Raw genomic sequence first — 72,089 nt, 5'->3', positions numbered from 1 at the left:
AGCTTCGAGAACTTTTTAACGGTAAAAGGTAGAGCTTTCGGGAAAAACTCATTTTAAAGAGGATAAAATTCTGAACATTTTAATCATTAAAAACACATATGTGCTCATTGAAAATTTCGAGTAGTTTATAGTTTAAAGATGACGTACGTACTATTCAAAAATCAGTAAAATAGAAGTATTCATAAAATCGTTATTTTTACGCGAAATGATGAAAATTTAAGATCAATCGATACAGAATTTTATTGCCTTTAATTTGAGACTACATGAAAGTTCACCCGAACTCGCGTACAATCGAAAAAATTGCATTTTTTACATGAGAAATCGTATGCGTCTATAGTAGTGCCGGCCAAGTTGTCATCCCTTGGCACAGGCGCTAGGGTATGCAGCAATTTTGTAAATGCTCTATTAATAAAAAGGCCGAAGGCGTTTCAAAATTTTTTGATGGTATCAATTTTAAGGGGAACCCGTTGCCAGGTCACCTGTGACCTTGCTTGTTTAAAACTTTTTTGGTTACATGAAGTCACTTTTTTTTTTTTTTTTTTTTTTTTTTTTGGAAAAAAATGAGTACCTACTTACGAGCCCTGGAATTTAGCATTGTTGACTTCAATTCGAGACTAAACCTATTTTTTGCAGGTTTCATAAAATGAGAGCACTTGCTTTTTCTCAGAGCAGTTCACGAATCCTGAGATGTACATTTACTACTTACTTGTGACACTTATCTGTAAAATAAGAGGATGGTTAGTTGCTCAGATAATGTGCGAAAACTACTCGTAATTGTGCATTCAATCTATACTAAAAATGCAAACTTCTCTTTTTATTTCCTATTCAACAAATGATACTCCATTTCGTAGACGAACCTGATTAACATATTATCTTCCCTTATATTGCTTCTTGCCAGACTGTCAAATTGAAGGAGCTATACGAATACATTCGGAGGAAAAAATATTTGAATTGAAATTGTTTGAAAAAGTGAACAAAGGACGTTCTGTCCGTTTATTAATCATTTTATTTTTATAAAAAAAAAAAAAAAAAACATATTTACAGAAAATACGTAACACAATTAGACACGTTTTATGATGTATTGCAAAAAATTAGGGTAGTCAAGTTCCAGTATGCTACCAGAAATTCATCGTAATCTCGTTCTCATCCCCCTCAACTGCAAACGCATTATTCTTTTCATCTCTTCAACAATACCCTGATAAAAATTACCAACATCTCGGTGCATACAGTCCAATGATTAATAAACCATAAGTTATCCCTTACACGCGAGCATTCATCAGATTTTAGCCGCATAGCTCAAGGCTTTCACGTACGCACTCATTCGTCATTCCACCTGGTAACCTATCTACGATACTACATAATATTAGCATCCGGGGCTCTAAAAGATAAAAAAGAGAACCATAATAAAACCGAATGGAAAAAACCCCTAAACGCGAATCCATTCATATCCTAAATATTACTAATCGTCGTTTTATTATAATACATTTTAAATAAGCGAATATACTGCAGCTAATAAAACTCCATCGCGATATTTTCAAAATACTGAGACCGACGCGACCCTTTTTCCGCATCAACTCAGCTTGTCTTGTATATAGCAATGAGTTTATGACGAGGCAGGGTAGGATGGTTGGTACATCAACCCTAGCACGCCGAAGTTCTCAATAAAGGAGTAAAAAAATTCTTTAACCATAAAATGAGTCGACGAAATTGCTTTATTTTATAAATAAAATGACGATGCTGTTTTACGGGCGTTACAGTAATTTTTTCAGCGCGTAAGGCTATAACATTTCGCGTATATAGATCATAAATTTAAACCATCTACCGAAAGAAAAAAAAAGTATACTCTCCTATACGTATGTGGTTCGGTTATTTTATAGAGAGCTGTTAATATTTTTCATTGTTTGAGAAAAAAGAAAAGGAATAAGTATACAGGAGAATCTGCCCCTACTACACTAAGTACCTACCGATACCATCCATATCTCGATACACTTATAAATGTGTAGGCTACTTGTTTGTTACGAGAAGGGATGAGAACGTTTGTATCATTTCGAAATTATATTACAAGTGTTACGCGTCGCTTAGAATTTCCGATGAGTACAGAAGGTGGGTATTGAACAATAGAGGGTGAATACATGTAGAAATGGGTTGTTAACCATTTGTAATATGTATGTACTTGGTACTTAAATACATTCTATTATACACACAGTACATTTCAAATATCAAATACAATATGATCGATGTGTAAACTAATTCGATTTTTAAAATAAAGCAGATGAGCTCAAACATAACCAATTTTTGACCAACATACGAGTACCTCGTTAATTGCGCGTAAATCACTGTTTTTTTTGTTTTTGTTCTACGACAATCAGAGCGTATCGTCAAGTTAAAAGAATTTCGTGAATAAAAAGTAACCTAGTAAATCTTCATCAGCTAGGCACCCTTCTGTCACTTGGCGAATAAAACGAACATCTCGCATAGGGGTGAACTCTGAATACTTTGAAACTTAATTTAATGGTCGTCTGAGGGCAATCAAATCGCATTTTAGACGTTTAATTTAACTTTACCATAAACTTCAACTTGAAACAGGCTAATTTGTCATGTTATCATTTACTGTGATGTTATGACTAAACACCAGCGGTTCCGTCAATGGCTTTGGATACGTAATAAGTAGGTAAGTACCTATTATGTATTGTTCTTATTCAAGTTTTCGGAGTAATTTCATCATAAGATTCAGTGTACCTATTGATCTACAAAACTGATGAAAATGGACTCTTTTGCGAAAGTTGTCCACACATTTAATGCAAGGTGTCCACCCCGATCATCATCAAAGCTATCAAGAAGTCATCCTTTTGGTCAAAAATTTATCAAAATAAAAAAAAGGGGAAATGTTTTATTCGGTAAAATTTATATAGGTTAGTGGAATAAATAATATTGTCATACAAAACTCAAAAAGGACAAAAAATAAAAACGATAAAAGAGAGGAAAACAAACAAACAATCAAATCCACTGGACTTGAACGAGCCTAAAAAATCAACAAAAATCGTCTATAGGTACAATAACATTTCAAAATAAATAAACAATGTTTTTACATAAAATACCTACATGAATGGTAACAATTATAGTATAAAAAAAAATCCGCAAATAAACATGATTTTTGTTCCATCGAGGAGAAAAAAGTCAAAAAATTTCACTTAAACGTAAAAAGTCATATCGTAATGGTGTCGAAAAACGTGCCCCGTCTTGATTTCTATTTGATCGTCAAATCTTTGTACTTGTACTTACATAGAGAGGAAAAGAATTACAGCCATAAAAAATCGATACGTAGTTTTTAAAAAAAACTTAAAAACTAGGTAACAACGAGCCTTCCAGGTATTAAAAAAAAATCACTGATACCCTGTATCAAGATTCAAAAATAAAGGATATAGGAAAAAAACATATCTCATATCCATATAAGCGATTAAAAACGTCCGATTTGTTCATCAGTTGAAAACATAATTATTAGATTGTCTTTTAATCTATCGAATAATATCTATATAAAAAAAAGGAGTAAAAAGGCAGTGAATAGTATTAGTCCACATTAATTGACTTATTCGTAAAAATGATAGACAAAAAAAAATTGAATAAAACACCATCATATAAGTCTAGAATTTTTCAAGTGACATGCCAACAAACTGTATACAAATCTGTACTGTGTAACTGTTTCGATCATCAGCATTCTTTGGTGGCGCATCAACAGCACAACTCTAGCAATATCCAGTTCCTTTATATTTGAAAAAAAAATTCCGTCGTCAGTAATCGAAAATTACCATTAGAAAATAGAATGAAAAGGTGAAAAACTCTCCTTTAACATTTACCTGATTATGATCTAAGGTATACAACAACAAATCGCTCAAAATGGTCACTGCTGTTCGACCAATACCCGTGCAGCAATGCACTAAAACAGGCGGATTTCTGTTATGTTGCGATGGGATCTCCGTAATTGTATGCTGACGAACGGAACTCAATTCTTCGAAAAAACCTTCAAGCGGATGAGAAAAGTGAAAAAATGAATTCCGTTAGAAGAGAATAAGTTGTATTGAAACAATGAAAATAGCAGAACTTTTTGGGAATTTTAGCAGAAAAGTAAAACCAGGACTCTTTATTCGATTTTTTCCAAAAAAAAAAAATTCTCAACTTCAGACACCAAAAACGCTTAGAAAATTAGGCAAAATATGTAGTTGCAAAACACTTTTCTGTAGAAAAAAATGGCCTAAAAAACCTGATGATAATTTTAAAAAGTTAGATCAAGTATTTTGCAACTTTTTGGCAAAAAAAAAGGCACAACTTGTAGTTTTTGGTAATTTTTGCCTGCAAAGTGAGAATTTTTGCAATTTCTGGCAAGAAGCCAAATTTCGACGAAAAGCGAGACTTCGAAAATTTTAGCAAAAGGATTTTTGGAAATTTCTGGCAAAAAGCTGGACTATTAGATAATTTTTGAAAAAGAGTTGGACTTATTGGAATTCTTGGCAAAAAACAAAATTTATAGCCATTTTTGAAAAAAAGAAAACTTTTGACTATTTTAGCAAAAAACATGTTTTTTGGAAATACATATTAGCAAAAAGTGATATTTTTTGGCAGTTTCTGGCAAAAAAACAAGACTTTTGGGTAGTCCTAGAAAAAAATTTTCCATTTTTGCTCAAAGGCAACTCTTGATAATTTTAGCAAAAAGCAGGACTTTTTTTCGTAAATTTTTACTCATCAGTTGAAAAATGACATTTTTTACAATTTCCATCAATAAAGCGAGATTTTTTTAACCTTTCGTTTTGAAACAAACAAAACGTGGTTTCTGCAAAATTTTTGGAAAACATTGAAATTTATTAGCTATTTTGCTGAAAAGCAAGAATTTTTGCCAATTTTTGGCAAAAAGCAAAATTTTTACGAGTTTTTTTGCCAAAAAAATATGCATATTTCAACCTTTTGGCAATTGAGGCAAAAAAACGACACTTTCTTATGATTTTTGAGCGAAAAAATGAGACTGATAGATTTTTTATCTATTAGCGAAATTTTGCGATTTTTAGCAAAAAGCAAAACTTCAACAATCTTAACTAAAGGCAGGGCTTCGTTATGAGTGTCCTTACACTGGCAGCGATAAGTTTTGATTTTGATCGTGTTTTGGTGATTGTTGACAAAATGCTAAAGATGCCTATTATTGGCAACATGGCAAAAACAAGTGTTTGATGAACGATCGCTGTCAGTTTAAGGACAACCCCTCGGATTCGGAACGCTGAAAAGGCAGTGTGGCCGGTTAGTGTATATAAAATAAGTAAGTAATACGTCTCAAAATTCCAACAACATTTTGCAATAATTACTTGAATTACAAAAAATTACTAAGAATTATTCAAACGTCATCGAAATTGAATATATTTTACTTTCTTCCCCTTTATCACAAAAATGTTGATATCTCAACGTTCCATTATCCGACCAAGCAGAGAGATGAATACGTAAATCTGTTCCCAGAAAATAAGCTAATAGAAGGCGCATGAAGCTAATCACGAATACGCAATAAAATTCATTCCACTTACCCAAAAAATGAGCTACATCTTTGGGACACCCGTCGTTTACCCATTCGGTGTACTGTAAATGCCAAATACCTCGAACACGTCTGGACGAGCTATGAAATACTCGTAATTTAGTCGTAATACAATGCCCGGTCTCTTGCGAAAACTGACTCCAGATTTGAAACTGAAAAGTAATATTTCAAAATTAACGTAGGTAGGTATTGATTTTTTTCCAATAGTCTTCGTAATATAAATGGTGTCTCCTTTAATTTACATACCTCTCCGCTCTCGAAAGGTTTATCCGTTAACGTAGAGTGATAATAAGGAACAGTGTTGGAGTCGTTTAAATCGCCTAAATTTACCACCAGATAAACGTCTGTTTCCCAGATCATTTGCCAAAAGTGACCAACTGTCGATGGGAGGGGACTTTGAGCAGCTATGTAGAATTTTTGTTCGTTCCCAACCGAAGCCTGAAACACACAGCAGCAGGTTGTAACAAAATTTGTTTTCATTTGTCAAATTAATGATGCGAGTAGTACCGTGATATTGGAAGCGTTAATGTATCCGTGTTTGTTTTCTTTGGTAGGACTTAAACGTACACGGTTTTCTTCGTATGGTAAAATATCTTTATGCCTGAAAAAACACACGAATAAATTCAAAACCACGATTTTTTCACGTTATAGAGAAAAGATAGAATGACTTTGAAAATTTAAATTCACCTATTTCGATTATTATTCTCCGGTAGATGAGCGGTGGTAAAATCAGCGTTGCTTTTGAACCTGGGAATTTTCTCGAATTCGAATATCAATTGACTATCTTCTAATTTACGTTCCAATAATTGACACTGAAGCAGATTTTCATAACATTGAACACGCCTCAGCGAATGAGAAAAAAAGGTAGAAGTAAGATGATGATCAACTTCACTAACCATAGCTTCTTTAGAGATAGTAGTCGGTAACGGATGTTTGGGTAGGGTATCGTGTAACCCTGCACCTGCCCGAACTCCGTTAACCATAGCATCGTCGCGACGATTACCATGCTTGTGTTTGGTACCGCCGAGAATTCCGCCCCATTTACGACGTCCTTTCTGACCAGCTCCTCGATCCTTGTTCAAAGTTCCGGACTGATTGCTATCAAAATGAGACGAATCTGTAACGAAAACAAAAACACAAATTATTCGGTCGTCCAGTGCAACAACAAACTTCAAGTTGAAGATTAACACCCACCGAAAGACGTATTAACCGAATGATTAGCCGAAGTAAGTCTGGACGACGACGACGTAGAAGACGGATTCGAGAACGAGATACTTTTATTAGCGTCTCCGCTACCAATACTGCTGCCAGTACCCGAAACCGAAACTTTCATTTCGTCAATTGTCGCAGAAGCTGCCGATGTTATGGTAACATTCGTTACGTTATTTCGATCTGTTGTCATTGAAGGACCATTTGAACTAGATGCCGTTGTTGTAGTTATCGTCACCGTGCTCATTTCCGGAGCTGATTGTATACTGGAAGCTCTGCTACGACTTTCGACCATGCTAGCTGATTCACCGCCACTAGCGCTGAGACCGACTGCGATTCCATTACTGCTGCTACCTAGTCCTGATATGTTGTTCGAGGTGTCGATCGAATGCTGTTGTTGCGATGGTGGTGGCCATGGTAGAGGAACGTTTTCGTAAATAGGTTCGGAGATGTTACCAACTGAAATGGAATCGAACGAGTTTACAATTATTGATCATGAAATGAGTAACTGGAGGACGTGGATTGGTTTCAAACAGTCAGTGCATACCGCCATTATAAGGATTGCTGCCGACCATGTACGGTGTGACAGGAGCTGGCGAGAAAACACCTCCGTTTTGTCTCTTCATGTACAAACTGGCCGGAACTAGTTTAGCTTTCAGATCATTTATTCTCTAAAATTCAAAAATAAGTAAATTAATTAATAAAACCATTCAATTATCCCAGGCATCAAAACAGTGATCTGATCATGCTCACTTGTTGAGGATCCAGCGTAGCTAAATCAGCGTATGTTCGATGGGCTTCGCCGCTAGGTAACATGTTAGAATACTGCGAATTACGATAATCGGTGTATGGCAAATTATACGGTGACCGAGATGATACCAAATCTGGGCTTGATCCGCTGACCTGAACGTAAAAACAAAAAGTTCCAAAGTCAATCCACCACTCGTCTAAACCATAATTCAAAAACTCTTCCAGATGATCACTCACCTGCGAACTTATAATATAATGACTAGGATGAGCGAATGTCTGCGACGCCAAATCTGGAGTACTATTGCTACTCGGTCTATTAATCGGGTAAGGTGGGGGCGGTTTGTATAAATGCATCATTTGCATACCTTGGATAAGGTTATTGGTAACGGTATCCAATTCAGGAGTGCTGCAATACAAAACATCACCGTAACCCATCCAAATCTCCAACTCAGATCTTATACCACATCAATCCAATGCTCAGCTTACCTATACGTGTGAATGGCCGGATCCACACGAGGTACTGGTACGTGCTCCGATCTATATAATCGATCTATGTGAGCGCCGTCAGGATAATGCTTATAAATATGATTGTGTTGCTGCAGATGAGCCGCCGAATGAATATCTGGATGACTACTGTACAGTACTGGATTCGGTATAACGTTACCAATTTCATTACGGTGGTTATGGTATTTCTTTTGAATAGCCGTCTCGTAATCTGGAGCTTGACGGTAACCGGGCAGTAAAGCTCTGTACAAACAAATCAGCAACCGTGTTTGAAAAAGTACTTCGTTTGAACGAAATTATCTACGCTTCGTTTACCTCAATCGATCAATTTCCGGATGAGCTGACGAAAGGTCTAGACAAGAGGTAGATTGTGCTTTTTGCCTTTCCCATCCCATATTTGAATTTTCTTCGATCATTTTCATATTTCTATTTGAAACTTGCTCGTCCATTTTATAATCTCCGTCTATTTCTTCGTGGCTGCTATTCAAATGCAATTCCTGTATATGGAAATAACACAATTGAGTACGCATTTTGAGTAACAGATTATTCGTAGCGAAACCTGAGAAAGTCTACTAACATCAGGTGTATTTCTGGACAACAAAGCTCTGACGATTTCCGCTGCATTGCCTTGATCAGCTGATTGGCCGTTTTGGGCGAAAAATGTATGCTGAAATCAAAATCGTGATGATTAATCTCATGTTTCCAAAATGAATTTATTCAGCCTGTTGTTTTTCACCACATCATGAAAAAAAATAGTCGATCACTAACTCGCGCATGCGCTGTATGGAACATCGAAAATTTACTCTCAACCGCTCGCTTGTTGCGCAGCTTCAAGCGTGTAACGACATGTTCCTCACTTGTTGAATTTTTCATATTACGCTAGCTCGGTTTTGAAGGTTTTCAGTTCCTGACGGCGCTCACCCAAAAAACCGGCCGAGTAGCAAGCCTGGCTACGGTAACATGACAATACCCTTTCGTAGTGACAGACGATTTAAATTCAGAAATATTATTCACGTTTACCTGATGAACGCACATACGCCAAACGTATTTGGCCGATTCTACGTCAGCAAACTGATAATGCACAGTTTCTTCGGGGATCTGACACTCGATACCGAAATACCGTTTATGATTAACTACGTTGGTAATATCTCTCCATCTGCGCGCATAAAATATATAAAATGAAAAACTGGTCTGGAAATGCGACGAATAAAGGTTCCAAAAGTGTGATCTCACTTGTAAAATTTAGCAGATCGGGATACGTCACTTCGAACAGTGATTCCGGTCAGTGAAATTCCAATTAATACTTCGTTACTACTTCCATCCTACAAAAAAAGTTACGTTAATAATGTTGTCACGAAATCATTCTCATCAGCGAATGATAAATGATAATGCTAGCTTACTTTCGCGGTGAACGTCTCCTGTCCATATCCTTCTAATTGTTGAGCTGCTAAAATATAATATTCTTCGGCGGTACCTTGAGGTAAACCAGCTAAAGCTGCATGTTGACATATAACAGCTTCGGTCAATTCGCCTTGGTGACCGTTGATGATGTGTTTTGGAAACAAGACGAATTCTTTCAAATACTCCGGCGTGTGTTTCTCAACGTCATGGTTGCCAAATTCAGCTGTACAAAACGATATCGTTTAATAAACGAGCGAGTCGAAAATTACGACGAAAATAAGACATTGATCTCGATACCTTGCATACTATAACTAGCGAGTAATATAGCTTGTTCTGTATTGCATTTAATTCGTCCTTCTATAACGTCCGATTTGAGTTGTAAAAAGTAATGATATCTGGGAATAGAAAAATGAGTCGATTAATGTACCGATAAATCAATCGACATAAAGAATGCCATCGAGAGAAACTCACCTAATCATTTCGTCGGTCAACAAATTGATACCGGAGACGTAATACATAATTCTCAGATACAGCGTGTACTTGATCGAATGCTTATCCAGCTGCCGTTTCAATGGACGATCCAATTCAACCCATCTAGGAGCTCCGTTTCGAGAAACGTACCTCAATCCGAAAAACTCAGGCTGCGAAGAAAAAACGATCATTATTCATCAATCATCATAGATTATGAAATATTTGTCAATATGTACAAGACTCAGAACTAATGTACCTGTTGGAATGAGAGTTTTTGGCAAATATTATCCAAACATTCGCTTCCGAGAGATTCGGTCGCCAACGTACACTCGACCGATGTGCTGTCCAGAAGTTCGACTCCGACGACGAATAGTGATTTTGAGACGACATTGTACTGGTGGCGGTTTTTTCTCAATCGTAACTTGAATGGCATTTTTATTCTCGATCACAGATGCACGATCATCGTCTGTAGCAACGAATTTCAAACGTCTTTACCTTCCTCCATTATCGGTCGCGTTCACATCGTCGTGTTTTCTTGCATTGTTCTCAAAGTATCCGTCAGATTAATTATTACATAGCTACTATCAACAAATCGTATTAGTATTATGATAATTATAGCACAAACGAATTTACTGTACGCGTAACGAACTTACGTAGGTAGGATGATGTTTACGATTACCAACAAACGTTACTCAAACGTGTGAATTTCGGGTTCAATATTCATACACGAAACGAAATTTGATTTATCGATAAATGATAAAGTCAAGTAGGCGTTCACTTCGCTCATGGACGCGTGTAAATATTATCGAAAGTTATTCCAAAAATGTACTGAGGAATGCGAAACGTACATACCAAAATATTCAAAACAACGACGACAACCAGTTTACCGGACCGTCAGACTACCGCACGGTGTACGAAGCGAAAATTGTTGGACTGCGTAAAAACCGGTACTTCTCGACGTTACCAGTTTGCTGCCAAGTGCCTGAAGTGCCATTGGAGATTCTGCACTTCTGCAGATTCTGTTCATTTAGCCTTGGCGCGTAGTATTTCTTTTTAGCTGTTTTTTGATTTTGAGTAGGCGATTTAAATTCAAACATTGAACGACACGTCTGAAGGCGTGAAGGCTCTTGGAACTTTTCTTGGAGCTCAGAGTCAGAGGAGGACATAAATTTCTCGCTGGTAGTGCCATAACTTCAACAGTTCGCATACCTTTTCCCTTGACTCATGATCTTGCTTCGCTTGAGCTGATTTTTCACTCTAGCACTCGCTCAATTCAAGTTTCCTAATGTTGTCACTCAAAGAGACTAGACTACCTCTTCAAACTTTCAAAAATGTAAAATGTCAAGAAAATCCACCTCCTTGTATGTAGTTGTATCACTGATAATGTAATTTCATTTCAGGACTACGCGAATTTTCCTATAAGATGAGTAAATTGATTAATATTGTCTATTCCAGTATTCCGAAATTGAAATTTTTGTTCAAAAAAAAAATGCCAAAGTCCAAAGTTATCTAGTAAAGCAAAGACGAAACTTAGGAAGGCACATTATGCAAATTACTTTGAAGTCGCAGAAAGAATTCGCATTCAGCAATGCAACTCGTCAAATGGACTGATTTACTGACTTTTTTAAACTTGAATTACCTACCAACACATTTTCGGAAGCTTATCCTCTCATTTCGCTCGAGCTAAGTAAGGTCCCTATTTCTAAATTTGGAAAATATCTGTTTCCATTTATCAAAATATCAGAGGTGAAAAAACTGACTTCTTGAAAAAAAAATAAATCATCATTCATCTCTAGGGCTATAAATTTTCAAAAACTTTTGCCCTCGCTTCACTCGGGCATGTTTGCTTTTGTTTAAAAATTGGAAACTTTCAAGAACCTATGTGTTATTCAAATTCTAGAATTTCACACTTCTCAGGATGTAATTTTTTATAAAACCCACATATGTATGGATCATGAAAATTCCAACATTTCGAAGCTAAAAGGTACCTCAAACAATAAAGTAACCAGTACACCGAATTGTAAGTTGCAATTAATGCGTAAAAAATTTATTTTGTATTAACAAACTACACGATAAATTTCACAAGGAAAAAAATGAACATATAAAAAAATAAATAGCTATAAATAAGAATTGAAAAAGCACGCTTGTGAATTAGAGATTCACGTCTAACAATGATGAGAAACTACCTTCATAAGACAGAGAATTTTCAATCAGAAATAACACTAAACGTCTAACTAAACCTATTCGACACAAATTTGAAATGTTTATACCATTCCTAGTTCTTGAAAGTCAAAGGTTTTTACTGAAAAAAGTAAGTAGTTTATCGAGGAATAAACATTTTCAAATCATTTCAAATAGGTAGTTTCCTAGCGATTCCAAATAGAAAATAGTTCGCTGTAGTAAGAGTAATCACACCCGGTACAATATCCAAACCGATAAGGAAGAAAAAAAAAACAATTCCTAAGCAACTAAAATCGAAGATAATTTTTAAAACGCGTTTCGAATGCAATTCGTTGAGAAAAAAGCTCATACACAGACGGCGTTGATACAAGTAGGAATTATATAAACGATTAAAAAAAAATTAAAATCGATAAGTAAAAATTTCCTTTAAAGATTAGGTAAAAATATAAAAATCCAAAAAAAAAATAAATAATAAGTGAATTTGATATGGAAAAACGCATCACTCGACGAATAAATGATATCAAAACACAATAATACTCGAATATTGCAAATAATTCAGTCAAAAAATTTTTTTAAAAAACACCCCTCATAGCTGATACTTGAAAAAACAAAACACAAAATAAATAAACAAAACTGAACACAAAATTGAAAAGAAAAATAAAATCAATGTCAAACACAAGCTCATGAAAAATCACAACGTATTAGCGAAATTTGCGATTCATAGAATATAAATCAGAGCATCCTTTCTTAACAACAATGGTAAAGACAACCAACATACACATGATAAAGAATACACATAACATCTACATACATAATACATTATGTACATAACAATGTAACATACTTACAAACAAACCAGGAAAAAATAAATAAAACACTTTGTAAGAATACATAAATTTACAAAATTGTTAAAAATTTGACTAAAAAAAGCACTACACGTAGGTATGCAAGGTTTTGCCTTGAATTCTGTGAAACAATTCTTTCCAGCTCGAGACAGTTTTACCCGACCACATCCAAACGCTCGAGCTGATACCTACGATCAACGAACTAAGATACTTAAGCATAAACATATAAAAACTAGGTTTCCTTCCGTCTCCTCCATTCGACGGGCACCGTATTAGGTAGTTTTGCGATTTCTGGCAGATTTGCCAATGCCACGAGATCATCCAGTGATCGAAATTCACTAGCTCGTAGAATAAGCAAACGATGACGGTTATAGCTGGAACCATGTATAGGACTGAGAATACTCCTATACGTAACATGAGCTTTTCCAGTTTATCCGTCTTGGTGCCGTCGTGTTTCATGGCTGTTCGGATACGGAAAAGTGATATGAAACCGGATACTAGGAAGATTGTGCCCAGGATTAGGTAGATTGTTAGCGGCGTCAGGACAAAACCTTTCAACATATCTGTATTCCATAAACCGACGAAGCAAACTCCAGTTAGTACGTCACCTGTGGGTTCGAAAGAGAGATAAACGTTAAGCGATAAGAAATGAAAAAAAAGAGAGAGCTAAGCGTCGACGAAGAAATTGGATATCTGCGAGTTTTCCATTAAATGATAAATTTTGAGGTTCTTCAGATGAAAAAATACAATAACATGGAGCATATTATAAAAGCATCATCGCAATGATGAAAACATAAATCTTTACCATCCTTGAGACAAAAAGTAAACTAAATTTTAAATTATTCTACGAAAACGAAAGATTTTTTTTTTCCAACAGCAAAATAGGCACAACAAAAGATGAAAATCATTAATGAAAAACATTACACAAAGGCTAGTTTGACTCTAAAGAAAGGTCAAAGAGAGCTGAGAGGTTGAAACCTATAGAGCATGTTGGTCACAGTGAAGTATCTTTGGTTTCATTTTTTCCGATTTTGATCGTTTTTGTGTCTTTTTATGACCTAACAACTTGAGGTGTCACACTCCGATTTGAATGGGACCGCGATTTTTAGAAAGAGCATAATCTAAGACCCCCAAAACCAAATTTTCAACTGCCCAAGTTCATTTTTAGATTTTTGGCGAATTTTTGAAAATTTAAAATTGACTGTTTTTGGCGATTTGTGCTTTTTTTAAAAAAAAAGTACGTACTTGATCAATAAAAATGATCAAAATAAGTCCCAAAACTAATATTAATTACCCAAATCCAAATTTTACCATTTCCAGCCATTCTGGAGCCTCCAGCGGAATTTTTCAATTTCTCCAGAATTTTGAATTGGCACCAGAAGGCGTGAATACGGAGTTAGGCAGCTAAAAATCGAGTTGTGTATTATACTCGACCTGTTTAACGAGTTTATCTACATTTGAGCCGATTTTGGGAGTGACACCTCAAGAGTGGTTTTTTGACCACTTTTTTCAAAATTAAAAAATCCAAAAAATCAAAAGATAACCCTTTGTGAGGAAATTTTTGAAATTTGCGCGAATCGCTGTATTTTGTCCGTTACTAACCTCCCAAACCAAAATTTTCCAATTTCCAGCCATTCTGGAGCCTCCTGCGCGATTTTCAATTTCTCCAGAATTTTGAATTTGCTCCAGAAGGCGTGAATATGAAGTTGGGCAGCTGAAAATCGAGTTGTATATTACACTCGACCTGTTAAACGAGATTATCTACATTTGAGCCGATTTTGAGAGTGACACCTCAAGAGTGGTTTTTTGAGGTGTCACTCTCGCTCCAAAACGGCTGGAAATGGTAGAATTTGCGCTCCGGGGGTTAGTTCTTGAAGAAATACAGAAATTCGCACAAATTTCAAACATTTCCTCACAAACAGTTATCTTTTGATTTTTTGGGTTTTTTAATTTTGAAAAAAGTGGTCAAAAAACCACTCTTGAGGTGTCACTCCTAAAATCGGCTCAAATGTAGAAAAACTCGTTAAACAGGTCGAGTGTAATATACAACTCGATTTTTAGCTGCCCAACTTCATATTCACGCCTTCTGGACCAAATTCGAAATTCTGGAGAAATTGAAAATCCCGCTGGAGGCTCCAGAATGGCTGGAAATGGTAAAATTTGGATTTGGTTAGTTTTGGGACTTATTTTGACCATTTTTACTGATCAAGTACGTACTTTACTCTCCTCTATCTTTTTTCTAATGTTGTTGGTACCGCGATAGATACCATTTTTTGATAAAAATTCGACCAAGAAATGAATTAGTGTACGAAAATCTTCAACTACATACTATCGTGAGACTTTAGCTGAAAACTGATTCAATTTCATCCTAAACTACAAGACAATCATCCCTACGCAAATATCCAACTCCTTCGAAATGTTTCTATCTATGTAATTACATCAATGTATACAAATTTCCAACTCACCTTCTATTTTACCAATGCCCAATATGGTAATCGTCTTGATAGCCGGAATAGCCCAAGCCATCAAATGAAAATACTGCGAGTTAGCTTCGATAGCTTCGTGTCCCCATTTCAATCCAGCAGCCAAGAACCAGGTTAACGCCAGTATCACCCACCACAACGACGATGCCATACTAAAATAATACAATCCGATGAACATAATCGTACAAATTTCTCCTTTGGTTCCTTGAGATACGGTGGAAACAGTGGCCAACTTGGGTTTACCGACCGGTGGCGGGAATGGTTTACGGCACGCTACGTTATCGCCAAATAAAAATCCAACAATGTAAATAATCGATATGATTAGATAACACACCGACAAAAATATGACCGGTCTTTCTGGGTATCGAAATCTGGACGTGTTTATCAAAAATGTCAATACAGTGAACAAACACGAGGCAGCGCATATAAAGGACCATATACCAATCCATATTCTCGAGAATTTAATCTCTTCCGGACTAAAGAACATGCCATCGCACGGTATACCGCAATTTTTCGCCACCACACTGCCCACTTTGAAGCTATCATCGTAGCCTTTCGCTACTTTAAAATGATCCGGGCACGTAAACGCGAAATCTTTATGATTACCACCGCTCACCGGATACGTTTCGTTATTCCTTCTGAGCACTGATCCGGGCGGCGTTCCTTTGATTGAATATCCATTATCAATCTTACCATGATCAGGAGCAGCGCTAGTCATGGTGGATTCATTCTTGCTAACACATACCCCTTGCTCGGGGAACTTATCACAATTCAGATGTTCAGGCCAATCAAAGCTGAAAGCTTGTAAGATCTTCTCGCAACCGTTTTTAACGCTCAAACATAACGATTTGCAAGGCGGTATAGGTGTATCTAGTATGGTGCAGATTGGAAAATACAACGTACATAAGAAGAAATGCGTATCCGGGCTGCATTTGTGTTTTATCGCCGGTGTATACGTGTGGATAACACTGGCTGCTTCTTCTTGACTCGTGTGATTGAGCGAGTTAGGCATAATGGTGACATTGTATTCGAGATTTTGACAAAATGAAATGGTGATCGGCTCGCATCGGTTGTGATGAGGCATCGGATCGAAACTGTCGACTGAATTCGCGTCATATTGAGCGTAACAGTAAACTGGCCCGAATACCAAGATGGTTAATAATACGGATATTTTGCAATATTCGTCAGCAAGCATTCTTCATGTTGTGAGAATTTCCAGACATTCATGAGTACTCCGAAGTAATACGAACTCGAGCTCAGTAACGGATTATCACCATTGATAGAAATTACCGGTCCTGAGGTGGGTTACCGTATAAAAAGAGATGATGTGCGTACATCTTGAGGTAAAAAATACACCGATGTAACGTAAATAGATGCACGATATTGTAATTTAGAGAGAAAAATTGACAAATTACGTTATTTTGTTGTATTTTGTACTGATAACGGCTGATTATCAAACGGTCACATTACGGTCGAAATGTTCATGAAATTGATTCGTCAAATGGAACAACGCCGATCAAAATACGTAAAATGAATATTTCCGATAGTAATTAAATAAGTAATAATACAAAAATAACACGAAAAACACTTCGAAAATATTATACACCTTTGCAAATTTGCATATCACAGCCTTTGATGTTATTTTGAATAATTTATAATTTGACGGAATGCGATTATCAATGTTATCGATTTCGGTACTATCGATGTTATTCTTTAGCGCTCCAATACGGAAATAACGTAAACTAACCAAGTACGGAAACGGAAACGGAAACGGACAGAAACAGAAACAGATTTTGATTTTAATTTTTCTCGATGTTGAAATTGAAGAACAGTACAAGAACGGAACATTTTTTGAAGAACAAGAACAAAAAACAGAATTCAAATTTTTTCATGAACTAGTGAACAAAACAAAACCATCAACCATGAAACACTTCTACTAACATAGGATTTGCATGAAATTTTTTAACCCGTACAAAAGTAAATCTAAAAAGCAGGTAAAAAATAAAAATTCATCACCTGTCTAGATTTCAAGTGCTAAAGTGACTTTTTTGATTTTTGGTGAATTTTCAAAAATCAAATTTTGACGTTTTTGACATTTTGACCAAAGTGTGGGGAAAAAATAAAAATTTTACCAAATTGACCTAGAAAGCTGAAATTTGGGCCTTGGGGTATACCCTATTTTTGACTTGCCAAATCGATTGAAAACTGTTTTAAACCGTTTTGAGCAGTTCTGGAGCCTCCAGCAGATTTTTAAAACTCGAAATCCCCACAAGGCACAAAATTTCATGAAATGGAGTTGGTGTTGGAAAGCAGAAATTTATTCTGCAACCCAATTTCAATTCATTACTAAGTTGACTGCAAGTAAATTTGAAGTCGTTTTGGAGTCTCCAGCGATTTTTTGAAAATTACTGGAGCCTCCAGTAAATTTTTTGAACTTGAAATTTTCCCAAAATTTCATAAAATGGAGATGGAAAGCTAAAATTAACTCTGCACTCCAATTTTAACACCCTCTGAAGACGACTTACGACTTCAGGTAGGTTCAAGTCATTCTGGAGCCTCCAGTGACTTTTTGAAAGGTTTCATGGCGTTTTTAGGAAAATTGATAATTCCATAAAGTAGCTGGAAGCTTCAAAACCACTTGAAACCACTGTGCAGTCGACTTCATTTAATTGAAATTAGTTTGCAGAGTAAATGTCAACTTACTTACCCCATTTGATAAAATGTTGTGAAAATTTCAAGTTTCAAAAATCTGGCGGAGGCTCCAGTAATTTTCAAAAAGGTCGCTACAGGCTCCAAAATGACTTGAACCCAGCGGAAATCGTCTTCAGAGGATGTTAAAATTGAAGTTCAGAGTTAATTTGAGCTTTCCATCTCCATTTGATAAAATTTTGAGGAAATTTCAAGTTTCAAAAATCTACTGGAGCCTCCAGTAATTTTCAAAAAACCTCTGGAGACTCCAAAACGAGTCGACTTCGTATAGAATTGAAATTAGTTTGCAGAATGAATTTTGGGTTTCCAACTCCATTTCATGAAATTTTGTGGAAATTTAAAAATCTTCTGAAGTCTCCAGAACTGCTAAAAACGGTTTGAAACAGTTTGCAATCGATTTGGCAGGTCAAAAATAGGGTATATACCAAATTTCAGCTTTCTAGGTTAATTTGGTAAAATTGTTATTTTTTCCCCACACTTTGGTCATTTTGGTCAAAATTTGATTTTTGGAAATTCACGAAAATCCAAAAAGTCGCTCTAGCACTATGGGAATGTTACAGATTTAAAACTAAACAAATTTATCGAACCAAGAAAACAGTCGTAAGAGTCGCGAAAAGAGTCACAGAAGGAGTCGGACTCCTCTCAGACTCCTTCATTTAAAGAGTCGCTTTTTAGAGTCGCTGACTCTTAAAATCCAGGAGTCGCGCTAATGAGTCGCGGACTCCTATAAAAATCAAAGAGTCGCCCCAGCTTTGCATGAAACCAATTTTTAACACAACAACTAGAACAAGAACAATAAAATAAGAACGGGAAAAATTCCCATGTTCTTTGTTCTTTATACATAGGTATATGTTCGTTCTTCCTTCTTGTGCTTTCATTTTTTTCTTGAACCATTTGTCATTGCGTCATTGATTGCTATGAATATGAATTTCTATGGAAATAAAATTTATGCAGAAAATTTTGTAATTTGTGAGAAAATCGTAAAAAAAACTAAAAAAAGGGTTTAATTTTCGCAAAATATTGATAAAATTGTTTAAAATTAAAATACAGAAAAATTTCAAAAAATATTTGTAATTGAATCAGTGATTTTCACTTTTTTAATTTTTACTTCAGTAGATTTGAAACCAATGAAACCAGCACGAATACGCTAGTGAGTAGTGAAAAACACCAGTTAAGCAGTGAAAGAACGCAAGGACGCCAGGAAGAGAACTCAAAAAGAACAAGAACGAAACTGTGGTGCATAAAATATACGAAGACATAATTTTATAGGTAACAATAAAAACAAGAACAAGATTAAGAACGCCCCTGATACATCAAGAACAAGATCACTGATTTTTCTACTGCTACTTAGAACTTACTGCAACTTATTTTATTTTTGTGAGAAAAAAGGGCCAAATAGGCAAATTCACGCCGATATTTGAATTGGCACGGCGCGGCGGCGTGCGGGCGTGAAAGCGGTGCATGATGATTGATAATTCAGATTTCAAATGGATGAAAACATTTTAGCGGAGGAACAAACCCAGAGTTTTGTCTTGTCTCCAAGTCCAAAGAGCTTTAAAAGTTTCGAGCGCTCAGTATTTCCAAATAGGTAATAGGTAGGTATTATTGTGATGTTACATCCGCCGAAATAAGGTACAATGTACATAGATAGTGTGTCAAAAAATGGGGTTTGACTTAATAATGGATTCTGGTAGGTACCTATACCTTTCAAAGTGTGCAGAATAACATGGAATGAGTTAAATTAAATTTATGATGTAAGAACATAAAAAAATGCAATAAAATGAGAAAAAAAATTTTAGAAAGTGAAATATACATTATTCGAAAACTATAAGCTTCCTAGAAAAAAACTAACGACATTATGACGATTGGAAATTTAATTCTCTAAGTACCTACAATTTTCCTTCGACTTAATTTTTCCGGAGAATGCTTCGTTCAGTCTCCAGAGAGCTTTAAAAGTTTTGAGCAAAATGAATTCACAGTAGAGGACTTTGAAGGCATTTTTCTCAAAAACCTGTCTTCGCACACTATGTACCTTTTAAAACGACGTGTTCGAGACCGGCGGTTACACTTATTCAAAAGTACAGGCTTTATACTTAGAAATTGAATTGTCAACAAAAAAAAATTTCGATAATTTTTGTAATTTTTCACAAAAACATGGTCTTTTTCTTCTCAAAAAAAAGTTTTCCGACGTATGGGTATGGTATCGCTCAGAGCATCACAGATACTTTAATAAATAAAAATAAATCATTTTCAGCTTATTTTTGCTCGTTTTTTTATTTACTTATTTATTTTATTTTCTGAAAAAATATGAAAAAAGGACAGAAATTGAATTGACCAGAGATGTTAGGTACCTACATCATTAGTCAATTTCTGTCATTTTTCCCCATATTACAAAGTGAAATAAATGAAAAAAAAAAAGTTGAAAATTGAAATGAAATGAGTTATTTACTTCCTCAAGTAAGTACCTATTTGATTAATTTTTTTATTATTACCTACGGTTCTAGCTTCTGGATCGAAGTAGAACTGAACTGACAAGAGCAAAGCAATTTTGTGAAGACCACTAGACCAGATTGATCAATTCTCTGCAGACTGCTGGTTGGTTTCGTCTATTTTTTAACTCAAATTAATTTACTTTAGAAAAAAGTAAAACAAGCAAAATGTCGTCGGTGACCTATAAAAAACCTCCTATGTGAAAAAATCAAAATTTTTCACTAGAGCTAAAAAACGTTCTACGTCTGTTTGCATTTCGGGAAAATGGATTATTTTAAAACACTTTCTTTATTTTTATCTGCGGAATGCTTTAAAATTGAATTTGGGTTGAAATCTTTATAATTCCCTTCAATAAACTTCAAAAACAGAAAAATGAACACATAGGAGATATTTTTTTTTTTGAAACACATTGTATTATTCTAGCAATTCAAATTACAATTTTATAAACCATTAAACCACACATTCGATCATAATTCGTAATATCAACAACGTAGATCTATAATCAACACATTGGACCTGACTATTTCAACACGTGAGTGCACATAGGAGGGCACATAGGAGGTTTTTTTTTATTGCACATAGGAGGTTTTTTTATTGCACATAGGAGGTTTTCTGTTTTTTTATTGCACATAGGAGCTTTTTTAGACCACATTTTCGGCATGTTGCACATAGGAGATTTTAAGAACTCGCTCTACTAGGAATATTCCGTACTAAACACATAGGAGGTAATTTCAGACGATGCGCCTTGAAAATACGAATCCAGAGAGCCAATAACCGTTTTTTCGAAAAAGTTGACACATAGGAGGTTTTTTACAGGTCACCGACGATGTGAAGAATAGCGCAACTATTCACTGTTCAGTTTTCCCTCGATCAAACTTCTAAATTATTTGTCCATCACTATTCTGATCAACACAAAAAAACTCTATGAAAATTTGAAAATACATTGATGGTGATTGGTAGGTGCTAGGTACATTTATAAACATTTACGACTTATGTCGTGCTTATGTACGAAGTTACGACTGTAAAAATACCAAGTCAAGATTACCTCGCCGCCTACAAAGAATTTTGCGGATGGCCGCAACAATTACTGCACACATATGCCTGTGTTGAAAATTTAAAATTTTTGTTGAAACTTGAAAATTATGTAGTTTTGTCATTTTACCGCTAGGTTCGTTAAATGAATTTCTGTTTTCGAGAATTCTGATTGGCTATTTGAAGAAACCCCTTCCATATTTTGGTTGGCAGCCATTTTATGCGATTTCGTGTTTGTGCATTGTGAAATGAATGCATTCTTCTAGAAAGAATGATGAAATCACGTCTTCGCGTCCGGCGTCTTTGAGTGAGAATTACGTTCGCGGATTTTATAATTATTTTATGGTGAATTTTCGGTTTAATTATGTCTAAAGTGAGCTAATTATGGTTATTTCGAGTTCGTGTTGTCGAATTTTCATCGTTGATGGTAAGTTTTTCCCCATTTCTCTGTAAATTACTCAGAGAACTTGTCTCTTTCGAACGCTCTTTGTAGCGTCGACCATTCTTAATTTCGTATAAACAAGATGAAATTAATCGGAAATTATGATGTACTTGTTCTTCAATTGGTGTGACTTTCTTCAATCTTCTCGAATCTCGACAATTATTGTGCGAAAATATAATTTTATTCAATTTGAAGTAGTGAGTATGCACGTAGCATTGTAGGTGACTGTGTGCGTCGGTGTGTCTTTGTAGTGGTGCTGTCACTGCTGTGCCTCCTGAATCTACGACGTAGATTCCAGATTGTGTTCTCAGAATTTCATGCATGTCTGTAGATACCTCAACTTCATTCTTATTTTCGTTGATTTCGAGTCGGATTACGTGAGGTGTTAGGTATAATTTTGTGTTTTTTATAGCACCGTATATAGTTTTCCATTGTGCTACGTTGCACTCATTGAAGAATAACCAAATTGAGTTGTAGGTAATCGAAATTAGAATTAATGTTTCGTTATTCGTTGATTTTCATGGATCGATTCTGTAGATTCGTTCGAGAATTATGATTGAAATATGTTGTTGTCTAATTGACGGTGTATTTTTTCAGTCATGGTAGGAGCTTTTCGAAGATGAAGTGAAATCTTTCCCAGAAGCTGCCAGCTTATTCGTCTCGGTGGATACTTGAGTACCTATATCGTAGCTCCTTAATGTAAGGTAATTTTTTGTCATTATTTACAAGGTGGTTATTCTGCAGATCTGCACTTACCTATTGTTAAATTTGAAAGTGATAGTGTACGTAGCTCTCGATGTTAATTGTTTTGTTCGAACCGTCCCCTTCCCCGCCAATTATATTTATGGATCCTTTTTACATCCCTTTGTTAGTGATATTTACTAATCACGCAGTGAAACTAACACGCTTAAATCAAATCCAAAGCAATTCCTCAGATCTTCGTAGTTCGTTTGGAATTTGGATGATTATGGCGGATTACATCATCTTACTTATTTCATGTCCTTCCAAAATAAATAGCGATGTGGAGGGGGTGTTGGTATACATTACCCATGCAAAATGAAGTGGTAATTTCTTGCATCTGGGTTGCATAATATATTGATTGAATTGAATTGAAATTTGTCAGCGCAATTTTTGGCACCGAAAAACCTATCCCTGATTACGATACGAAACTGAATAGAGAAATGAGTGAAATTAGAGAATATTGTATGATGTATTATTTATCTAAGTATTTTCAAATATGGATAAGTATTGTTTGGTTTGGGTGGGGGGGGGCTTGTGCTGACGTGTCTGATCATAGAAGAATTTAAAGATTCAAACAAGTGAAATCAAAGAATAAACAAAAGGATTTTTCTTCAACTTGATACTTTAAACCGTATTCTCATTCGAGTTGTCAAATACCTACTCGTGAGTCAATTCAAAATAACTTAACGTTGGTATTTTCTTCGAATAAGTAGATGATCTATATATGTTTTTTCAAATCAACTATACCACCTGCCAATAATGAGAATATTGTTTCTGAGAACTTTGAATTTCTTGGTACTGTGATACACTGTACGTACCTATCAAAAGTTGTTCCAATTCTAAAAATTGGTTCACATGACGTTAAAGTTAGCCATGAGTCAATCGATGTCTTCCCTTGGTTTCTTGGATTTGAACTGCAGCATCAGCAGTATTTCTTTTTTGTTGTTTAGAGGTTGGCGTTTTTCTTAAATTCGATAGGTATAGTACGTCGCTAAAATTGATAAAGCTTCGGCTGAAATTGTTTTTTTCAAAGAGAACTAACATACATACCTACTTCAGTTATTTGATGTATCAATATCATTCCCTGCCTCCCTGTACCCCTTCTGAAAACAATCGATTAAGTGAAGTCGAAATGTCAGAATGAAGAGATGAACCAAAATTGAAAAGATTTGGCAGGCATCGTAGCGGGTCTTTTTTTCACGAAAAGTTACTTTTGGTTATTTTTTTCATCAAATTTTTTTTTTTGTTTTTAATGGAAAAAAACGTTTTTTATCCAAATTATCTTTTTTTTACTCCTTTTCAAAGGATTTTATGCAAATTTTCTTTATTAAGTGAACAATTTCAGAATTTTAAAAAAACAAATTTTTGCTTTTCGAAACATGAATTTTCAAAAGCTTTTGCCCTCGCTTCGCTCGGGCTTATTTTCTTTTCTTTTTCGAAATCAAGATGGAAATTTATTTTTTTTTTACATCAAGTTTTAAAGCCAAAAGTAAACTCCTCGCAAAAAAACATTGTTTTTAGGCATCTCGAAATACAAATTTTCAAGAGCTTTCACCCTCGTTTAGACCTATTCTTTTTTCATTTTCAAAATCAACTTCCTTCTAAAAAACATCATTCAAATTCTAAAATTTTAAAAGTAAAAAAATGAAGTACGCGTTCTCAGATTGAAAAAGAAAACGGATTTTCCTGTGGAACCGAGGAGAACAAAGTAACGAATTTCAGGTGAGATTTGTATCATGTCAGTTCGTGATTTAAAATTGAATTGTACCGATTTCTTATTCAACGGTTTTTTTGTTTTTCGATGTTTTGCTCTCCTGAACGCTGGAATTTGAAAAAAAAACTGGTCACTTTTTTCACTGTTGAAAGTCACTAAACTAAAGTCACTTTTCTTAGAAAAATTTGGCTACGATGCCTGATTTGGTGGCTTTTTTTTCGACTGATTTACTTGTGATGGTTCAAGTTTTTGATTCTGGTTAATTGGCAATTTTTATGGCTTGGTTTGGTTTCTGTCATTAATTAATCAAGTTTTTCAATTACTTAGTTGACTTTTCGAATTTTTCTTCTCGATCTACTTTATTGTTCATCTGTACAACAGTGTGAGAAAAAACGCTAGGAGAATCTGAATGACAAGATGGTACAATAATGATGATACCTATTAATCACTTTTTCGAAAAAATGGGACAACGTTCTCTTTAAAAAAATACCTATCTGTTCTAGCCAAAGAAGTTTCAGTCTTTGACTTTCAGATGTTATTCAAAATTCGAGACGCTTTGGCATGGTTGATTCTCATTTCTGCTATCAACATACTCATGTACTTGTTTCTCTGCCTCAGGAATACACGTATTTATATTCTCCAATCCAATTCTGCAGCAACAAACAAAGATGCCAATTCGAAACGAATATGCCTGTGTAGCAGAACAGAATAGCATCAATTTTGCCAACTTGTCGGTGTGTGAATGGAAAAGGAGCCGAGGCGCTCATGAAATAAGACCTTTGTCCAAAATTCGGACGACCAGCTATCTCATTCTTATGGTCGGGGACGCACGCCACCCTTTTTCGGCTTGGCTGGCGTTATAACGCTATAGCAATATCGGGAGCCCTTATATGAATATTCATGATGATGTATCGAGGTGTTTTGTATTGTATACGGTCTACGCTGAAGGGCTGCGGATTTTGCAGGGTTATTATGAGTGTATTACGTACGTATGAAAAATCGCCGACACTTTACTCTAACAGAGAGATATGTACTTTCGCTGCGAGATGAATATATACGAATAGGAAAGAGAAAATTTTTTAATGGAGCGAAAAACGTAATCGGATTTCATTAACGCGATTCGTCCGCGTAGATTTTCGCTTTTTGTCGCAGAAATAGTGGTCGCATCTTAATTAACATACTAATACGATTAATTATAACGCGATATGCGGTTTAGTTATTATTTTTTTCGTCCTAGTGCGAAGTTTATGACGCGTTAAGTATTATAATTTCACGTTATTTTTGCAAAGCCGCGAGGGAGAATGGTCGTAAATATTCACAAATTGACGTCTCGCGTCTTCGAGAAGAAGTTGAGGTAATTTTTAGCCCCGTTGGAAAGATACGTGCGTTCGAAATGTTGGGAAGCCTCTTTCTGTTCACTGATTGCTCATTATTCACTGCAGACCTTCACAGGTGATATCTCTAACCTTTTTCGCGAAGAAGTGTCCAGAAATTCGGGTGTTGAGTTCAATCACCTATATATTATGCATTTTTATATTTTAAGCTTAGCCTGAGTATACCCTCTTGAAAAAGTTTTTGCCTTGAAAATCAGTGTGGGTACTATCGATGACGACGTGGACGTGTTTTGAAAAACCTCCATCGTTGGACAGTAATTATTTCGTATAGCACACTATTTTGGGGGTACGACAGTACATATTGGAAATCGAGGCAGAAATGAAAAGAAAAGAAAAACGAATAAGTATTAATACAGCGTTGAACGAATTACGCTTGACCGAACATAATTTTCATCTTAGGAGGACAAAAGCTGCTGTAAGCTGCTTTAACGGTGAAGTACAGTTCAGTTTGACGAGTAAAAAGGTATAGTGCTATATTGGGAGAGGGAAAGGGTGGTGGGTGCGTAGAAAATGACACTTGACATATAACAGATTCGCTTCAAGTTTAGCTTAAAACGCGAATAAAACACCGTTTCGACACGATTTTGCCATTTTGAAGTGTTGGCGATTTTTTCGAGACAGATTTCCACCCAGCAAATTGCATTTATACTTCGTGTGGTGCGACTTGAGAGAGCTATGAGCTATGTACGTGTATTGTGTGCACGCATCACGGTCAGTGAAATCTTTTCAAAGGATTTAGCGCTTGTTTAGTGTTTGAAAATTCCCTTTGTTGTTGAGAAATCACGAGGGTTGTGATGCTTTTGCGGCGACATTTTATGCAGGTGTGTGGAGTGCATTCGTGGACGATTTTTTCGAAAATAAGGCATCGATGATATTGGGAACGGGTTTTTTTTTCATTTCTCCATTTTGGAAAATATTGTCTTGGAAAATGGTACATTTTCTTGTATCATTTCATTATCCATCGTTATATTGGAAGCCATCCTATTATGTTTCATTTATGCAACGTAATAATTAAATATAAATCTCTCATCATAATTATTAAACAAGCGAGTATTGTCTCACCTTATCTCCTATTTATATTTCGATATTAATAATTCTAAAAAAGAATAAAAAAACCGACTGAAATAATCCGCCGTATAATCCTACTTAGAAAATATTACCCGATAGTATAAAATACACATGTGTAATATATACCTATACCTAGGTCTACTGAATATGATGCGGTAATAAGAGGATTTCGACGAGTATAATCCTTGTAAACAATATCGAAAACATGCATTAGAACCATGATGCTGTTTGTTGTACGATTTAGCCCTCCTTTTTAATACACCAACTTTTGTTTCTGCTTAAACGCTGGAAATTTTATTATCTAATCCGGGCACATTGACATAGCACAGTAGTTGGCCGCCCTGTATATGCGCAAATTGTCTGCTACTCGGTTAAGTTGGAGGAAATTTGCATCCATTTGGAAAAAGGTACGATGTGTTTGAATGAGCTTGCGAACACACTTTACACATTAAATACCTACTATTGCTATTTGGTAGATACAGAAAAGGAAACAAAAGTACATTTGAAACTCATTACTTACGTATTTGCTACACGGTGTTTGTTTCATTGTTGAATGCGAGTGAATTACTTACCGATACCTTTAGGTATATTTTTTATTTTCCTTCAAGTGCAATCTGTGTTAACATATGTCCTACTATTATTACCTTTTTCGAATTTCGGCTTATAATATGCGCAGATTGTGCAACAATGAAATTAATACACTCGTTTATCAATAAAACACGATGCAAAAAATTATACTCCTGGAGGGTATTTATTATATGATATTACTTTTGCTGCGGCGATGGATTATTATATGATTTTAAGTGGTGTGCATTGCAAGTACGAGGTACATCTGTTCCGAAACAAAATGACGAATGATGAGGATTTAATTCGAATTTAACTAGTGGCTAAATTACCATTTGTTTCATATGAACGTCACTGCTCATTTAGATGAATCGAAAAATTCGAAATCCGCTCATTAAATAGTCAAGTACTTACTTCTGTAGCGAGTCTACGTTCCGTCGTTCGGATAAGATTGCAAAGTCGAACCAAAGTTTCATTTCATGGATTGCGCTGTGGAATGTCCGGCAATCTCTCCTCTATTAGTCGCTCAAAATTCATCTTACAACAGAACAAAAAAATAGCTTAGAAAAATAAAAAGAAATGAATGAGATCAGAACTAACATTATAAAATGACAAGTGAAAAATTGATTTTAAAACCCCTGAACAAAACAAAAAACAGCACAACAACGTCTCATATCACAAATAGGTAACTATTGCTTCAAGAAAAATAAAATTTAAATGAAACAAAACGATAACAACAAAAAATAAGCAATTCAAACGAAGTAATTGTCGAACAAGCAATGCATACCAAGGAGAGAAAATCGTGTTTTTGAGAATTTTTATCGATGCTACCGTGTTTACGAAAGTCGAAAATTCCATCTTCTTAGCGTTGAAAAGCGGGGTACAATGGGAGGCGATGTTGTGAAACGTACACTGGTATTTGCAATTGTTCATCTATTTTGTGTTCATCAATGTTTCCTGGCGCTTGTTCCAACGGCTGGAACAACGGCGACCGATGTTCATTTCCATGTTCTTCATCGAGCTCAGCTCCTCTCGACCGTCTTCCTTCTCTAGGTCGTCTTTCGCCCCTGGACCGTGAAGATGTATCGTTATCAAAAATAGCTGCATGCTTCACTCAAGGTTCATATTTTTCGAATCTGAATTTATAGTAGCTTTTCTGGAACGCTCGGTTATAGTTTTCCTGTTGAAAGAAGGATTTTATTATTTTGATGTGCGAAATGAAAAAAAAATAAAAAATTTAGATAATCAAAGCTCATTCTACTGTATCAGCATCGTAGCTAGTGGGAAAGGGCAAGGGGCGTCTTGCTTCCTACTCACAATGCTGAAAACCCGAGTACGTAGATTTCAGTTGGAAAAATGAGGATTGAATAGGAAAAATTGTGATTTTTCGATAAATCACTATTCGGTGATTCGTTTAATTTAATGAAATTCGGCCAAGTTTCAGTAATTTTTCAACACCAAAAATAATTAAATACTTCTTCACTTTGTGAATTTCTAAATAACATGGCTTGAAATATTCCATAAGCATAACCAAATCAATAATAACACGCAATTTTAAAATTATTATTGTAGGTTCATATTTTATCAAATTTTCGATATGGTTTTAGCCTATTTTCAAGGTACCATTTCATTTAATTTTTTTACTTCTACATTTACTTTTTTTTTGCGATTTCTGCAATAACGTTAAATCAAGCAAACAATAAAATTAGTAGAGTACTCGTACCTATCACAATTAGGAGGATGGAGGCGTGTAGTAATACTTTTCATCGTTCCGTATTTTCCTATAATTAAATTCACTATTTACAAACTGTCCATTTGAATTGGCTTTGATGTAAAATTGAATTCATTCAGGTAAAAATTAAATGAATAATTCAATTGATTTTAATACTCACCAGCGATTCAAATTCTGTCACAAACATGGCTCTATCTATTGGAGTTAATTTTTCACATTTTAGCTCGTATTTCATTTGTGATGGAGTGAGGAGTAAGATGAATTATATAATGAAACAAACGTCTCACAAAAACACGCAATTCTTGTCCGATTCTTTGTTCCTGATTTGGACTCGGTGCAGGATTTACCGTCATGTTTGTAATTGTCTGAAAATCGAAAAAAAAAAATTGCTTGAGAATTATTTACGTATATTTACGTAATGTACATTTACATATTGTGAAGTTTTGATTTCAATTCGGGAAACAGTTGAAAAATGTAGGAAATTGAATATTATTAGGGCTAGGATTTATATGCAAATGCATATCTGTTTTGGCTGTACTAGATACCGCATATCACTGTTTCTTTTGCGATTCATACATTTCTGAGACGAATGGTGAAATTTTTTAGCGCATATTTCCGCATATTTTGGGTATAAATGCATATATTCGCATATTTTCATCAAAAAATGCTGTTATAGCGCATATTCATCGCATATTCTGAGTTGTTAGCGCATATTTCGGAAAAAAACACAAAAATTGATTTAAAAAACGCAAAATTAAAAAAAAAATCATCGATTTTTCAAAGTTGAAAAAAAAAATTGAAAAAATAAAAACATGGTTTAATTTTTATCTGTGACCTGACCAGTGTTTGAATTTTGATACGTTCGGGCGGTTGTCGTGTACTACTGCGTTCTCCTTCTCAACGTTTTCTCTGTGAAGGTGAAGTGATATCAACAGATGGCTGTTATCTGTACCATTTTCACCTGGTTTTCGATTTCGCGTCTTCATTTACTCGTACCTTTACCTGAGCTGTTACACCGCAGGTGGTAGTTTTTTAACCATTTTATTCTTCAAACATTGCGTTCCCCCATCTCCTCTCATCATCATGGGAAGATCTAAAAAATCAACGTCGGGAAAATTACGCGCACTTGCGGTGGAGTTTAAAGAAGACTCTTTAGAGTATGAAAATAACACGCTTTCGTGTCTTTGTTGTGGCGTTCGCCTTGGTATGGATTCAGACTCCGAAGTAAGACGATTTATAACTGTGCAGCATTTGGGCACGCCAAAGCATAAAAATGCAATCGAATTGTACAATAGTCAACAAAAATTGAACTTCGAAAAAGATACTTTCTCTTTAGATATATGTCAAGTAAGAATACGAGTTCGTTCACAAATTCATTGTTGGGTTTTTACTTTTTATCAAGTGTATTCTGAAATGTTGCATTTTTCACTTTTAAACATAGGCGTTTGTTGCGGCAGATATTCCTATTTATAAGTTAAATCATCCGGTATTACGAGAGTGCTGGGAAAAATACTGTGGACGTAAGCTCCCAGATCAATCAACGATTCGTAAAAATTATTTGAATGAAACTTTCGAGGCAACAATGGAGTGTATTAGACAGGAGATAGGAGATAGTAATATATGGGTTTCGATTGATGAGACTACTGATTCGATGGGAAGGTGAGTTGAGTTTTTGTAGATCAAACGATAAATTTTTGTGTGCATAAAAATCATAAAATGACAATTTAATTTCCCAGATATATTGCAAACGTGATTATTGGAAAGTTAAATGGCACTGAATCAGGTCGACCGTTGTTGTTAAATGTAGTACAGTTACAAAAGGCAAATTTTCAGACCATTGCAGCCTTATTCAACGATAGTATGAGTCTTCTGTGGCCTCGAAGTGTCGATCATTCCAAAGTACTGTTGTTTATTTCGGATGCTGCTCCATATATGGTAAAAGCAGGCAAAACTCTCAAGACTTTTTATCATCGGATGTCGCATATAACTTGCTTAGCCCATGGACTACATAGAATTGCAGAAGCTGTTCGTACTAAGTACAAAGTGGTCGATAAATTTATAGGATCGATGAAGAAAATCTTTTTAAAAGCACCTGCAAGAGTTACAGCTTTCAAGGAACAATTTCCTGATCTATCCTTACCACCAAAGCCTGTATTAACAAGATGGGGTACCTGGCTTACTACTGTTTCGTATTATGCTGACAATTTGAATAAAATTGCTCAATTCGTACTGTCTTTGAATGACGATGACTCGTCTGCCGTTAGAGAAGTACAGACGTTACTTGAAAAAAAGAGAGCGAAATTGACGATGGATATTACTGAAATCCAACAGTATTATGCTGGAATCGCTGATACTATTACTCAACTGGAAACGAAAGGTCAGCCATTAGTCAGGTCGCTGGAATTGTGGCAAGATGCCATAGATATGCTGTGTAATTCACCTCATCAAGTGATCGCCGAAAAAGCCCTGTCGGTATTGAATAAGAATCGTGATTTGCCAAAAATAGTGAAACTTTCCAGAAATGATCCCTCGTTATTGGATCAGTTACCATTTACAGATATGTCGCCAACTGAACTGGCCTCTTTTAGATTTGCACCTGTAGTTTCCGTGGATGTAGAACGCTCATTTAGCACATTGAAAAGTGTGCTCAGAGATAACCGGAAATCGTTTTTAATTGAGAATCTTAAAGAGCATTTGATCATCGGATGTTACACGAATGTTTGAGTTATTTAGATTTGTAAAAAGAAAATTATTGAGAAGTGTGTTCAGAGACTACCGGAAATCGTTTTTTAATTGACAAGAACATTTGATAATCGGATGTTAATCCAATGTTTGATATTTGCATTTGTGAAAAGAAAGTGCTGTTTTATGAAATAAATCTGAATGCGTGTATTTTTTTTGTTTATAAACTGCAATTTCAGCTACAGTTTGAAAATACCTTTATTTTGATATACGACATGCTGCACTTTTATAGCGCATATACTCGCATATTTTCATCACTTTAGCGCATATATTCGCATATTTTCGTCATTTTTAGCGCATTTTTAAAGCGCATATAATCGATTTTTAAGCGCATATAAATCCTAGCCCTAAATATTATACTTATCTATATTGAAAATAAAATTTTTTTTAATAAATCAAAAAGAAAAATTTAAAGTAAAAATAATATTAGTAGAAATATAAAAAAATTAGGAATTATACTTATTTATTAAAGTAATTAATGAAAAAAATTTAATAATGAAATGAATAAGTTGAAAATGGTTTTATTTATATTATATAATTTTTCGGGCTGGTAAAATATAAATAGCGAACATTGCGAATGACGCATGGTCTTGAGATCTAGCTTTGCGCAATTCAAAAATGTTTCTGCCGGTTGGATACAGGATACAGTCCTTGTTAGTAGGTATTGTTATATTGTAATAAGTAATTAGAAACATCGTTTGGAAGTATAAATATGAGTTTTTTCAAACGAATGTACGATGAGATCTGATCAAAGATGAAATGATAATTGTTTTGAAAATGAAAAATGAGCCTAGCTGAGTATAAAAATCTAGAAATCTATACGACGTACAAGAAAACTGGAATCCTTATTGTCAGCCGACACAGTTCCTGGAAGCCTCTCATCTCCTGAAGGTTTTTTAAGTCACTTTTTGTTCTTGTTTGTTGTAATTTTTCGATTTGAAAATTGAAATGGTATCTAAATGTAGGTATTTAGAATGAAGTTGAAAATAAGGTACTTACCACGTTGTTACATTCAAGTGTAAAATTCATTCTGACGACGAGATATCACCGTCTGCAGCCACTTCCAAGGGCACGAGCACGTATGTCGTATATTTTAGAAATCATCGACAGTAGCAGTCGAACCACAGGATTCTTCGTCAGATTTTGGTTCATAGCAACGGTGGCACAAGTAATATTCAATAGTCGTTTCTTTGAATTTCCATGCGGACGAATCTTTAACCCTTTCGAGGTCGAAGAGGTTCCCGGGGACGCAAATTATAAATCTGGTGATTTTGTCACAAGGCATGCTTCCGATGTTACAAAACAGAAAAAAAATTATCAAAAACAATAAAATTCCAATCGCAAATGCAGAAATTTGAAAAAACAGTTATGTTCATATTCGATTGGAAAAATGAGTGAAGGAATGAAAAAAACATTGTAAATTATTAAGTTCCAGAAACTAAAAATAGAAACCAACAGACACATTAAAAATATGAACCTAATAAATTTTAAGGAAGGAAAAAAAATTAAAAATTGAAAAAAAGGTCAAGCCGCATTTCCTAAAGTTACCAATATCCAAAGGACCAGAAATCACAGTCTGGTGAAAAATGAATATTAAAAATAAGAATTTATGTCACCAAGAGAGCTTTTTTCATAAAGTTGAAAAATCGCATCGCATATCCAACATTTAAAAAAATTGAAATTTTAATTGACAAATCAAAACAATCCTGAAAATTGACTCAATCTGGTGCTTTCTGAGTTCAACATCTTGCAGTTGTTCGAATACAATTTTCAGACACCAAATAGAAGGCATAAGCCAGTCGCAAATCAACACAGTAGATCCATAAAAACATCGATTACAAGAAACATAATCAATTTACAAATCGTCGGTATACGACTACAGTTTGAGTTATGCACACCCCATCTGGTGATTTTCTAACCCATTTTGTCATGTTGCATCTCAAAACCATCAGATAACAATTACAAAATTGGAAACCGCATCGCAAATCTCTGTCAGTAGCATTTTATGAGATTTTCGACTTAGCCAAATAAAAACCTTATCATTGTGGAATAAAACAATGCCTATATCCGAATACTAGCTTCTCTTTTGCACACCCTGTCTGGTGATTTTCTGATGCATTTCGTCATGTTGCATCACAAAATAATCAGATAAAATTCATTAAAATTGAAACCACATCGCGAATGTCAGCGAGTAGAAGTTTGAGATTTTCGACTAAGCCAAATAGAAAACTCATCAAAGTGGAATATAACCTGTCAATATTCAACACCCTATCTGGTGATTTTTCAGTGCATTTTTTCATGTTTTATCCCAAAACCACCAGATGAAATTTTTTAAAATGAAACCCAAATCGCAAACCCTACTCTTTGGCATTTTCTGCAAATCTGAACCTTATCAAAATGGTAATGTCATCAGTGTACAATAAAAACTGTCTATTTGCGACTACAGTTTCCCTTTTTGCACACCCTATCTGGTGATATTTTGGTCAAATGTTTCATGTTTTATCCAAAAACCACCAGATAAAACTTTTTGAAATGGAAAGACTCCTTTTAGGATTTTTTGAGAATTTACGCCTAATCCTAATAGAAAACTCATCTGTGTAGGATAACAACTCTATTTGTGACCACAAGTTCCTTTTTTGCACACGCTGTCTGGTGATTTTCCAATGCATTTTTTCATGTTTTATCTCAAAACCACTAGATAACGTTTTTTGAAATGAAACTCGTATCGCAAACCCTACTCTGAGCCTCATCAAAACAGTTTTTTCTTCAGTATAGAATAAAAACTGTCTATTTGCGACTACAGGTTTCCTTTTTCCACTCCCTGTCTGATGATTTTATGATGCGCTTTTCCATGTTCTATCCCAAAACCAACAGATAAAATGTTTTGAAATGGAAACCATTGGACTCAGAAAGCATCAGATTGAGTCAATTTTCAGGATTGTTATGATTTGTCAATTAAAATTTCAATTTTTTCTTAATGTTGGATATGCGATGCGATTTTTCAACTTCATGAAAAAAGCTCTCTTGGTGACATGAATTCTTATTTCTAATATTCATTTTTCACCAGACTGTGATTTCTGGTCCTTTGGATATTGGTAACTTTAGGAAATGCGGCTTGACCTTTTTTTCAATTTTTAATTTTTTTTCCTTCCTTAAAATTTATTAGGTTCATATTTTTAATGTGTCTGTTGGTTTCTATATTCAGTATCTGTAACTTAATAATTTACACTGTTTTTTTCATTCTCTCGCTCATTTCTCTAATCGAATATGAGCAAAATTGTTTTTTCAAATTTCCTCTTTTGCGATTGGAATTTTTCATTTTTTGATAATTTTTTTTCTGTTTTGTAACTTCGGAGGCATGCCTTTTGACAAAATCACCAGATTTATAATTTGCGTACCCGGGAACCTTGTCGACCTCGAAAGGGTTAACGTACATTGAAACGGTACGCATTTTTTATAGTAATGCTAAAAATCAAGGCATGATAACGAGATGTGATCTATCTTAAAATTGAAGGGGCAAGGTAAAAATCTTTTCAAAATCTTGAGAGCCTACTCCAATTTTGACTATGGGGGTTGGTGGTAGTATACTTTAAAAAATGAACAAAATTATTCATGACTTTTTGCCCAACTTGCAAATTGAAAGGGCCAGGTACAAATGATTTTCAATTTCTAAAAATCATGATGAAAAAAATAAATGCGGAAATGAATACTGCGTCAAAAAATAAACAAATTTTGTTCTGATCATTTTTTTAATACTCTGAAATTTACAAAGTTTTTGAAGCTTAACAATTTTCAATTTGCTTAAAATTTCATTAAATTTACAATTTTCAAGCTTCAAAAACTTTTCAAATGTGATAGTAAAATTCTAGAGTATAGTAAAAAAATAAATGATCAGAACAAAATTTGTTCATTTTTTGACGTACTTAGTATTCATTTCCGCGTTTATTTTTTCCTTGCGATTTTTTAAAATTGAAAAACATTTGTAGCCCTTTCAATTTACAAGTTGGGCAAGAAGTCGTAATAGGTAATTTTGTTCATTTTTCAAAGTACTACCGCGTCAAAATTGGATTTTGGCTCTTGGATTTTGAAAACGTATTTTTCCCCTTCAATTTTCGAAATAGGCAACTTGTTCATCTTACTCGTTTACAGGTGTATTAGAACGAGAACAGATGTAAATCGCGTCAGTTCAACACCACTATAGTTTGTTGCAGGGTTTTGCCATCAAATCGTCGAAGTTATTGGAAATTGTCTGAAAATTTCCTTTGCTCTCGAAAATTCTCATCTAAATGCCGCTCAAATTTGGAGTCGCCGTGACAGAGCTGTTGAACAATAAGTTAACATTCCCTTGAACGTAATTTCCAAAAATTTGTTGTTGTCTCGCGGGTCCAGCATTAATTAAAACATCGTCTTTCATCTGCTCTACGTTGATATTTCGAAGGCGGATTACGTACCCATCTAAAATAGTAACTTCATTGGTCTTCTGTAAACAAAAAAGTTACGATTATGACTTTTTTACTCACTTCGTAGTTTGAATTGGAGCTTGTATAAGACAATTCATCTCTATCTAAGTATAGATACAGGCTGAAAAAAAAATTCGCGCGTCGAAACGTCCTCCTTCGTTTTGCTACCGGCCAACCCCATTTTTTTTACTAAGAAAACCGACGCTACCGGAGATTATGATAAATTTGGCCAAACTTTCGATATTAATTTCCAACTGGATGTTGATTCGTTCGAAACGTTTCGCCTGACCGGATTCTTCACGACGTTCATTTTTTTCTTCTGTTCGACGTCGTCGTCGTCGTTCATTCTTCCTTATTTTTTTTCTCTCCTCTCGTTAGTTATACAGTACTTTATAAAACACGGTTGAATTATTCATAAGCAACATTTCATCCTGCTGTACAGATGTACGAAAGTGACACACGTCTTTCTTCAACTGTATAAAAACTCATAATTCAATTGGTCGCCAACAGTTGCTATCCGAGTAAGACCTCCTTAAACCCTTATGATTTCCGCGATGATGAAAAATCTGTTTTTTACATCTTCCGCCGGGCTACGTGTGCCCGTACGTCCTCGTCCATCGCACCCGAGACATGTAACAAATTGAGATATAAATCGATAAAAAAGATTTGAAATTTATAAATGAACTCGCAACATAATTTGCTAAATTGAACGTTAAAGGGGACAACGATAAATGACGCGAATGCTCGCCACTCGCTTCGTTCTCTTCACGCGTGTATTTATTTAAGTAAACATCTAGCTAGTATAGACATACGCCCGATGACGAAAAATAAAAGAAAAAAGGAAAGAGGAATACGTCGTATCCGTTTTCAATCTCTCTTACCCAAATGAAACCGAAATCGTCGGATAGGAGTTTACTGGCATTTTGAATGGGAATTCGATGAGTACGCCTGCCTTTGGCTAGAGTAATGAATTATTATTCTCATCAACTTCGTGCAGAATATGAAGTGTGAATTTGTATGATCCTCTGTGAAACAACAAGAACTCAATTTGTGAGCTTTTTCAAGTTGGTGAGCGCTCGTTGGGAAGTTGCAAGTGGCGAAAATCGAAAGGTTTCTGGTTCAAAAAATCAAATGATCTTGGTTTTTCATCTCTGATGAATTTTAGAAACTCGATATGCTATGATGACTGCACGAACACGAAAAATCGAGATACATTTCAGCAATAGAAATATTGCATCCGCCACCCCCGCTAGGTTAGCCCTTTAACGTAGGGTTTTGTTTTCGAAAATGATAATTGAAAATACCCCTCGACATTTTTTTCTTCCATTCATTGCTTCTTTTAATTTTTTGTTTCGCAATTAAGACTTTCTATTCGAAAGTTTTTTTTTTCTTCCATCGTTGTTCGACGTTTTCCCCATTAGGCAATTATACTTGGCAGGTACTTTATCGGTATAGGTAGTCATAGTCACTTCAACAGCACGTGAAAAATTAGCCGTAATAATAAGCCGAGTTTCGATGTCTTTTTTCCTCTCGTTTCTTCTGATTCTTCTTCTTCTTCCATCGCAGGCTAATTATATTTTTAACTACAACAATAATAATAATGGAAGGGAAAAAAGTAAGAAAAAAAAATAATGGTTCGGATATTACAAAAGACGAGAGAAATTGATGAAACAAGGCGAAAAATTACGTACGCGATTTACCAACCAACGTTTATAAAAAGAATCGACTTTTAAAAACAAATTACGCCACTTGAAAATATGTTGAATGATTTTTCCTCTTTCTCTATTCATGATGCTTTTTCCCCGTTGTAAATTATTGGACTTTCTCCCTTCCCCTTACTCTCGGTCATATTTTAAACACTGGCGTGCTTTTTCAAATATACTATGCGTATTATGGAAGAGAAAAGCCTCTATACACTTGGAATACTTATGAATAATGCAGGTAGATTTACAATAGAAAGTTAACGTTTTAATTTATCGTCTGTTCAAGAGAGCTAATTTTAGTATAAATTTTTTCAAAAGCTGAGCCTTTCACAGGAATCCTGTCGGCCGGTTGTATTCACTTGTATTCGAAAAGAGTGCCTACATAAAGGGTTCGAGAGGCCTTTCGTTCCTTTAAACTGCATGCCGTCGTCGCGAGTTAGAGGGTAAATATACGTAGACGTAATGGTAGTACTTAATAAAATTTCATTTTTATCAATTTTTTGGAGTGATCAGGTGAAAAAATCTGTATTGAAAATTATTTCAATGATTTTATTTCCTCAGTCGTGAATATAAAAGCTATTTCGGTTTTGACATTTGGTGGAGATTAATTTTTCCCATTCATTATAATCAGCTCAATTTGAGTCTCGAAAAAGTGTTTGCTTGTTGGTTACGAGGTGTTGGAATTAGGGTATCGATCAGGGTGTACTGTATTTTGCCAAGTTGGAATTTTTCATCTACCAATTCCCTATTTTTTATATCTACAAAAAAAGTGATGCCAGTAACCCCCTAATTTGAAAAGAAAAATAATTGAAAAAATTGAAAAAAATCAATCTATCAAAATTCTTTGTTTCTGTGTCAGAATTTTTCCAAGTGATTCCCTTTTCAAGAAGAAACTTTCTCCTGCCCTTCAAACCATATTGGCCCTTCAGTAAGGAGCCCCCTTTGTTTTAAATAACCCCCTTTTCATGGAAAAATTTTCGTTGAATCCTCGACTGATGTCGACTCTCCTGTATGAAGCCCCCTAAATTTGGGAAAAATGAAAAACATGTATAAAAATTAGCACCTCTTCTTGAAAACCTTTCCCTGGTCTCCCAAATTATGTTGGTTCTCCAGTATAAAGCCCCTCAAAGTTGAAAAAATAAAAAAATTTCATCTGTAGAAATTTTTTGAAAATGTTTCATTTCTGGGTAGAATACTTTTAAATAACTACATACATTATCAAGAAAAATCCTCCTTGAGTCTCCAAATGATGTTTTGTTGTTGTTGTTTTTTTTTTTTGGAAAATTTGAAGGGAGGTTCGATAAGAAGTTTCGGGTGGGACCTCCAAAGACTGTAAAAAAATTTTTGGATCCGCAGCTTGAACCATCTCTTTTCTACCGTGGTTTCAAATTTTAAAATTTGCATGTATTAAAAATGAGAAAAAGTTTTTCTGAATTTTTTTTTTTTTTCGTGTTGATTAATCATACAAATATATCCAGTAATAAATCAGTTTATGAAGTTTTTCACCATTTCAAGGGTTTTGCATGCCTTACAAAAACGATACGATTTTGGGCCTATTCAAAACCTATGTAAAATGACTTGAAATAATGAAAAACTTTCAAATGCGGGCTTCGTATTTCTAAGTGGATATATGTATTATGGCCAATTAACACGAAACAAATATTTTGAAAACCTTTTTTCAATGTTCAAAGTAAATTTCAAAAGTTGAAATTCCGGTAGTAAAGTGATGATACAAGTTGGGGATCCAATATTTTCCCTACAGTCTTTTGAGTCCCCTCCCCCACAACTTCTTATCAAATTCTTCCTCCAATTTTCCAAAAAAAATTCAAAGTTGGTTGCCCTAGTAGGTATTCCATTTCAAGCATTTGAAAAAACTTAGTGAAATAGTGTGAAAACTTTCTTGAATTTATAAAGAGATATCTGAAAAAATTTTCAGTTTGGACACGAATGGAAAAAAACTGACACAACAGTGAAACGCACAACCGATGCAGTAGTCCGTCCACAATTTCTGGACATGAAAGATATGGTATTTCTTTGATTCCACCCTTAAAACTGTTAGCGTCGCAAAGTACGATATATTTTGTCATAATCATGCCATTTTTTTTTTTTTGCCATACGAATAGTATCATCTTTGTTTCATTATAAAGAGTTTATCCCTCGGTTAGAACGCTTTGAACATCGAATAAATCTTTAATTAAGGAAAAACAGGACTCGAATGGCCAACAAACAACCTCTGTGTTCGTTTTCTTTGACGCGTAGAATGCTAAATTGGAGTTTTTTTTTTGTCATCCATACAATTTCAAAATTCCATTGAAGCGACGATAACTGCTTTACACACATATACATACATGAAGTGTTGTACTAGTAGGTATATGTTATAGTGTGTCAGATTTAATGCTTTGACTCGGTAATAAAGCACACCACTATGTATAGGTAATCCGCTTTTGAATCATTAATTTCCAACCAATTAAATAGAGTGCATTTAATGTTTTCAAAATGATGACTAAGTACCATTTAGGGTCTGAGGGCAAAATGAGAAATGAATTTTAATCCGGCGCGGCGCGGCTTGGTTTGGCTTTCGCCAGAGAAGTGAGCACCGACCATTCAAACCATACATTATATTAGCGAGTAATCGGATCTGCGAACCGATGAAAGTTGAGCTTTTTTGGCGAGAGAAAGGGTTGACGTTTGCATCTTTCTGTCTCCGTCTGTCTTGTTTTACCTACCTTATCGAGGACACAGACCATGTACTCGTATTTGTAATCTGCATACTGTATGCATATCGTGGTACCGTTAATGGAAAGAATTAGTCTTGGTTTGCCGGGTATAGATGGAGGTGAAATTATAGGAGAAATTGAATCTGTATCGTTTAAGAAAACCGGAGGATTCGAAAATGCATGCTGGAAAATTAAAAAAACGACAATAATGAATTACATACATTGCATTTTAAATTAAAATTAGATTCCATATGTTTTTACTTACTTCTAAGGCTCGCGCCTGATTGTCAATAAACGCCAGTATTTGTTGTAGAACTGCCCTATAACTATCGTTTACCCCGGGTGCGTTACTGAAGGTGTGTACATTTAATCATCAACGTGATTAATGAATCAATCTCTTTCCGGAAAGGATTAGCACGTGGTACTTGTTCCTCACGGAACCTGATATGAGTACTAATAAACTGATCATAAAAATTGATTTTCTTTGAGAAAAGGTACCTACTACATACTGTGTATAGTAACACTGAGTGAGTTGAATTTACGAAAAGTTACAAAATGTTTTAAAAATGCATTCCGTGTTACCTATTCTACATTTTACGATAATAGTGTTGTGTAATTAGAATTATTAGAAGTAGGTAGGTAATTGTACTTACTCTTCGTCCTGGCATTTTTTCCCGGTAATTAAAATAATTCATATTAAATTTGAAAAAATTTGTATTAAATTTAAAATAATTCGTATTAGGTAAATTACAGAAAATTCAATGGCAAAATAATGCAAAATTTAATGGAAGACAAAAAATTTGAATTGATGAAAGTTTCATCACAAAGTAGCCAACTATAGGTATTTTAAGAATGCAAGAAGACAGCCAAGTATAGGCACCGTGGCATCGAACCACGGATCATTAGGATCGAATTTTAAGAAAAATAACATTACAGTACCCGACATAGATATTTCAAGTATGAACATTTTATATTGAGAATTCTTACGATGTACATATGATTCCATCACACCTCGCCTACGAAGGGATGGATCATTTTTTAATAAAGTAAGATTTTCCCGCATAATCCTAATGGAAGGAGGCTCAACAATACCATCGGCACCTTCCTCAAGCAGATGGAATTTCACATACCTATTTTGACAGTGATAATTCACGATATCGTGTAATCTAAACAACATTACCATAAAAAATTGAACAGTTATATAACAAACACTTCATTAATATCTCATACGCCAAATACCGCAATATTTGTATGTGGTCAGTGACCATTTGGGCCCAGCTGAAAATTCATTTTCACGAAAAATTGAGAAAAAATGTTGAAAATCGGCACACGGCTTCCAGGCGACCATAGCAGAGGTTCAGATTTTTTCGGCCCTTAGGACCCTTTGGGCATCGATTGGGGAGGGGACCAGGCGACCCTCGAAATTTGGCGTTCAGGCCCAAAAAATTACGTCAAAGGGCTGAAAAAATGCTGACTATTTTACGGAGTCCCCTGCGGCCTACTTACGTACCAATTTTGAATCGGATCCGACCATTTTTTCAAAATTTGGATTTAAAAACTTTGAAAAAATTGAAATTTTGTATAAATGGTCGGATCCCGTTCAAACTTGGTGAGGGGACTTCAAAAAATGTCTATCATTTTTTCAACCCCCTGACGTGATTTTTTGGCCCAAAATCCAAATTTGGTGTCTCAGGCCCCTTCCCAGATCGAGCCCCAAACTGTCCTTGGAGCTGGAAAAAATGATGGACCTCTCCTGGGTCGTCTCTAAGCGGTGTGCTGAGTTTCAAAATTTATTAAATATCGGAATTAATAAATGGAAGCCAGGTATTAAAGCGTTTGACGGTCAGAAATGTTTAATACCAAAGGAAGATATGACACTTTCGTGGTCAGGGGTCTGGTTTAAGTTTGGACCACCATCCTTGTTCAATAGAAACGTAGAATACTATTATTTTATTTCATACGATATTACAAATGAGTCGATGTTGCAGTTCGTTGAAAATTAGCTTACTGGATAGATGGACAGCTTCATAGACGCAGTACGCTCTAAATTTGAAACAGTCAATTTCACTGCTTAGCAGTCACGACATTTTGCCTTTTTAAAGCAGTAGTTTTTTTTACTGCAAAACAGTGAAAAATTACTGAATTGGTCAGTAAAAAATCATTTTGACTGACCAATTCAGTAATTTTTCACTGTTTTGCAGTAAAAAAACTACTGCTTTAAAAAGGCAAAATGTCGTGACTGCTAAGCAGTGAAATTTGACTGCTTTAAATTTAGAGAGTACAGAAGGCAGAGAATAGGCAACCAAATTAACATTATTTTTTTGACGTGTCGAATGAGTATTCTCTTCATGTGAAGGAGCAAAATTTGTTGAGTTTGTATCAATTTGGGAAACCTACTGTAAAGAACATGCAAAAATTGAAATCTTCAGTACTTCAAACCGAGGGAAGAAAGTTGAACTAACCACCTGTCATACTTTAAGCTGCATATGTGTTATTTTGACAACCTAGAATGACCCCGTCTATAATCGTCAATTATCCTTCGAATTTTTCGAAATGATAAAAATCACGAGAAGGACTTTCGCAAATGCAGATTCGCTGCATGAATAAATGAGCAGCATTTAAAAGCCGCGATCATTTACGGTTTAGCGATTTATTAAGTCGTCCCTCGGTCTTATCGTCGTACACCGTGTCGGGTTGGGGCATTTAAGACGACACATTTGTATAAAAGGTCTCGGCGCCTTGAATAATTAATACGAAAACGAAAAGCTTTTGTGTAGTAAAACTATACGACGAATAATTATATGGACTGCGGAGAATTTACCTAACTCGTGAATATATCATAAGTTTGTAGTGTATAGTGCCTCGTGGTTTTCACATTTGGCCAATGCTAAAGCCCCTTCTGAGTATTCGGTGCTTTTAAATAATTAAGCGTAGCTTTCTGCTGGTTAAATCTTTTGCAAATGGTACAAAAGTAAAAAATCGTCACGAACTGAAAATAAAACGAAGGAAGAACAAATCCATCAATTTTATTCCAAATTTTACATTCATTTTACAACCTTGAAAGTGAACTAAGACGCACCTGTTCCTAAAATGCAGCGTTTGAGTCTTTTATTCCATTACTCGAACAAGGAAAGGGGGAAAAATGCAAGCCAATAATTACCATATCTATTCGTCGGCTCGATGAATATCGTACCGGTAGTTTTCTTTTTAATTAAATTCCAAACACTTGCAGACGTTGTCGCCCGAAAAAAAAGAACTCTTGGGCGGTTAATTAAACTTTTTTCTTTCTCTGTTTTTTTTTTTTGACCCCAAAACGTACTTCGTTCGTTTTTCGTGTGCTAAAAAAAAGCCATCGCTATCGCCACATTTTCTCCTCGTTTGTAATTAAATACCTTGTTAATGTAAAATGAAAGCTTCAATAGACACATTCCGAGGGTGAAAGTAGGGGGTTGAATGTTCACCTTACCCCGTATTTATTAAACGCTTTGATTTGAAAAACATTATAAGCGCGAGTCAAAACTACGACGAGTGGAAAGGAGGGGTGCACGGCGGCTGCGACACCGAGCACACGAAGGGTGAATCGTTTTACCACCGGGGAATTGAAACGGACATTGAAAAGCAGCGTCCGTTTCGGTCATCGAGTATTTCGATACGTTTACAATGGATGATATTTACAAAAGCCGTTCACGATAAAATATAGTACATACAGCCTGAAGGAGTCGCCATCCACATGGTGGCGGAAGCAGAGGGTAGAACGTATTTATGAAACAATACTGCCCTCAACTTTGCCAAAGGTTTTGACACTGATTATTTCAAACAAAGAATTACGCGTCGAGACCTTTTTTTTTTTTGGTCTCTTTCTCCCTTTGAATTTTCCATTCAATCCCTTTGCTCTTCTGCACCCTCGAGTGTCTCACTTTCTCGACTCATTACATTCTTTCGATGACGGTGACCACGACCATGTCACATACGTGGACCTTCTTTTATGCATACACGATGCTGAATGCCAAACACCATACCGTACGCCTTTTGCTATATCAAGCGTTGGTCATTTTGGTCCAGCGTCCCTTCCCCTCTCGCCTTCGTTCCTTTTAGCAGTCCAGACGGAATTTTAATCAAGTTAGAAGTTTATTTGGTCTTTCGTTTCGTTAAAAAAGAAAGGGTTTATCGAATGTAATGAATAATACATCGGGAAAGCAATAGACTTGGTTCCTCGTTCATTGCTTGTTCGAAAGTTTTTTTCTCTCAAGTTTCTGCATTCGGTATCTCAATGCGTCACCGAAACAATTAAATGACTCAGTTGGAGGTTTGAGCGTGATTATCTCAATGAATTACAATTTTAATTCGATTACATTCGATTTACTGGAGTCTCCCTTGTTATGTTTTCAACAAATCAATTTCTGGAATTTTCACGATTAGGGTGGGGTCAAAACGATTTGCTCGATGATCTATTCGACCATGCAATTTTGGAATGCGACCAATATTGTCAAAAAAAAAACTTCAACTTTCCAAGCTTCCTCATGTAATTACAAAATTAAAAGGTGAAATCATCTTGGAAATTTTCTGAATGTGAAGTAAAAAAAATCATCTCACTACGAAGAATAGAGAAATATGCCATACCTACATTTATATCTTCAACTTCGAGCCATTAATTTAAGCGTTGCAATTTACTTGCGCTTTTTTTACGAGACTGTTACAACTAATCTAATTTATTGCGTTTTCACCCCTTCTTTTATTTTTTAAAATATAAGTACATCTCCCTTATTGACGTAAGTGCGGTGGTCTGAAATACCACCTCGATGAGAAAGAAGTTGCTGAATTTCTTTATATCTTTAATGAAAGACGACGATTAGCGTAATTATTCAATTTTTATACAAATCATAGTTTTGAATAATTTTTTTTGGCGTTTTTGAATTAGATGAATTTATGAGTCGATGTACCTAACGGTGATCTTTTTAGTGAGATAAACGTGCGTCGAAATTGAGCCAAGGTGAATTCCCCTTTCTTATTCCACCAGTAAATATTTTATTACCGGAGTTGAGCTTTTTTTTTTACGAGGTTTCTTCTTTTTTAAAATTCATTTTCGTAAATTATACGAAAATATTTTTCTCGAGTTTTTATTAGACACTTTGTTCGAGAGCGACAGACGTCGGTGATAAAATGTGATATTTGAAGGGGTTTTCTTTTTTTTTCGCTCGCGAGAATAAGTGTTCGAGTTAATTAAATTTTTTTAAGTTTTGCTGGCGCAGGAATTTGTTAAGAGGAAGAAGATAACTTGGGTGCTTGATATTAATTAGTATTCGTGTTGGGTTTTGATGATTTGAATGCATTTGGTTGGTGAAGCTTCTGAGATGAGACCAGTTTTTACTGAAATCTTGGCGAAAGCTAATTGACCAATGTCACTTGAATATCAATAAAACGATTTAATGTTTATATCAGTTACTTATACATAAATGTACTTTATTCAGTATCTGACACAATGCACCATTCCTTCAATATTATTCGATGTTGGAACACATTAAATATTTCAGTTTTAGAATTAATTAAAAATATGCATTATTATGTTGATGCACACTAGAATGGATTTTTAAAAAATGATAATATCCTGGATTTCAAAAAATTGAATGACTGTTGAATTATTTATCCCATACCTAATTGCAAAAAAAGAAATTTATGACAGATTTATCATTCTGTTGAAGTGTTAACACTTCTGCTTTTGCTTATTTTTCAATAATCTGTTAACACGTCTATTTTTACCATAAAAATTACAAATTGAATAGAATGGAAAAAAAATTACAAATCGAATGAAATGATATAACGATGATAATGAGCTAACGTTTGTGCTGGGTACTCTTAATTGCCTTCTTCAGAGATTCTATCTGGTAATTGGCTCAGAACTTCATCAGGGACGCCAGCTAGTCCAGTTCTCAGAAGTTGGGCAAGAGGCTGCTCGGGGTGCGCCTCTGCCTTCCGCTTGATGCGTTGCCATTAAATGCTCTACTCTGCACTCCTCCTGATCTCATCAGCAATCGTCATACTGGATGGTCTGTTTTTATCTGATGAGATGTTGATGTAGGTAATGATACCTTTTATAGCTTCCAATCGTCCTACCATTGGCTGTATTTCGTTTATCATTGGATTGTTTCATAGGTTTCGTACCTAAACATTGAAATAAATGATTGGTTTATATGTGAGGGCGCATACGGAAAAGGACAATTCGACCAAAAAAAAAAAGTTCTCTGAAATTGTTGTAGGAAAGGGTTCCTACAACAATTTCAGAGAACTTTTTTTTTTTTTTTTGGTCATAAGGACCCTTTCCGTATGCGCCCTCACATATGTACAATTTTATGACTATTCACCATCTAATGTCATTTTGGTGAATTGATTTTAGTTTAAAGTTTCAGAGAAGTATGAAAAAAGTTTTTCGGTATCGCACCTTCCTTCCCAACAAATTTATTGTTGAGCAAAAATGAATCAGTGCCTTCATTGAAAATGCAGGCAACTTGTTTATTTACACTCGTGATGTTAATGTTGATTGAGGCAAAACAAAGAAAGTAGAATATAAAGCGTATACCTTAGATCCTGCGCTATTCAAATTCGAATCATTTTGACAATGTGCTTCATTTACATTGTTCGTCAATGCAATCTTGGGCGTAGAGTTTTCTAATAAGGTCGTTTTTATTTGCGACAAACCATCTCTAAAATATTATTTGAAAAACTGAATGATATTTTTTTTACATGGTAAGCCAGAGGTCCTCAAAGCACGATCATCATTTTCGAAAAAATCGTGTTTTTTTGCCACTTTATGAGTAGTATGTATAACTTGTGCAATCCCTCTCCCCCCTTTAAAGTTGCGATTTGAGTTTCAGAACCTTCCTGACCCGTTGAATCCAAAATTTAATACCGCCTTTGAAGATTGACAGTTCGCAAAATTACAATTTCCCATCATTTTTACAGCTCTTTTCCACATTGTAAATTCTTTTTATATAAAAAAAAAACTATGCCGAATTCGTATTCAGCGGATCAAAGTATCTTGTTTAGTACACTTTTCACGATCTTTTCGATCAAATTTTCGAAATTGATATTTTTCCAATTATTTAGCGGATGCAAAAAAAATTATGAAAAAAAAGTGAATTTGTGTACCTAGTTTAATCGAAATAATTGTGAAAAATGGTAATTGCGTATTTTGACCAACTGAAGACGATCCCAGCAACGGTTTTTCATATAGGAATTTTTTAATTGTCAGAAAATGCTTTCAAGTTGACGAAAATTTGTGATTTTCACGCTCCTTCAATTTTCAAACGTTCGATAGAGGGTTTGAAGTGATATTGAATTTTGGATTCAATGAGTCAGGGAGGTTGAGAAACTCACTCGCGCAACTTGTGAGGGTGGTGACCGAGGAACTGCATAAGTTGTACTGCGTAAAAGAAGCCAAAAACACGGTTCTTTCAAAAATGACTGCATAATATGTGAACATTAGTGAATGCTTACCTAATTATATAGTTTTGTTGCGAAAATTTTTCAAATGTTTATTTGAATTGCCTTTGTTTGAAAAGTGCCTTTATCATTGACATATTATGTGCTTGTAAATTTCGTGCTTAATTTTTGCATATCTAGAGTTCAAATACTTGAACGATGGGTAATGGGTATCTTTTGTGCTCTCGAAAGTACGTTTCTCTGAAGTTGACAACTTTTTTGCGTATTCGTAAGATATTACTGTTTTCTTTGTCCCACTTTGTGAAGAAGTTCCTTCTTCAGTGGAGTCAAAAAAAGGTACGGATTATATAAGTGATCGAAATTTTCTTGATAATCCTCAATTCGCCTGTGAGTAAATTACTAGACATTTCTTGTATTAATTCATGTATTCGTTTGGTTAATCGTTTTTGATAAATAGTTGAACTCTCATCGGAAAGTGGTTGATTTTTAACGTAGCTTTCGACCAATTTTAATATTTTTAAATGATGAAATGTCGACTTCCATGATGTACAATCGTTCGGAGAAAACTTCGCTAGTCAAAATATCGATTATCTCGATTTTCAAAATTTTCAAATACGACTTGTGATACACCTCCTCAATTTTTATAACCCTTAAAAGGGTGAAAAATAACCGAATTGGAAAAAATGTTACGTAACGTTTTTTTCAGCAAACGTTTCCCTCTACAATATCCGCTATTCAAAATTTCGATTTTGTCGATTTTTAAAATGTTCAAATACACCTCCTCAATTTTTGTGACCTCAAAACGGTGAAAAATAGCCACATCTCAGATGAATCACATAGACACTCCCTAACTGGGCGCCTAGAGTACTATGTGATAGGCAACCACTCGTTTCGAACGGTGAATATCTGCCTTTCCACGTTAGTACTACTCATGCTAAAGCAGGTCAAACTGTCAAAGGCAGAACTTCTGCTAGGACATTTTTGTCAAAATGTTTCTATGTGCATGTGGGGGGAAGAGTTTGCATTTATTCAAGTCAGAATTTCTTCAGGTCAAATTTTTCTATTTTTGAAGAGAACTACTATGTACATAGAAACAATGAAAAAATTGAAAATTCAGAAATATAGGAAAGGAATAATTGAAAATTCCGAAGTTCGATTTTTTTTTTTGAATGGAAAAAAAACCAGGACTTCGCTCGTATTGTCCGTTGGTGGAGGACAAATTTCCCTCCCCCAAGCTTTCTACCTTTGAGCGGATTTTTTTTTTATGAGAGGTGGGTACCTTTGAATACCCTCCGACCGAAAACTTTCTGCTGGCCCCTCCCCCTTTCTGAAACATCTTTTCTTCTTTGATTATATTATGTAAAGTCATGTGTTGGGATTATAGACACATCGTTGAAACCCTGTATTTGTGTGCTCTCTTTTCGAAAAAATGTATGTGTACGAGGACAAGCACAGGTACAGGTAGGTATCAGGTGTCGGAACAAAATGAATTCTGCCACTCGTTAAAATACTACAACCAACTTTTTAATGAACTGAATCGAAAAACTTTTTTTTTCAACAGCTGTAGAAGCACCGGAAGCACGTCATATTTTTACACGAGGTTGTCGCGCACATGATCATGATTGCGACTTGGCAATAGACAAATTGCCAAATAGAAATGTATGAGACGATTTATACTCCAATTTATCAGCTGCCCCAATCTGAGTATACCATAAACTGTTACACGAAAATCGATTAATGAAATTTAATCGTCATATTATTGTAATGCTCTCAATGAAATGAAAAAAGTTGAGTTATACATTGTATTTCAACACGACGATGAATTAGATTAACAAGAATGAATTTAAGCTTGAATTGAGTAAAATGCACGTATTATTTTTGCAATCGTGTGAGTAACAAACCGGATTTTGGTGTACTCAAAATTGAAGTTTGCGCACATTCGAAGAAATCAAATGAATTATCGAAGTATACATTTAATTTGCAGTGTTGAAAATTTTTTCTCAATTTAAAAAAAAAAAATTGACACAAAAATTGAACAGTTTTTTAAAAAATCTCCTTCCAAACCGTAATTGTGTCTTTCTTTTTATAAAATAATCATACGATACGAGAGATCATTTAAAAACCACATCGAACAGACCAGAACCCGGCCGCCATCGCCTCCAATGGTTATTTTGGTTTCAAGATCTGATTGAAATGACGCGAGAAGAAAACTTGAGATTGGAATTGAATTTTGTTTTTTCTTTTTCTTTAGGCACCAAAAACAAAGTAACGTTCTTTAAAAAGAAGACCACATAGGCATTTTTTTCGATCATTGAAGACAATTTTTGAATCATTTTGTGATCTAGTTAGTTTAGGTTACTTTTTTGTTTTTTTTTTTTAACCAAAATGGTTTCTTGATGTAATTTTTCCTCCTCAAATTGCTGGACTCTCTGAAAAGTGTGTCGGTGATTTCCGTAGTTTGTAAATGTCAGGAAAATTTTTCAAACAAGTCTTCTATTTGGGAAGAAAATGTTTTGGATTTTTGTCGGTAAATTACGAGAATAATTATCCTGGAATAAAACTCATCGAATGCCACTCTAAAAAAAAAAAAAGTTACATTGATCCTTGACTCATCAAGAAAAACGTCATTCAGGGGTAAGACCTTTCGAAAGACAGGTAGATGTTCGGTATTCTGCCAACAACGTAAATACGATGACGAGTGACACTTGAGCTAAACCATCAATTTTCATCGACTTCTAACAGTAATTAACGAGCGCACATAAAGGGCACAGGAACACAAGGTACAGTCACCGTTGCAAATTACCGTTCAACCATATGACAAATTTTCCAAACAGAAATCCATCGTGGAAATTTTTTCTGCGTAGTTGAAAAAATGTTCACCGAGGAGTAATTCGACGAACTTTCAACTTGAAACATTACTATGTACGTCTACGTATTATGAAGCTACAATGTAATTATTCTTAGGTGTAGGTAGGTAGGTAGGTAGGTAGGTAGGTATACATGTACCTTCACTCGCTCTAGCTGCAAAAAAAATCGAAATAAAAAAGCAAAAAATCATCATCTCATAGTCTTATAACTTGGAGATTTTCGATTAATCATCGAGCTAGTTGAATTTTGTACAAACCTGCAGCTGCCGCGGTGAAATTGGGACGAGGCCTACCACTTTTTTCGCATTGATACCCTCAGGCGTACTACTCCATATTGTATTTTTCAGCTTCATTTTTTATTTATTTTTTTTTCTTCGTATACATTCGCAAACGACTTGGACTGTCGTCTTTGTTCAATGCCCCGCGATTCGTCTACATCCGCATATTAATACCTACGCTATAGCGTATAGAACTTACCTGCCCAGAGCGTAAAATCAATTCAATGCAATTTACCTTGGATTCTAAGGACATAGTCGCCAGCGTGAGCATCACTTGAGAATCGTTTTTTAATCGGATATCCGTTCATCTAGTTTTACGAGCGTGTGATGTACTTTTTTTCGGGTGTTAATTGCCAGAAACGTATTAAAGTGAGAATAATTGTTGAATTATCGTTTAACTTTTCAGGTGCGTTGCATCGTATAGTTATAGGTACCAAGGCGGAAAGAAATCATTTCCGTAAATATGTAATAATTTTTAATTCATCGTGAGTAACTTGAACCATTAAATGGTTGTTTACATAGATATCATTATTCTATATTTATTCGCCGGCTCTCCTTCTCTACTTTATAGTTGGCACGTAAATGAACTCGTACAATCATGACCTTCCAAATACAACTGGATTACCATCTACTTCATATTATACCTACCTATGCCCACCATAATTAGCGAATATATACAAATTATATTATCGTAGGCATTTTCCCTCTGTGCCTTTTGGATCATCTCCAAGTAATACACAATCAGACAATAGCTTTATCATCTGCATTAAACGTAGATTAATTTAAAAACAATACGAGAAAAGTGATTAACGAATAATATTTTACAATTATACGATAATTTATCATCATCAATTCGATGTTTATTAATTTTATCAATCTTTATCACTGTAAATTATTACCCAATCGAGTAACCTTTTAACAAACACACACGTATTTTATCTCTCGCCAAAAATAATCTGAATTTTAAACGAAAATAACTCACTGCTCTGAAATAAACCCGAAGAGACGTGCAGACGAAACAAAAAGACCCCAAAAAAAAGGGGGTTACCAGTACTCTAGGACTATTTGATCGATAATTCGTTGCTCGCAGCGGCAGACATTTGTGTATTATGTAACGTTCTAAGAATCGATGGTACGTATTAAATGCACACTGAGTAAATGCACGCAAGGTCAACAAAATCGGAAAACGGAAAGGAAGTCGGTAGTGTAGTAAGGAAAACACGTATAGAGGCCGGTAACTGCACGTAACCGGTTTAATCAACTTACGCGTATAATGATCTAAGGTCGCCTCGGCTGACTGGTGAGGTTTTTAATCGCGTATAGCATATCTGCCAACATCGTACAGCATCTTTCTCCTCTAAATATCTCGAATAATTGGATCAATTTAGATCTTTTTTCTATCTCGTATATATGTACAGTCTTGACTGTACCAGAAGCAAGAGGGGAGGGAAAGAATTACGTATTTTACGAGCGTATATTACCATTAAAATCAATTTTGAAACGAGCCTTCCTCGTCTTTATTACGGACGAAGAAAAAAATGATATTCAAACTATTTATGATCGAGTAAGTACCTCTATACCTATACGAGTAAATCCACAGCATCGCATCATCGAACATAGATTAGCAAGGATAACTAGTCAGTGTTTACAAAGCTAGTTTTTTGCTCTTCTACTCTCCTCGTCGTAGCCTGTCTCTGTCTGTCTCTCACTTGCACTCTCGTCTAAAATCGTCGTCTTCATCGAGCCAAGTTGTGATTTGCTTTTTGACTCATAACAACAAGAATTGTTTCCAACTCTTTAGCATCCAGTTGAAGGATTCGAGTTTATTGACTTTGGTTATTAGAAGGCGAAATGTAGGTGAAGCTGTATAAATGATCTAGGCGTTCGAGGTTTTGGTTTCGATTTGGTTTTCGCTGACAATGTTTATGAATTTATGTACTTACGACATACCTATGCATTTATATTTATTAGATGTATGTACGTATTGCTGGTTCTTCTTTTTCAAGATTATTGCTAATGGTTCTTTTGGTGACTCATTCGTCGGTGTACCTAATGGTGATTCTAATGTAATGTTTTTTACATTAGGTATGCACTTCTTATGTACCTACATCCGCAGGGTGCTTGGAAAAAATACTTTTTCGAATTGATGTGAACAATTCATATGCAGTTTTTCATTTTGTTTTCTTTCTACACGAATTGGATAATTATTTCTTCAATCAAGAAATGATTACTTGAGTTAGCTTTTTAAAATTTTGTAAAAATTGTCCAAAAGTCGACTTTTTGCCAGAAATTACCTAAACTTCACTTTAATGAAATTGACTGTCTTACTTCTTTTTTTGCCCAAAATTGCTGAAAAGACCTGCGTTTTGACAAAAATTGTCAATTATTTTCACTTCATATCAGAAAATTACAATAAGCTTCTCGTTTTTGGTGAAAAATGCTAAAAAATCCTCTCTTTTGCTCAATTTAATAGTGTTGCTATCGGTTCAAAATGGCAAAATGTTTCGCCTTTAGTCGAAATTCTCAAAAAGTCTCGTTTCTTAACTAAAACTGCGTAAAATTTTCGCTGTTTCAAAATTTTTTTTGAAAGCTTGCCTCAGCAGTTTTGCTGTTTTCTTCAAAAAAAAACACTAAAATTTCGAAAAAGTCCCACTTTTTGCCACTAATTGCATAAAAGACCTGCTTTTGCATAAAATTTTCAAGTTCTTGTTTTTATGCCCTAAACTGCTGAAAATTTTCTCTTCCCTAAAAATTTCCAAGAATGCCTCATTTTTTTGCGAAAATTTGTCAAAAGGTCTCTTTTCTTCGAAAATTAGCCCATGAGTTTCGTTTTTTTCCCCAGAAGTTGCCAAAAATCCCTGACTTTTGTTGTAAAATTGCCTATAAGCTTTCACTTTTGTTTTCGAAAGTAAATTGCTGAAAGACATTCTTTGTGCTAGATAAGAATTGTCGTGTCGCTTTCTGCAAAAAATCTAGAAGTCTCACCTTTTCCCCAGAGTTGCCCAAATCTCGCCAATATTTGGCAAAATGTCAACCTGCCTTTTGCTAAAATTACCAATCTCGCTTTTTGCCGAAAATTGCCAACAATTCTGACGTGTTCGCTAAAAAAACCATTATTAAGTTACAAAAATTGTGATCAGCGACGGTGTTTCGTATACAGGGCCAATTTGCATTTTTCAAAATATCTTGAAAAATTCAGATTGGCCCTTTTAACGAAACACCGTCGAGGTGTCACGATTTTGTCAATTATTTCCAAAAGAAGTCCTGCTCTTTAAAATGAGTCTCGATCGTGGTTTTTTTGTGGGTAGGGAGAAGGGGGTAAGTTTTTCTGCATTGAAATTGTTCTGCTCACGTTTTGTAACTTTTTTGGTAATTTTTTGGTTACATTTTTGAGTCAAAGTTCCTACCATTGCTCCTAATTGGTAAAAATGGATACTTCTAATTTTCAGGGATTTTTTCAAGCTCACAATTCTACTTTTAAAGTGGAGATTTTGAAGAAGAAGTTGAATTATGATGTTCCGATTTCAACGAGTTGAATTTTTGAGAAGTATCATAGCCCACAAATCATTTTGAATAATTTGAAATCACGATGAATTCAGCATGTTCTTTGGGGGGGGGAGGGGAGGAGAATCGATTGCAGGACACTTACTTGAAAGTGAAAAAATGGCTAACATTTAATTATTATCAAGTCATCGTAAAAATGATTAAGTGAAATTTAATCATTCAAAAATAATCACAAATTCGTTTTTTCATTCAAAATGTTTGATCAGAAGTAAAAGTGAGAAAATAAAATTTTTGATGAGTTGAGATTTTCAGGAAAATAAATTGATGAAAAAATTTGTTGAAATGAAATGAAATAACACACCTGTAAAATTTGGAATTTCAGACCTTCTTCTCCACCTCCTCCTCTTTCTCTTTATCACTCTTGTCAAAAAAAAATTTTCAACAATTCCTAATCCAAGAAATTTTGGCGTAGATTACTCTCCAGAGTCCCTTAGACTCCTTAGGAAAGTCCAAGGTGATTTTTCGCTCTCATTTTGACCTAATTTTAATCACCGGTCTTCAAGTAAAAAATCACGACTTTGAACTGTATTTTTACCTAAATGATATCAACGCGTTTTTCCCATTCGAGAAAACAAAATCGCAAAAAAAAAATCAGTTTTAAAAGATTTAGCAATGGACTTTGAAACCGCGACGGTATGTCCATGAATGAAAGTAGTAAGCAGGCTGTAAATCAAAACAACAATATATGATCGACATGATTTGGAATCGATTTGACCCTGAATCGATCTACGTACTGAGAAATACGATGTATGGGATAAGTATACATAAGTTTTCCATGCCAAGTATGAAAAATGATTTATACGTGTACGAGAAATAATGATAAAAATCAAATTCAAGTGCTACGTGTAGGTGTACGTATAATTCCTATTTGGGCAAATTTCTTTACTCACAATCAGTGTGACATGAAATTTCATTTCGCCTCGCCTAATCTGCTTCTTTCTTGTTCCACTGTCATGCGACAATTTATTTTCGGTATTTTCGTATTGCTTACTTGGTGTACACCTTTTGATTGAATGGAAAAACTCATCTCGCGACTACCAACTCTTGCACCTTTTATCAAAATGTTGCCTTCATACTATCAAAATTGATCCCTTATGATGATGAGTCAAGTCTGCATTTCACTTTTGTCCGACCCCTTTTGGCACTAAAGCTTCCTTATCACCTCGCAAAACTCAAACATCGTCGAACCGGTTTCCATACGCACCCAAAACTTTCCTCAAAACCGGAAAAGCTCGTAAAAACTGAGAAAATATCCGCCTACTCGAGTACGCGATTCCAGTTTTAAAACAAATTCGCCAATTCGAATTTACTTTTATCACAAACGTCCGTGTAAGTCACTCGGAATAAAAAAAAAAATTACAAAACACAGATAACGCGAAAGTTCGCCTTCCTTTTTCACACACATTCGGAAAAGTTGAAAAATTACGGAAATGGCGCGAAGAATTGGGTCAAGATCAGTCGAGTATGCGGCTATCGATGTGCATTACGCAGCGATGATTAGAGTAAAATGAAAGCACCATGTCCTACATTTTTTTATCTAAAATAAAGCGTAAATTTGGCCAAATGGACGCCAACAACTTAATGAAACGTACAACTAATTAGCTAAAAGTGATTATCATTCGAGAGTATTGGAACGTTTCTGCGAAAACGCGCCCATACAGCTCGGACTCGTACTTCCGATACACCTTGATCTAATTACTTCCTATTCGGTGTTTTTGTGTGCGAGCTGATTGGTGCTGGATGCAAATAGAATCAAAATCAAGGTTTCGTTTTCATTTCCGCGGACATTGCTTCGTGTAGGTATTTATTTAAGGAATCGTCCGAGTCTTGGATCTCTTTGTTGTCCAAACCCACATGGGCTCTGTAGGAGATCTCCACAGTGTATCAGATGATCGCGATACAGTAGGACGTAAATGAGAGCTGTCTTTCTTTAAATCAGATGATAATGCACCACGTGCTCGTCTCGTATGGCGAACTGGTTCTAATGATGATAATCTTATTACTCTGTGAAGCGTGTAAATCCTTCGCGTAATACATAACAATGACATTTGTATAGTATAATATGTAGCTATCCATTTATTCGAAACATATTCGCAGTTATGATTATCAAAACGTGCTACAGGAGTTGGAATTACTTCCGATAAAGCATTTGGCAAGGTCGACAATATTTTTTTATTTTTTTTTAAATAGCTGGAACAACGTATAGAAATCATAATAGCAATAATCAACTTCGATATAAACAAGACTGCCTATGCGAGAAGTGGGAAAAATGCTGCCACAGGAACCAGGAAGAAGTTTTATATTCTAAAAGCGGAAGTTTTCCTATATTAGGTACGTTGGCAACTGCTTAAGGTCGAATGTACCCTGTATGTACTCGTATTTCTCATATGTATAGTATACATACCCAAGTACATTTTATACACTTCTACAAGCCACTAGATCTTACGAGTACGTCGTATAGCGAAAGGTATATTTTTCTGCATTATCCAAGGCCCCTTTATACAAACCTATATGATAAATGGGTTCTGTACATTCTCACAAATTCACTCGAAAGCTATTAATTTTAAGGTTAAAGTTGACTTTGAAAATTCTCCGAGATACCCAAATCAGAACTGGCCCTAGTTGTCGACCTATTGTCAAATCGGACACAACCGAGGCTCATTTGCAATATTATCGCGTCCACTGCGAAGGTTGTCATCGCTTAATGCACCACTATTGTTTTTCGGAAGTAGGCAATATGCTTCGAGTATAGGTTCCTTTATAATAAAGAGACGATACTCGAGCCGAATCTGTAATCAGCGTAGACGTAATTTTTTAAACATTTTTGTAAGTAAATTTTACCGATAATACTCGTATAGTTCTTTTATCTTTTTCACGGTCGAAAAATAACTCTTCTCTTTGATTTTTTTTTTCTGTGCCAATTTTTCACTCTCGTACGTCTTCGTGAAGAGAAATTTCAAGGCTTAGTCGTATTATGTTGATACGATTAATTCTACAACAAGAAAATAACCATCGGTCATCGACCATCATATGATATCAATATCATGTTTCAAGAACACCAATACGAGTAATACGCCAAAGCATACGTGTTATTGGTCATTTCTTTTTTTTTTTTTTCGCAGCATCTTTTCCCCCAAAGACTAAAGGCAGATTATTATTTCACGAATCTCGGTCACGAACAACACAAGACGATAAGAACGGTATTATTAAGTTATCGATAATTGGCGTCAATTTTATCTATTTCTTTTTCGTATAAATGATAAAACGTTTGCACTTGAAAATGATATTATTACGCGATCGAGTAAATATTTTCATCGAATTTCAATATAAATATTGCCATTTATTACACGAAAACGTGTCAAACTGTCAATTCTGTGCATTATCAATTTCGAGTCGGTGGGGGAGGGGTTAGATGTGATCAGATCTGATGATTGGATGTAAAATGAAAGAAAAATCAGGCGATTCGCTGATCCTCCTCCACCACAAAAATGTGCTAGGAAAAAGTCTCTGAAAATTTCAATTCAGCACTTCAACCCACTTTTCTGAATTTTCTTGAATGAGAAGCTCCCGTTGAGTATGAGTACTCCTTTTACATACAACTCACAAAAGGAAAGTACATACTTATTTTTAGAACAAGAAAATTCTCGCTTTGTGCCAAAAATGCTAAAATATAGTAACGAAACCGACCTATTTCAAATATGCCAAAAAACCTCGTTTCTTGCTAAAAATTTCTGAAAATTGTGGATTGTAGCCAAGAATTCCTTCAAGTGTCAATTTTTTTCAATAAAAGTGTCGTTGCTTTTTCGAAAAGCATAGCGAAGAAGTATCTTTTTTTCACCAATAATTGCCGAAAAGTCTTGGTTTCTGCAGAAAAAATTGATGGAAAATTTCATTTTTAGCTAAATTGCTGAATAATGTTTTCCCCCCAAAATTGGGCACCCCAAAGTTGAACTTCTTTGCCCAAAATTATCAAAACGTCCTGCTTTTTGCCAAAAAGTTGCGAAAAACCCTACTTTCTCGACTAAAATTTAGAAAAAACATCTTTTTGCCAATAATGGCCAAAAAGTCTTTTTTTTGCTAAAATTGTGCAAGTTTTTCCTTTAAGAAAAAATCACCCAAAAGTCTCTCCAAGTATCATGTGTCCTTTAAGATGTCACTTTTTTATCAGAGCTGTTTATACTTCAAATGAGCTCCCCTCTTCATCAGCTCCCTCATTTCATCGCAAAATAAGAAATCTTGAAAAAATAAATTGTTGTGTGGATCATTTTCTTCGGAGTTTGAAGAAACCAAGAAGCTAAGACCATTATAATTTTGTTCCTGGAATTTAAAGCAAAAAAATGAAAAGCGATGAGACGATTTTTTTTCTAAAAGTGACATGTAATAATGGGGACATATCTACAATTGATTCATTGTTCTGAATTACATATGTATTTCAGATTTCGAGTTGATGTATTTTTTGTGGAAAAGACGAAAGGGGGAGAATTTGGTCATCAATGAACTTGGTAGATATAGTACCTACGATGATTTTTCAATTTATTCAGTACGAAAGGGGGGCCAAGCTGACTTTGTTAACTTGAATAAAACGTGCTAATTTTTCAAAATGTGTCCTTTCGAAGTCAATTGAACTGACGTTTTGTCCTAAAAATTCAAATAACTCGAAAAAAAAGAAAGAAAACTGCTTTAAAAGTTGATGAAAAACATCTAAGGCTTGCGAAGTCAGAATTTAAACGCTGTTGAAGGGGTCTGGAAGTTGAATGACTGCGGTAAAATTCACGGTGAAAAATTGTCATCGTTTTAAAATCTAAAAAAATAATAACAGTTTCATGATCCCAAATGAATATAATTCAGATGAATAAATTAGCATAAATAATAAATAAATTATTACACACGATTCATTCGAAGAAAAAAAGAAAAAAAAGAAAAAAATTGCGAAAATAAATTAAACACGAAACAGAGGAGGAAATAAACTTCACAGCTACGATATAAATAATAATGAATAAATGTTGTTAAATAAATTATTAAAAATAATATGACACATGACGTCTCAAAAAAAAAAAAAAAAAAAATACAATCGAAGAACGAAAATTGATAAATAAATAAATAAAAATGTATGTACATTTTGAAACATTTAGAATACGAGTAGCTAAACGTAATAATAATAAACACGTGTGATGAATAAAATTATAAACGCATCATTCACAAAGTTACCTTATTAGAGGACTTGGTAAAGTTACTGGTACGTTTTTACGATAATTACAACGTTGCAACGTGTAAAACAACACAAAAAAATGGTAATAAAAGTAATAAAACTTATTTTAATAATTTTCTTCTTCAAAAAGAAATGAAGATTTTAAAAATGGATTTCTTAAATGCCTAAATACTTTTTAGCCACATGGCTTTTATTTGTGTGATTTTACCTTTATTTCGGCAATGAAGATAAGAACAAGAATATTTGCATAGACGTAAAAACTAATTAGCACCTACATTATTATCATAGGCATCCTATACTTAATTGAATCAATATCACATTTTGATTTAGGTATATGAAAAAGTCATAACACGACGTCGATTGTCGTAAATACCTACATAAATAATTGCTTCGCAATATTCGACTTATGAAATTAATAATAATGTTTATAAATGCAGTCAGTGATCTATACCGCCTTTGAATTAGCCCCCCTTCCTTTTTTCCCAACTTCGAAAATCGAATAAGCAGGGTGTCTAACAGTCCTGCTTATCCTGTTTGAAATTTTTTTTTTTTCAATCAGACTTTGAATTTTCAAATTATTGTCTTGTCCCTCTTTTTGTAAAATATTGAAAAAATTTCATTGTGAAATTCTCCATTCGCAAACTTACAAATCTAAATTCAGAATTTGCAAATTTTTTAGAATTTTTTGTTGAGCAAATGAAAAAGTATGAAAATTTTCATTACTTTTCTCTGGAGAGATTTTCAAAGAATATGATTGCATTTTTCAAAAATGATTTTCGAAGTATTCATAGTAAAGGTATTTTTGGTATCCTTCACTCCGAAAAAAATTTGGTATGTCCAAAGACACTGAAAAAGCGAACCATTGACGTGAAAAAATTGACCCCCCTCCCACCATCCTACCTTCGAGAAAAAGATCCTGCTGAAGTCCTGGTTTTTTTGGACTCCTCGACTCGTGAATAGTTCTAAATCGAAGGTTGGAAATGATTCGTTGAGCTTATTTTAAAATTAAAATTTCCAAAGTTTAGAAAAGTTGCATTAAATTAAAGGGGAAATAAGCTCACAGAAAACAAAGAAACACTTTTCCAATTACCTAGGTTGAAAAGTTGTTGATTCCTTCGTTTGCAGGATCGAATTGGATAAAATTACTCTGGCAAAGCGTACTCGATTAGTTCCCTTTGGAATCCGCGACCTCCATCGGGACCTCGAGGTAATCTTACGATGGCATCGGAATTGCCTAAATTACCGATATTGTTACCAAACGAGCGTTGCCTGACCAAGCCACGTCCGTCGCAATCCGATAACCTGCGGCCGGACTCGGAAGCCGAAGAAATACTGCTATTGCGCGACCAAGGACCATCTCCTCCGTTGGACTTCGTGAAAGACGAGCGTCTCTCGAACGAACCGTTGCTTCGGTGCAACGGATAATACTCCGGTATGGATTCCTTTCGATAAGGTCCATCGGAACTTTCGCCGCTATTGCAGCGCGACAGCGGAGCCGGATGGTATCCGTCATCCGATCCTCGACCCACAGAGTACCTGCGTCCGGCGCCTCCGTTGGAAGATTCGCATTTCGGGAACCCGCAACAGCAGCAGTTGGGTTCTTTTCGAGGCAACGAGTACCGACGCATGTGAAATATCTCCGGAATAGAGACGCCGCTATTGGAACGAGATCTGCACGAGCTGTAACTATCCGAGCTGGATTCCCAGCCTGTTGAGAGACGTCGCTGCTCCGGTATGAAGTAAACTCCGCTATTGGAGCGAGAACGCGAGTAACTGGAAGCCGGACTGTCTGTACCGGAATCTCTGGACCAGCGACGTTGACTCCAGAGCTGCTCGCCCGAGTTGTTGTTATTGACGCCGGGCTTATTGGTCAAATGAGGAGATGAACAGCGTCTTTGCATGTGATGCAGTTTGTACCGTTCGTCGGTTTCCGAGCCGCTGGCGCAGGACGATGTGGCGTAGTCTTGGTCGTAGACGCGGTTCGAGAATTTCGTCTTGACGGCGACCTTCTTCTTGGACGGAGGAGCGTTTAGCTCGAGAACCTGGATACGATTCGGATCGTTTTCGGTGTCGCGATTCATGGCATTGTGAGCCGATTCGGTGCGTACGAATTCGATCAAAGCGCTTACGGTGTTGTGCATTTCGGGATGCTTGTTGCAGAACGGACGTACATCGGCTGGGATCGGATTACCTGGCCGCAGGATGCGTACGAGAGCTATTTCGCCGCAAGGACGGAATAATTCGGCTATGCATTCGATGGTTGCCTTCTCCGGCGGTATATCGATTGCGACCACGGTTCGCGAAGGCGTCGTTTGGTCGTACAAAGGCAGCGGATCCTTTCGCCGGAGCTTGGTGCCGGCTTCGTTGATCTCCAGCTTGGTGGATTTGTCCAAAGCCACGCGAACGACGCGCCAATCTCGAGCTATGTGCTTGACTCGTTTGAAACTGGCGATCAGCTTGAGCGAAACGTAGCCCTCTTTGTTGCGACGAACGTGTTTGAGAAGGAAAGCATCCTTTACGATATTCTCGTCAGAAAAATAATATTCTACTTGATCGACGATTCGTTTGGTGAGCTCTTCATCGGGTGGCTCGAAAGGTTCTTCGTCGTTACTACTGTCGCCTGCGCTGTTGGTTTTTATCTTCTTCGACTCGTTACCGGAGGCAGCCGCGTCCGAAGACGAATCCGTATGGCTACCGAAACGAGTCGCTATCTTCGACTCATCGTCTGTGCTGATGGTGAGCGAACTACGCGGCGTAAAAGGAACAGCGTCGTAAGATAACGAAATACTACTATCAACCGACGATATACTGGCGCGATTTTCCATCATTTTGGCCGATTTCGTGATGATCAAGTCGCCAGATTCGGTTTTCTTGACAGCTTCGTCTAAGGTCACTGGGGCTGGGGCTGGCACCACGATCGCCGCCGTTTCCTCGTTTGAGCTGGTAACATCCGACATTTTGCGATATTTTCAACTGTATCAACGGACGAATAACGGACACAGGCACACACACACACACACGCACGAAAATCACTAGATACTATAAAGATAGGTATACGAACGAGAACGACGACGAAATTCCACAAAATTTCTACGAAAATACTAACAAAAAAATTCGGGTAATAAATAAAACCGCGCAAACTTACGATACGAAATTAAATAAATAAATTAATAGATAAACAGAAATCGTTCGTCGAGCCGGTTAAATGAGTAAAAACATCGCGCAAACGCGCACTTTCACTGTTGTTTAGTGGCGAGCGGAATGCAGCAGACTGTGTGGGAACCACAGTACACTTGCCTCCAAAGTTGAGCAGACTAAAATGTCTCGGGTACGGGGGGAACAACTTATATAAACGATTATGTCAGGGTTACGCCGTAGCATTCTGCCGCCACCGCAGCCGTTCGCGAGCCCTACGTACGCGCGGTTTTTTTTTCACACTATTTACTCGTTGTTGCCGGTGAGATAAAAGTTGCGCGCGTGCGCAACATTTCGGAAACCAGACTTTACTAATGTCAGGGTCCTCGCGACATTGCACCGATCATTTCCGATTATGTCTTTTAATTCCAAACGTTGTTTTCCTTCCGTACATTTGTTGTTGTTGTGTGGACTTGGAGATCACATCGCGAGGTCAAACCATCGTCTCTGTACTCCGCTCGCCGTCTTTCGTCGCCCCCTCACTTGTACCTAATCGTGGAATCGGTTTTACCTGTAGATTTTTTTTTCAATCGGATCGTATATCCGGAGTGATGAAGTCGTGTCTCGAAAAAATTGGCTTTTTGGAATACTATCGAAGATTTAAAAAAAATTTCAATCGTCTTTTATCGCTAAATTGAGTGATCAAACAATAACATGGTTTTGAAATTTCAAAATGTGTATCTACTGTTCGAAGATGTTTTCGTTTTTATTCAACGCTTTGCTTTGTTATTGTTGCTCTGATATTGAATTCTGCAAGAAACATTTTGAGTTATGATTTGTCAAGTTTGGCTACATTTTCGTCATTTTCAGTCGCTAGAGTTACTTTTTTTGAAGAAAATGTTCAAAAATCAATTTTTTTCAAATCTTGACTCTGCTTTTTGAATTAGAAAAAGAAAAAAATGTTGGTTACATCAACAGTGAATAATTTTCGAAAGCATTCACTTTTTTATTCTCCTCTAACTGGTCACTCTGCTGTTTCAACTTTACGATTTCAAAGCTCTACATTTAGCTGAAATTGTAGAATTCTCGCTTTCTGCCATAAAATAGCAAAAAGTCTCGAGTTCAATCCAAAATTCGACTGTCGTTTGTTTGCAAAAAATTTCGAGTGTCTTGCTTTTTCTCCAAAAATTGCCCAAGAATCTCGCTCAGCTGTCAAAAATTGCCTAAAACTCTTGCCTTTTTTTAAATGTATTATCAAAAACATTTTTCTTGAAAATCAATTTACTGAAAAGTTGCAAAAAAGTCTCACTTTTTGACAAAAATGTCTAAAAAGTGTCACGTAGTATTATCGAAAAATGAATTTTGATCTTACGACACGACACCTCCAATCCCTAGCATCCTTTTTTAGATTAATTTTTAGGGTAATGAATCAGTTTATAATTATCAAGTTCAAGGACACAAGCGTCGGAGAATATTCTTTTTTTTCACTGTGTAGTAATTTTTTTTCTGAGTTTCGAAAAATTAGGGTAAATGATGATAGAGCAGAGAAGGAAAATGGCAAAAACGAATTTGATGATTTTTTCGTGCCTTATTACTTTGGTTGTGCGATATACGCCTTAAGGTGGAGTAAAAAAACCAATTCTGAATTTTGACGAAAATACTAATGGGTTGGGGGAAATTAACTTTGAATGGCAGATTACCCAGAAAAATGTTGAGTGTTCTAGCTGTGCAAGAAGCTGAACTTAATGAGTCATTTTTGAAAGAACGTGGGGTGGTTTCGTCGCTTTGAGGTGATATAATTTATGCAGCACCTTGCGCCCCCCCCCCTCCGGACATGAAAAAACTGAGATTTGGGTTTGTCACCCTTCCTGATTTATTAACTTTGAAATTCGATACCACATTATGATTTCTTTTCAACTTTATAACTTTTTTCCACCATTGAAAATTTGTTTTATAAAAAACTAATGTTTCGATAAGAACACTAATTTTCGATGGCATTTTGCTCAAATTTTCAAAATTCGTATTGTTTACTCATTTCAGTATGCACCAGATAGAATTTGAGCAAATTAAGTGAATTTGAACTGTTTGATAGCGTGTAGCTTCATACTTGAAATTGTGTGCAAAAAAGTTCAGTAGATTGATTGATATTCATCTGTTCATCAATTTCCACTCGTCAAGTTTGAAAAATTTGATATCCCCCCCCCTTGATTTTAGCGTTGCTAATACATATTTGAAGGATCTGGGAATTGATGAAATTGGTCTGGAAAACTGGAAGAATTCAGGAAAAATCGTTTCTTCAAAGAGTGAACACTGGACAAGTGAGCACTCTGTGAAATTTAGTTTTGGAGAAAATTAATTCCATCTCATTCAAAACAGATCAGTTTGCTCATTTCTGCATTTTTTATTTCAATTTCAAAATTTCTGAGTTGATCGAATACAATGACCAAAATTTAGCTAAAATATACCAAGTTTTTAGTGTGCGTAGCACACTATTGGTTTCGTTCCGAAAGTTGAAAAATTCTTTGGCTCGAATGTTCTCTTAGAGGAATGGGCCGATTTTTTTGAATCTTTCGTAGGTAGGTGAGGCATAACTTGAGGGAGGGAATGTCGTAATTATAATTGCAATTACTCAATTAGCTTCTTGAGTAATTGCAATTAATTACGAAAATTTGTACCAAAAAAAGAATAAAAAAGGGAAAAGGGCCATATCAAAAGGGAAGCCGACAAAAGCGAAGCCGACTTTAAATTTTCAAAATTGAACAATGAGAAAGGTATCAAAAGGGAAGCCGACATCGGTTTTAAAATGTAACACTGCAGGGGTCCTAAAATATTCTTATCTACAGTGTTATCTTTCCCATTGTTCAATTTTAGACTAGATGCCGAAAGCAGGTGGTTACCCTTTCGGAATGAAAACCCACCAGTCATTTGTGAAACACCTGCAGGTGTTTCATTTACACACGTAGATGCTGAAAGCAGGTGGTTACCCTTTCAGAATCAAAACCTCCAGTCATTTGTGATTTTGCTGTGCTCCCAAGAGGTTCTCTCAATCTCTCAGTACTGCAGTGCTTATGCTTTCCTGATATATCGCGTTGTGCTCCGGAGCTTTCAGAATAGCATAGCATAGTGTATTCGGAATCGCGTTGTGCTTTTTTTTTCAAAATCGTGTTGTGCTTTTTTTTTGAAATTGCGTTGTGCTTTTTTTTCAAAATCGAGTTTTTTTTTAAAAATCATGTTGTGCTTTTTTTTCAAAGTTCGCGTTGCGCTTCTTTTTTAAAATCGCGTTGTGCTTTTTTTTCAAAATCGAGTTGTTTTTTTTTAAAAATCACATTGTGCTTTTTTTTCAAAGTTCACGTTGCGCTTCTTTTTTAAAATTGCGTTGTGCTTTTTTTTAAAAATTGTGTTGTGCTTTTTTTTCGAAATCTAGTGCTTTTCAATTCCTAAAATTTGCATTGTGTTTTTTTTCAAAGTTCGCGTTGTGCTTCTTTTTCTGAAATTGCGTGGTGCTTTTTTTCGAAAACGCGTTGTGCTTTTTTTCTAAAATTCGCGTTGTTTTTTTATTTTGAAGTTCGCGTTGTGCTTTTTTTTCAAAATCGCGTTGTGCTTTTTTTTCGAAATTGCGTTGTGATTCTTTTTGAAGTTCACGTTGTGCTTTTTTTTCAAAATCGCGTTGTGCTTTTTTTTTAAATCTCGTGTTTTTTTTCAAAATCGCGTTATGCTTTTTTTCCAAAATGGTGTGGTGCTTTTTTTCAAAATTTTGTTGTGCCTTGATTTTTGAAGTTCGCGTTGTGCTTTTTTTTCAAAGTTCGCGTTGCGCTTTTTTTTAAAAATCACGTTGTGCTTTTTTTTCAAAATTCGCGTTGTGCTTTTTTTAAAAATCGCGTTGTGCTTTTTTTTTAAATCTCGTCGTGCTTTTTTTTAAATCTAGTTGTGTTTTTTTTCAAAATTGCGTTATGCTTTTTTTCCAAAATGGTGTGGTGCTTTTTTTCAAAATTTTGTTGTGCCTTGATTTTTGAAGTTCGCGTTGTGCTTTTTTTTCAAAGTTCGCGTTGCGCTTTTTTTTAAAAATCGCGTTGCGCTTTTTTTTAAAAATCGCGTTGCGCTTTTTTTTAAAAATCACGTTGTGCTTTTTTTTCAAAATTCGCGTTGTGCTTTTTTTTAAAATCGCGTTGTGCTTTTTTTTTAAATCTCGTCGTGCTTTTTTTTAAAAATTGGGTTGTGCTTCTTTTTCTGAAATTGCTTGGTGCTTTTTTTTGAAGTTCGCGTTGTGCTTTTTTTTCAAAATCGCGTTGTGCTTTTTTTCGAAATTGTGTGGTGCTTTTTTTCGAAATTGCGTTGTGATTCTTTTTGAAGTTCACGTTGTGCTTTTTTTTCAAAATCGCGTTGTGCTTTTTTTTTAAATCTCGTGTTTTTTTTTCAAAATTGCATTATGCTTTTTTTCCAAAATGGTGTGGTGCTTTTTTTCAAAATTTTGTTGTGCCTTGATTTTTGAAGTTCGTGTTGTGCTTTTTTTTTCAAAGTTCGCGTTGCGCTTTTTTTAAAAAATCACGTTGTGCTTTTTTTCAAAATTCGCGTTGTGCTTTTTTTTTTTTTTAATCGCGTTGTGCTTTTTTTCTAAAATTTGCGCTGTGCTTTTTTTCCTAAAATTCGCGTTGTGTTCTTTTTTTTTGAAGTTCTCGTCGTGCTTTTTTTTAAAAATCGGGTTGTGCTTCTTTTTCTGAAATTGCGTGGTGCTTTTTTTTGAAATCGCGTTGTGCTTTTTTTTCAAAATCGCGTTGTGCGTTTTTTTTTCAAAATTGCGCTGTGCTTTTTTTCCAAAATTTGCTTTGTGCTTTTTTTCAAAGTTCGCGTTGTGCTTTTTAAAATGAAAATCGGGTTTTTTTTGAAATCGCATTGTGTTTTTTTCAACGTTCACATTGTGCTTTTTTTCTGAAATTGTATTGTACTTTTTTTTTCAAAATTGTGTGGTGTTTTTTTTTCAAAATTGCGTTCAAAATCTCGTTGTGCTTTTTTTTTTGAAGTTTGCGTTGTGCTTTTTTTCGACGTTTGCATTGTGCTTTTTTTTCTGAAATAGCGTTGTGCTTTTTTTCGAAATCGCGGTGTTTTTTTCCAAAATCCGCATTGTGCTTTTTTTTCAAAGTTGGCCTTGTGCTTTTTTCAGAATTCACGTTGAGCTTTTTTTCAAAGTTTGCATTGTGCTTTTTTTTCAAAATCGTGTTGTGCTTTTTTTTTCACTAAAATTCGCGTTGTGCCTTTTTTTTCAAAATCGTGTTGTGCTTTTTTTTCAAAATCGCGTTGTGCTTTTTTTTGAAATTGCGTTGTGATTTTTTTCAAAGTTCGCTTTTTTTTCAAAATCGGGTTGTGCTTTTTTCCGAAATTGTGTTGTGCTTTTTTTTCAAAATTGCGTGGTGCTTTTTTTTCAAAATCGCGTTCAAAATCGCGTTGTGCTTTTTTTTTGAATTTCGCGTTCTGTTTTTTTTTCAACATTTGCGTTGTGCTTTTTTTTCCAAAGCGCATGGTGCTTTTTTTCAAAGTTGGCCTTGTGCTTTTTTGAGAATTCGCGTTGATCATTTTTCAAAGTTCGCACTGTGCTTTTTTTCAAAATTGCGTTGTGCTTTTTTTTCAAAATTGTGTTGTGCTTTTTTTTCGAAATCGCGTTGTGCTTTTTTTAAACTAAAATTCGCGTTGTGCCTTTTTTCAAAATCGCGTTGTGCTTTTTTTAAAATCATCATTGCGTTCTGCTTTCAAAATCCCAATTGCTTTTTTCCAAAGTTGCTTTGTGCTTTCTTTTTTTGAAAATCGTATTGTGCTTTTTTTCTCGAAATCACGTTGTGCGTTTTTTTTAAAATCATGATTGCGTTCTGCTTTCAAAATCCCAATCGCTTTTTTTCAAAGTTGCATTGTGCTTTTTTTGAAAATCGTGATGTGCTTTTTTTTCATAATCATATTGTGATTTTTTTTAAAATCATGATTGCGTTCTGCTTTCAAAATTCCAATCTTTTTTTTAAAAAGTTGCGTTATGCTTTTTTTTCAAAATCATATTTTGATTTTTTTCGGAATCTTGTTCTATTTTTGAAATTTGCGTTGTGATTTTTTTCTAAATCGCATTGTGCTTATTATTTTGAAGTCGCATTGTGCTTTTTTCGAAGTTGCGCCTTTTTTTGAAATTTTGTTATGCTTCTTTTCCAAAATTGCGTTGCGCTTTCCAAACTAAAGAAGCTACGCACACTGTTACAGCTGCGCTTGGCGCAGCTGTCTAGTTTAAAAATTGAATTAAGAGAATCGTTGGAAATTGGCCACACATCTGACATCCTGCAGATGTTTTAAATTGGCTGAAAAATTGTATTAATTTTTGAAAATGAAGTTTCGATGATCGATGAGATTTAATAACAGAAACGGGTGAGATGCCACTTCACCTTTCACCCCTCCCCCTTTTTCAATATTGTTGATATCTTTCAAGTTTCCCTAAAGTTTTTTTGCAGCAGACTCCCATTGTTGAACTCTTCATAATTAACTACGAGTATTGGAATCTTTCACTTTGAAAAGCAATGATTATTCATACCATTTCGCAAGATGGAGGCAAACGGCCTCAAAAATTTTCGGCCAATTTGCCATAATATTTATACAAAACGCGTAGGTACCTAATTTCATTCAAATTTTGTGCCATTTCGTTACTTCCACGAGTATTTAAAAATTTACCTGCGTTTTTTTTCCGAATTGGATAGCTATTTTAAATGAGCGTGAAAATTTATTCATATGGAAATAGTTATGAGTGATTTGCAATAGGTACGCTTAAGCCAAGGTTAAAGTGCTCATTGTAATTATTCAACTTTGAACATTACTTTTATTGTTTTTGTTGTAATGTGGGCAATGATCTTCGACTTAATCTTCGTTTTCGCATTCCAATACGTCACGAATGTAGACCTATGTAAATTTACTCGAAAGTTGAGCTGGAATTTCCAGGAAATTGGCCTCGTTGCAATCGCATCTGTGATAAAAATCATTCAGGAAATAAACCATATTATAGGGAAATACATTTTTATGACTCTCAATAGACGAAAAAAAATCGATTTTTTTCATCTTATTAGTAATAAACAAATATTATCTTAAAACTTCTAAAAATAAAATAAACAAAACGAGAAGAAATTTCCGAAATTAACATAACCTTGACATGAATCTATTATCTATCGGCGGTTCGAGTTGAAAATTTTCTTCGAATATTTATTCGCATCGGTGTCGGTGTAGGTACAATCGTCATCGATTAAAATCCTCTACCTATTTAAATAGGACAACAGACGAGACTCGGGATGGCGTTATCAGCATTTTTCAAGCTCAAGCAAACAGATAGAAAAATAGCACTGCGTTCGGTTCATGTGACTCATAAAAATTGGAAAAATTTTCGAAAACCCTCACAACTCTAAATAAATTATAACGAAAGGTCACGCATCGAGTTTTTTTGAAAGTAACGTACACACACAAAACGCAGCATATACCATATCGTGACATGTACATCTGCACAATCCAAGGACCTAGGTGTTTCCATTCACTTTATAGCGGTTTTTTCGTACTTCAACGTCGAACCTATAAATTAGCAGATAACTTTCGACGGAAGTGTGTTAGTTTTTTCCACTATTGAGAAATTTTTTTCACCATTTTTTTCTCCGCACATGTATGGTTTTGGGAAAAAGGGTTACTGGCTGTGTTTGTGATGACTTCGCAGTGCTCTAGCCTGATTTTTTTCACTAGTGTTGTAGGCGACACCGACACGTGACGTCATATTTGCCCGAGGCCGTTCATAAACCTTGAAGCCGGCGGTAATAGTTTGAATATCGTCGAATTATGACAATGTAATCGAATTTTAAATAATGAACCAATTCATAGACGTCGGATCTCGTATAGTAATAATTGCAACATTGCGTTCGAACACGAGCACCTAACGTTTAATTTAAATATTTTTTATTTCGTCTATATGCTCTATACGTCTCTTCCCCTCGCGCCGGGTTCCTGCCCCTGCGCCAATTTATGGTATTTCTTATCAAGGTAATCATCCATTTTACTCGTATGATGTCTCGTCTACGAAATTGGTTCGACCTGGCGCACCTATAAGCTCTCCTTCCTGCAGAAATCATCCTCCAGGGTAGTTCCGAAATAGGTACCTCAGATTTTCATATTTATGTCAGTGGACGAAATTTTTTAATTGTCGATATTTTCTCTCGTGATTATTTCCCCAGATCTGCAATTTCTTTGGAGAAATTTCTGAATCCTTTCCATGAAGTTTGTTATACTGATTAGTGATTACTGATTTCGAACATGATTTTCTATTGTATTTGACGAACTTGGGTATTTTGACGTTTTAAAATGAACAGTTTGACTCGAGACATGCGAGGGCAAAAACTTTTGAAAGTTTGTGTTTTGAGAGGCATAAAAACTATGTGTTTTATGTGAGGAGTTAATTTGCATGTTGAAATTTTAGAATTCGAATGATATAATTATTATTTTTCATTTTCATTTTTTTTCCTTTCAATTTTGTCCATGTTTAATTTGTTTGGGCATTAAAATAATGTTCAGAGGGGTTAGCTCGAAAAAATGGACCTAGAACTCATTTTCATATACTTAATTGACGATCGATTTGTCACTTCTACTTTGGAATTCTCTTCAATTTTGAGTTGAATTGGGACACC

The 72,089-nt window shown here is 35.3% G+C and overlaps 4 protein-coding genes across 5 annotated transcripts; 1 reads left to right on the top strand and 3 right to left on the bottom strand.

The window, feature by feature from the left end:
• Positions 1-2,875: 2,875 nt before the first annotated feature.
• Positions 2,876-10,811, bottom strand: LOC135841197 (tyrosine-protein phosphatase non-receptor type 14-like). Of its 2 annotated transcripts, XM_065358036.1 has the most exons (21): positions 10,558-10,806; positions 10,161-10,482; positions 9,905-10,074; positions 9,731-9,828; positions 9,433-9,656; positions 9,266-9,354; positions 9,053-9,188; positions 8,610-8,699; positions 8,348-8,529; positions 8,015-8,275; positions 7,766-7,934; positions 7,532-7,681; positions 7,326-7,449; positions 6,764-7,237; positions 6,466-6,686; positions 6,257-6,381; positions 6,077-6,170; positions 5,816-6,007; positions 5,562-5,721; positions 3,855-4,018; positions 2,876-3,760 (listed from the first exon to the last, which is right to left on the bottom strand). In XM_065358036.1, exons 2-21 carry the CDS (start codon positions 10,335-10,337, stop codon positions 3,632-3,634), a joined length of 3,429 nt encoding a protein of 1,142 aa, XP_065214108.1. In that variant the 5' UTR covers positions 10,338-10,482; positions 10,558-10,806; the 3' UTR covers positions 2,876-3,631. The 2 variants fall into 2 exon arrangements, with proteins under 2 accessions (XP_065214108.1, XP_065214109.1); XM_065358037.1 differs by lacking the exons at positions 2,876-3,760; positions 3,855-4,018 and adding an exon at positions 4,047-5,486 and having other exon boundaries at positions 10,558-10,811.
• A 1,111-nt stretch (positions 10,812-11,922) lies between these two features.
• LOC135841198 (frizzled-1-like) lies at positions 11,923-17,087 on the bottom strand. Its single transcript, XM_065358038.1, has 2 exons — positions 15,396-17,087; positions 11,923-13,538 (listed from the first exon to the last, which is right to left on the bottom strand). Exons 1-2 carry the CDS (start codon positions 16,606-16,608, stop codon positions 13,018-13,020), a joined length of 1,734 nt encoding a protein of 577 aa, XP_065214110.1. The 5' UTR covers positions 16,609-17,087; the 3' UTR covers positions 11,923-13,017.
• Positions 17,088-29,701: 12,614 nt separating this feature from the next.
• LOC135841405 (uncharacterized) lies at positions 29,702-32,191 on the top strand. The gene is made up of 3 exons (XM_065358344.1): positions 29,702-30,646; positions 30,741-30,958; positions 31,036-32,191. The coding sequence occupies exons 1-3, from the start codon at positions 30,383-30,385 to the stop codon at positions 32,021-32,023; spliced, it is 1,470 nt and encodes a 489-aa protein (XP_065214416.1). The 5' UTR covers positions 29,702-30,382; the 3' UTR covers positions 32,024-32,191.
• Positions 32,192-60,770: 28,579 nt separating this feature from the next.
• On the bottom strand, positions 60,771-63,733 carry LOC135841193 (uncharacterized). Its single transcript, XM_065358033.1, has one exon. The coding sequence runs from the start codon at positions 63,231-63,233 to the stop codon at positions 61,419-61,421; it is 1,815 nt and encodes a 604-aa protein (XP_065214105.1). The 5' UTR covers positions 63,234-63,733; the 3' UTR covers positions 60,771-61,418.
• Between the last annotated feature and the right edge of the window lie 8,356 nt (positions 63,734-72,089).

This window comes from Planococcus citri, chromosome 3 (genome assembly GCF_950023065.1).
Source record: "Planococcus citri chromosome 3, ihPlaCitr1.1, whole genome shotgun sequence".
In the NCBI taxonomy this organism is placed as follows: domain Eukaryota; kingdom Metazoa; phylum Arthropoda; class Insecta; order Hemiptera; family Pseudococcidae; genus Planococcus; species Planococcus citri.
The sequence above is the reverse complement of the archived record's forward strand: the minus strand, read 5'-3'. Positions and strand labels throughout refer to the sequence as shown.

Coding starts and splice junctions, on each gene's coding strand:
- LOC135841197 (XM_065358036.1), bottom strand. CDS start 10,337: ATGCCATTCAAGTTACGATTGAGAAAAAACCGCCACCAGTACAATGTC. Junction 9,829..9,904: donor TTGACCGACGAAATGATTAG/GTGAGTTTCTCT, acceptor TTCTATTCCCAG/ATATCATTACTTTTTACAAC. Junction 6,687..6,763: donor TTCGGTTAATACGTCTTTCG/GTGGGTGTTAAT, acceptor TTTTCGTTACAG/ATTCGTCTCATTTTGATAGC.
- LOC135841198 (XM_065358038.1), bottom strand. CDS start 16,608: ATGCTTGCTGACGAATATTGCAAAATATCCGTATTATTAACCATCTTG. Junction 13,539..15,395: donor GGGCATTGGTAAAATAGAAG/GTGAGTTGGAAA, acceptor TCGAACCCACAG/GTGACGTACTAACTGGAGTT.
- LOC135841405 (XM_065358344.1), top strand. CDS start 30,383: ATGGGAAGATCTAAAAAATCAACGTCGGGAAAATTACGCGCACTTGCG. Junction 30,647..30,740: donor TCTCTTTAGATATATGTCAA/GTAAGAATACGA, acceptor TTTTAAACATAG/GCGTTTGTTGCGGCAGATAT. Junction 30,959..31,035: donor ACTACTGATTCGATGGGAAG/GTGAGTTGAGTT, acceptor TTAATTTCCCAG/ATATATTGCAAACGTGATTA.
- LOC135841193 (XM_065358033.1), bottom strand. CDS start 63,233: ATGTCGGATGTTACCAGCTCAAACGAGGAAACGGCGGCGATCGTGGTG.